This window comes from Lissotriton vulgaris, chromosome 8 (genome assembly GCF_964263255.1).
Source record: "Lissotriton vulgaris chromosome 8, aLisVul1.2, whole genome shotgun sequence".
In the NCBI taxonomy this organism is placed as follows: domain Eukaryota; kingdom Metazoa; phylum Chordata; class Amphibia; order Caudata; family Salamandridae; genus Lissotriton; species Lissotriton vulgaris.
Genome location: NC_141696.1, coordinates 712,970,112 through 713,042,200, shown reverse-complemented (window position 1 = coordinate 713,042,200; position 72,089 = coordinate 712,970,112). Strand labels below are relative to the sequence as shown.

The following is a 72,089-nucleotide window of genomic DNA, read 5'->3' as shown; positions in this document are numbered from 1 at the left end:
ATGGGACGGAAAGATGAGGGTAATAGCGGGGGTTTGCCTTTTTTAAGAAACACAGTAATTATAGAATCATGCCATGATTGGGGGGCGCTGCCCTGTTGAGTTCTCAGACATAAATCCACTAGTTCTATTTTTAAGGCACTCCTAAACTGTTTAAAAAACTCTAAAGGAATAGCGTCAGGGCCCGCTGCTTTTCCTGAGGCTAGAGACATTAGAGAGAGTTCAATTTCCTCCCAAGTAAATGGTAAATCTAATTTCTCCTTCTCTTCGCTAGATAAAGTGATATTCAAAGCTGATTCAACAAACTGAGTAATCTGATCTTAACAATCTAACCTAGCATCCTCAGTATAAAATTTAGAGTAGAAGTCACTAAATACTTTAAGAATGTCTTCTATTTTGTTGACAGTCATCCCTGTCAGGTTATTTATTTTATCAATACTAGCAAATGTCGCTTTCTGTCTAGCCCTCTTAGCCAAATGTTTACCTGAGTTTTCTCCAACTTCATAAACCTCTGTCCTAAAGGCGGAAACTTGTTGAGCAAACTTTGTAGCAAATCCCTGATGAATCTTGACTTTAAGGGTCATTAGTTCCTTTGTAATGCTTTCAGTAGCTGATCCTTTATTACATGCCTGCATAAGCTGAATTTCTAGCGATCTTAGGTTTTTCATTTATAATTCTTCTCCCATTCTAGCCTCCTTTTGTTTTCTTATTGAGTAGCTCAGTGTTTCTCCCCGGACCCCACATTTAAAAGCATCCCAGACTATTTCTGCAGATGCAGTACCTCTGTTGTTAGAAAAAAATTCCGGAATCCAAATACTCATATGATCAACATAGGATGAGTCATACAATAATTTGCGGTCAAATGACCATGATCGGGGGGTGGAAGGAGTGATTAATTCAAACTAAAAGTTATGGGATTGGGGGGCGTGGCCAAGATGGCGACGGAGTAAGACGTGCCTGCGTGCTCCTCCGGCGCCACAAGCCTTTCATCGCCTTGTATAGCTGTCCTGGGGCAATCTTTGCTCCAGAATCGACTTTATTGGGGTTGCTGAGGTGCCCTGCTTGCTTTTGAGCCATTCCCCGTCGAGCTACGACCAAGAACAGTGGACTTAGCCGAGGTGATGAGGCGGCGACGCACGAGATTGGTGCGGCCTACACTGCATCGCCCGGTGATCTTCGGCTGCTATTACCCGGGGGATCCTGGGCCACCGCGACCTGCGGAGAAGAACACTCACAGTACAGGACACCCTGACTGGGTCCGTCCCGAGCCTAACCTACTCCCCGGTGGATCATTTCGGCCAACGTCGTCTGGACGAGGTGGCGGGGAGGCGCCGACCTGTCTGGCGGTTGCTGGACAGCGCAGAGGGACGTGAGGGGAAGCGGTGCTGATCCGACCCTACCCCATACAGCCCGGGGGGCGATCCAACGAACATTGAACGTGCACGGCGATCGCTGTCCCCTGATAGCTTCGGCCTCCTGGTGTCGGCAGAGCGTGGCCTGATATCCCGGGTCGCTCCTGGCAAGCGCGGAGCGCGCGGGGGCTCGCCGCGGCTCCCCATCATGTCAACGAGGAACCGCATGAATAAACCGGGGAAGGACGGTCCTGGGAAGGGTCCGTCTGCATCGCCCCCTGGTTCCTGCAAGTCACCCCCGAAGGACTACGGGGACGGCCCTGTCACGAAGGCCTTCTTGATCGAACTTTTTGCATCCATCAAGGACGACATCACGGAGCTAAAGTCACAGCTGGCCTCCGATCTGCGCGAGGTCCGCCGAGATGTGGATGGCATTGGATAGCGGGTGGCGACCCTGGAGAACCATGATCTAGGCCTAGCGGGTGACGTCCACCACTTACAGCAGGACATGCTCAGACTGCGGGAGCAAAATTTGGACCTTCAGGCCCACTGCGAGGATTTGGAAAATCAATCCCGCCGTAATAACATTCGAATCCGAGCGGTACCCTGGGAAGGAGAAGGTGGAAACTTGCGGGAATACGTGGAGGCCCTTTTTCTGCAGATTCTAGCAGAGGCAGATCTTTCGGAGATCCGCATGGACAGAGTTCATCGAGTTGGGTTGCCACGTGGCGCGCGTGCACCGCCACTGGACATTTTAGTTTGTGTCCACGACTTTCAATTGAAAGAGAGGATCCTACCGAAGGCCAGGGATATCAACGACCTACAATTTCGGGGACACAGCCCCCAGCTTTTTCAGGACTTGGCGGCCTCCACGCTACAGAAGCGGCGGGATTTCCGCCCGGTCACGGTTTTCCTGCGGGAGCACGGGGTGTCCTACTCCTGGGGCCACCCCTTTCGACTCATCTTTCGATGGCAGAACAGACTGGTGCAAATACGATCCCTGGCAGCTGCCAGGGAACTTCTGGGCATGGAGGAGGAGGCCGCGCCCGCTGGCGCCAGCGCTTCCCCAAGACAACAACGCCGCTCCTCGGCATGGCAGAGAGTGGGCCGCACTGGAATGGCGGATGGCCCGAATCCATCGGTGAGCCAAAGTGAGAGGGGAGAGGCCCTTGCCTCGGTGGCTTTGGTGACTGACTCGAGCCGGATAGACAGCTCTTCGGCAGCTTAGGCTTCACAAACATTGGCCTGTGGGGCCGGAGGGGCTCTACCACCTCAGGTACACTGAGGGACCTTGCTCCACTGGAGGGTTACCCCGACCCTGAACTCGAGGGGGGCATTACCTGGGTCTTCTACCCCCGACCCTTATGGTCATGTCCAGCTGCATCTTCTTTTGGTCTATTTTCTCTCTATAAGGTTCTGGGGTTGTTCTCTTTGTATAAATTCTTGTGGTTCCTTTGGAATGGGGGGGGTGTTGATTTGGAATGGGCTCAGTGGTGGTAGCAATGGATCTGGTATGACTGTGGGTGTGTTCGGGCTGTTTATGGCACTACAAGGGCCACTATATGGAGCGGGGTGGGGGTGGGGAATGTTTAAATGATGCCAGTCACGATAGGTTCATGGAATGTTAAGGGCCTTAATTCCCCCCAAAAGCGTCAGAGGTGTGGAAGTACATTATAGATCATCATCTGGATGTGGTAGGACTGCAAGAGACTCATTTGGCTCGTAGAGACAAAACTAGGCTTAAGAATCGGCAATACCCACTGATTTACAGGTCTTCGGCCGCCACTAAGCACCGGGGGGTGGCACTCTTGTTCCGCTCTACACTACAATTCCAGCCTACGGGGGTGCGCAGCGACAAGGCGGGTAGATGGCTGATGGTGAAGGGGGTGCTCCTTGGCAAACTCTGCACGTGGGTGGTTCTCTATGCGCCGAACACGATCCAAAATGGGTTCCTTGAAGCTTTCTTGCGGGAGGTGGGGGACTTTGGGGAGGGTGCTTTGGTGGTAATGGGGGATTTCAATCTGGTTTGGGACAAAGACCTTGATTGCTCGCACCAGCAGCGGACGGAGGCAGGCCTCTTTTCCTCCGAGTCACGCGATGCTATGGCAAGCTTGGGTCTCATTGATAGCTGGCGCGCCCTTAACCCCCACACTAGAGATTACACATTCTTCTCCCATGTTCACCACACGTATTCGCGTCTTGATCACGTCTTTCTGCACCAGTCGTTACAAGGGGACCTGAGGGACAGTAGGATCTTCCCGCTCTCTGTATCGGATCATAGCGTCCTAGCAGTGTGCCTGACTTGGGCCCCGGGGACGTCCCCCCACCGCAAATGGTACTTCCCTGTCTCTCTTATGCGAGATCAGGAGTCATGTACAAAACTCAGGGTGGCCATTGCTGAATTCTTTGAGTTTAATAAGGAAGAGGACACTTCGGTTTTCACCCAATGGGACGCCTTTAAGGCGAAGACACGGGGCACGTGCATTGCCTTAAACTTCGCCTTGAACAAACTTAGGCGTGAGGAAAGGGAGGCGCTGGAGGCGGAGCTGATGACACTTGAAACTGCGCACAAACAGAATCCTTCTCGAAGGACGCTCCGTCCGCTTACGGCAGTGCGGGGTAAACTCAGGGCCCACTATAATAACCGGGCAGAGTATACCCTCCTGCGCTTACGGCATCTCTCTTACGCACAAGGCAATAAAGTGGGGAGACACCTGGCACGACAGCTTCGCGACAAGCGTGAGCGAGAATACATAGGGGGCATCCAGGTGCCCTCGGGAGCCTTGGAGCATCAAGACGCGGCCAAGGCGGAGCTCTTCGGCAAATTTTATGCCGCCCTGTACTCGGCGGATAGCCTGGTGCCGGAGGATCAGGAGGAGTACCTGAGGGCTCATCCGCTTCCGCCGGTTTCCAAGGAGTGGAATGATCTTTTGGAGGCCCCCTTTACTAGGGAGGAGGTGTTGGCCGCGATCAAGTCCCTTAAGCCACTTAAGGCACCTGGCCCGGATGGCTTCACGGCACCCTTCTATCAGACCTTTGCCTCTGAGTTGGGCGACTTTTTGGTGACACTCTTTAATGGCATGAGGGAGGCGGGTCAGACTACGGGCTCTATGGCGGAGGCGATGATTTCGATTATCCCCAAAGCCGGGAAAGACCCCTCAAAGTGCGAGTCCTACCAGCCCATAGCTCTACTGAATGTGGATGCTAAATGATATTCCTCCATCTTGGCTGCACGACTCCAGGACCTTATGCCTGCCCTCATACATCCCGATCAGTCGGGATTCATAAAGGGTCGTCAAACCCACGACAACACAAGAAGGCTGATTCACCTAATCGAGAAGGCCAATCGCTTCAAGATCCCTGCGGTCTTGGTGGGCCTTGACGCTGAAAAAGCATTCGACCGGGTAGACTGGAACTTTCTCTTTAGAACGCTGGCGGCCTAAGGTTTCTCCCCCAGATTTATAGCTATGCTGCAGGCCAACTACCATGGTCCTCGGTCGAGGGTCATGGTCAATGGCCATGTTTCCTCTTTCTTCGCGCACTCCCGGGGTACACGGCAGGGCTGTCCCTTGTCTCCCCTTCTCCTTGCGCTCAGCATTGAACCCCTAGCTCTTAGGATACGGGAAGACCCGGGCATCAGTGGACTCCCCTTTTCAGGAGAACAGCATAAAATTTCCCTCTTTGCTGATGATGTTCTGCTGTCACTGGCAGACCCGGGAAGCTCCCTGCCACGGGTACAGGAGGTGCTTTCTCAGTTTGAGGCAGTGGCGGGTTTTAAGGTCAATCCTAGCAAATCCTATATCCTTAACCTCACGTTATCATCTGCTGAGGTGGACCGCATCCGGCCACTCACGCCCTTGTCGTGGGCCAGCTCCTCTATACAGTATCTAGGTGTCCGGCTGACCTCGTCCGTCGCCACTCTGTATGCGGCCAACTTCCCGCCTCTGTTGACCCAGATACAGCTCGAGCTTAATCGGTGGAAGCCCATGTTCATTTCTTGGCTGGGCCGAATCCATGCTATTAAAATGACGATGCTCCCCAAGCTCCTATATCTGTTTCAAGCGCTCCCTATTACATTGGATTGGGCCTTTTTTAGGCGTATTAAGACCATGTTCCTACATTACGTTTGGCAGGGGCGTCGCGCTAGACTTTCCTTCCTTACGCTGCAACGGCCTTTGAGGAAGGGTGGGGTCGGCCTCCCGGATATGCACCTCTATTACAAGGCTGCGCAACTTCGAGTGCTGGTGGAGTGGACCCAGATGGATTCGGAGAAGCACTGGTTGCATATGGATAGAAGTGTGGCGGGGAGGTCGATATGGGACCTGGTCTGGAAGGCGAAGGGGGATCGCCCTCGGAATGCCTATATTAGCACTCCTACGAGCACTACCATGAAGGTATGGGACTCGGTCTCCAGCGATGAGAGGTGGACTTCCTTCCCGTCCCCCTTTCCGCCGGCGCTTGTTGAGGGTCCCTTTGATGTGTGGAGGGCGGGAGGGTGTCACGCGCTTATGCACCTGTTTCACGGGTATGAGCCACTCACCTTCCATAATGGCATGCGTGACTATGCGGTGTCACCGTCCGAGCGTTACCGACATGCCCAAATGCTACACTGGGCGTTGTCACCAGAGGTGCGGGACGCAGCGACCAGGCCTCCTACAGATTTTGAATTCTTTATCACCCGCACCGCATCCATGAGGGGGGTGATTTCATTCCTGTATGGCCTTCTGCTTGCTACAGCTATCTCGCCTCGCCCTCGATATATGGGTTTGTGGGAAGAGCACCTGGGTCGAGATATCTCCGACGAGGAGTGGACTCACCTCTGGCGTGACTTGCACAGATTTAATCATTCCATGGATCTTAGGGGGGCCCACATGAAAACGATGTTGGACTGGTATCTGTACCCAGCCCGGTTGAAAAGGATTTTTACCTCCACATCGGATAGGTGTTGGCGAGGATGTGGCCTCTTGGGGGATTTTCGCCATATTTGGTGGGACTGCCCAGTCATTCGCCCCTACTGGGAGGAGATACTGTCACAAATTAAAGATGTGCTGGGTTACCCGGTACCTGACTCGATAGGTTTTGTTCTATTGGGTCTCCGTGATCCACTCCTGGAGCATCAGACCAGGGCGGATAAACAAATCCTTTGGCTTTGCATTGGTGCTGCCAAGCTGACCTTGGCGGCGGCCTGGAAAAAGAAAGAGGCCCCAGCACTTTCCCTCTGGCATGCGAGGTTGTGGAAACTGTTGAGTATGGAGCGTATGGCGGTTGTTTTCAGAGGAGATTTCAAAAACTTCGTTTTTCGATGGGGCCCCCTGGTCCGTTTCCTCTCTCAAGGTCTGCCAACGGCGGTTTGCCCGTCGACTTTGTGTGCACTTCACTTGTTCCAGGTGTGAGAGGATGTTTTGATGTGTGCCTGTTACTTAGCTGCCACCACTGGGGGGAGGGGGGGTGGAGGGTTGAAGGAGTTTAGGGGGAGGGTGTTCTGTTCCTTCTGTCTCTATGGGGGGTGGGTTTTTGTGCTTCACCTCGCTGCATTGTTTTTCGTTAGCGGAGGGACGAGGAGGCGCGAATTAGACTGATTGACTGAGCCCCCGACTTGGGTGGTTTATGCCTGGCGCCACTGTGAGCCCTTATATGGACTCCCCCTTGGGGCGAACATTATTCGCTGGCGAACTTTGGGATCCATCCTGGCTCGTGCGGCCGCATTGACGAATCTTCTGCAATGTTCAGTCTCCTCTGCCATGTAATGTGAGCTCCTGCGAGGGCTTTTTTCGTACTTACTGTGTTTCTATCTTTCTCTTCCTTTCTTCTTTTTCCTTCTCGTACTTTCAATAAAAATATCTTTAACAAAAAAAGTTATGGGATTATGATCTGAAATAATTTTTGGTAGCACCCCATATTCCACTTGAGTAAGCTCATTATATAAGCACTAAGATACGAAGAAGTAGTCCAATCTAAAAAGTCTTTGATGTGGGGCAGAAAAAAAGTATATCCACACAATCCTCCCCTTTTCTCATACCCTACATCTAACATTCTGTATTCTTGAATTATCCCTTTAAGTGCCCCAAACACCTTCTTCTTCCTGCCTTTATATGGGATACTGCCATAGATATTAAATGTTTCATCCAAATGTACATTAAAATCTCCACATAATATGATATTAGATGACCATTGAGCTAACTCCACACTTAGATGATTAAGGGCAGTGGGGTCGTCAATTATAGATGCATATAATGAGCATATAGTAATAATCAATCCTCCAACTTTAGGTTCAGCAATAACCCATCATCCTAATGAATCTTCTTTAACTTTTTTAGTTTCACCCAATCCAAATCTCTTTAAAATTGCAACCCCTCTTATTGTAGAGCTCTGACGAGAGCACCCTACGACTTCCAATCCAAGATCTCTTAGCCACCCTCTATTAGACCAAGCGATATGAGTCTCCTGTACACAGACTACATCCAGCCGCATAGTTTTTACCATCTGAGCCATTATACCCCTTTTTCTTTTATCATTTAAACCACAAACATTGATAGAGCATATCGTCAATTTAGCCATTATATTCTTTTAGTAACTTAGCACAGTTAAACATATAATAACAAACAATTCCAAAATTCGACACCTGCCATAAATGGATCATGAACTTAGAATGAGAACATCTTTCAGCTGTATGTCCTTGCACCACAAAAAAAAAATTGTTTTCCACCCATAACCCCCCCAACTCATCCCCCCCAACCCACCCTTTCCCCAACACCCCCCCCCCCCCCACCGGAAGCGTAAGGGCTAATGCCCTCATTGATGGTAAGTGAGTATGGGCTGTTAGTTCTGCCCGGGCCAACCCGACCTGAAAAATAATATACCTCTGGTACAAAGAAAAAAAAAAGACATAGAGGTAAAGCACAACTAGAAGAGCCGCCCACTCAATCTAAATATAGTTATTATCCTTAGCCTTTATCCTATGAATCATTATTACATGGTTTCTAGAAATTGTTGTACTTTGATCTCTGATACAAAGTAGATAGTTCTCCCCTTATGCACAACCTTAAGCTTAGCTGGATTTAAAAGAAAGGCTTGTCCCCCCTTAGATTGTATTGGTGCCATTAACTGTTTAAGTCTCCAACGTTGTTGCACTGTTGCAGAACAAAAATCTGGTCGAACAAAAAATTCGTGCCCCAGACCCTTTCTAGTTTTAGATGGCCTTGCCAAGTCATATAGAATCTCACGAAGTAGATACTTCTGCAAACTTATAAGAATAGCTCTTGGATTTTTATTACCTCCCTCCTGATCATGTTTTTGGTTGAAAGGAAAGCGATAAGCTCTTATGACTTCTTTATCCCAGTCCCATCCTTTGAGATCCTGAAAGGCATCTGAGAACATCTCTACAACAAACCGTCGAACATCCTTTCCTTCTTATTTTTCTGCCACTCCCAGTATACGTAGGTTGTTACGCCGTGCGCAATTTTCCAGGTCGGTTAATTTCCAATCGACATCTTGTCTAGTACTATTGAGATCTTTGATTGAGGTTTTTTGTAAAGTTAATTCATCCTCTACCGCAGATATGCGGGTTTCAGTCTCCTGTACTCTCAGATTAGTGTCCGTACTTGACTTAGCCAACCGGCGAACAACATTCTGGAGCTTGCGCACAGCTCCTTGAGTGCGAAGCCCCTCCGCTTTAGTTTCCTCTCTGTGAGTCATGATCATTCTGTACATTGACGTCTCTAATTTGTATATTGACTTCAGTGTAACCTCTTCATCTCCCTCCAATAACTCTGGAGATTCAGGATCAGTTTCTACATTCGTACCAACCCCTTCCCATTGCGGTTGACTTATAGACCCTATATTTTCACCTGTTTTGGCCTCTATGACCCTACGGACAGTGTTAGGGGCTCCTTCATTCAATAAAAAGTCAGATCCAAGCAGATCTTCTTCTGAAACTTGATTACAATCGTCGGCCCAGTCTTTTACAAGCGGATGACCCTCACTAAGTAACTCATCTTCAAGATCCCCTTCGGATGTTATCGACACATCAGACATAGAGAAAAATTGGCCCCCTGATTCAATGGAGTCTGCATCATGCTGTTCATTCGTCCTAGGCGAAACTCTGACTTCCTCTACAGCATGACAAAGTTTGGATAGTGCATCGTCACTCACTCCCGCTCTTGCTCCAGCTCCTTCCTCAGCTGTTGTCATTGCTAAGTTTACAGGAGATTTAGCTAAATGAATAGCGTCAAGATTTTTAGGAATAGCGCCAGGTAAAGCCTTGGAAGAGGTCTGCTCATTAATGCTGTTTTTAGAGGGATTAGTTTTTTTTTTTTCCTAAATAGTTCAGGTATTATAGGTTCTTTAGTAGTCCCATTTGCTTGAGAGTTCCGATTTTCTGGCTCTGTTACTGTTACTGTCATCGGTGCTGTTCTCATTTTTTCTGTAGCTCCTGGCGTGGTATTTACAGGGTTGACTAAATTATTAGCATTTTTTTTTGTTTCTCTGCCTTTGGGGGCCATAACTGAACCTTCAATTGTTATGTTAGCAGGATACAAACCTTTATGCAGCCCTTATGTAGCTAATTAGAGAAAACTCTGTAGCAATTTAAAGTGGTTTATCAGTCTCAGTAAGCCTCCAAAACAAAAACTTATGGTTTCATTTATTGCATTAGATCAAGCACAGAGTCTTCAATCTCCTTTCACTTTGTCTCCTTTTTTTTTTATCTGCTCTCCACACGCCTTTAACAAATGTTGCAGCTCTCACCTGCAACTTGGTAAATATGAACGCCACAATCTTTTCAAACTCAGCACTAATTGAAACAGCTCACCGCTTGATTTGAAGCGATCCCAGACGTGGTACTCGGCAGTTTCAGCAATCCCTTAAGCTGCTGCTACAATGTTGCGACGATAGATACAGAGAGCTCTCAGCTCAGCTCCCCGGTCCATGCCGGTGCCCCCGCCTCTCCCGCAGAAACGCCGTGAATCGCGTCTCCGCCCGCAACAAGTAGGCTCCAGCCACCGCACCACACTGACCTCAGCAGCAGCAACAATCCGCAAATGAAGCATCACGGATCCCGTCTTCACCCACAGTAACTAGCAGCGCCCGACCGCCGCACCAGCCAAGTGGCAGCCACGCGGCAGCAGCGTGGAGGCACCAAACACGCCGGTCTCACTCTCCAATAACGCCAAAGTTCGAAAACTAGTTCAGCGGCCAGATAGACCCACGTAACCCTCGCAGCTTATCCCGAATACTTGGATAAGGTTTTTAGCTTGCAGCAGAAATGAAACAAACGCCGGTTAAATCCAGGTCGAGTCGGACATCAGGCAGAGAACAGCACAGCTCCTCACACGGCTGCAGTAGCGGCCGCCATCTTGCTTCCGATTTGCTCTCAGTCCGGCTCTAAAGCCCTTAGCATTTTTAACATTTGTCTGAGCATTTCTAGGTTTGTACAAAAGGTCCTACGATTAAAAGTCTTATACAAAAAAAGGTTCTGTACAGTCGGTCTTAAAATTATTGTATGTTCTTTAGAGGTAACCCGCAGTGGCTTTAGCATCATAGCACATCGGCCAGAACCCAGATCTTAATAATAGTTTAATTTGAAATGCGTTTACATACAGCATACATGGTCCCAGTGCGATTAGAGATGAATCCGAGAGGATGGTCTTTTTTGGGGCATATTCCCAGAGATAGGTAGAATGAGAAGGCTAAGCCTTGTTTGTCTTACGTGATCTTAAGCAGTTTTTGTTCGGCTATCATTAGAAATTTTGCTAGACGACAATTTAGCTGTATATTTTCTGGATTTAGACAGGCTAACACAGCTTGCCTCCTGGTGCGAATGCCTTTTTGATTGAATATTTTTTTTAGGAAATTGCACAGTGCTTGAAGCATTCCTTTGCATAGGCAGATTAAGTGTAGTATGTCGCCTGATTTAGCATTGCACAGACTGCAGGTGTTTTGTGATGCTTGCCTTTGCCATAGTGGAAGGTGCTGAGCACAAGGCAGAATTCCCAGTCTGTGCCTCATAAATCTAATTTTTATTGCCTAGGGGTACCCCTGATTGAAGTATGTTTGAGGACTGAATGCTTTATATGTGTTGAGAGTCATCCATGCATGAGCTCTGTTTGAAAAGGTTGCCTTATCTTCCACCAATGAGATTGGTTTGATGGTCTTCCAGACCAATTTTTTGAAGTTATGATAGCCAATTTGGGCATCCCAAAGCCCCGTGAGTTCGGTACATTCCAGGGCTATATGGAGATAATCTCTGGCTTGGGAAATCTCCCTGTGCTGTACATCATGCCACAGCAGATGGTTAAGCAAGTGAGTGGGGGCGCTTTTGATCTCTAACCAGCATATGATATATACCCCATACCTTGCAAGATCTTGTCGTAGAAGCCCAAACTCTAGCCTTATTTGGGCTAGGAAGGTGTAATTCGGAAGGCAGAGCATTTGTCTGTAGGCTTTAACCTGTGTGTTGTCCAATTCCTTTGCATCTCTGCCCCGCATGGCTTCGCTACCATATGCAATTGAAGGCAGTAGTTTGGCGTGGACTACCTTTAGTAGAGGAGTCAGAGTCGGCCCAGTTAGTTTGTTGGCAAGATTTTTGATTGTTAGAGCCATTAACAGACCCTTTCTTCTTGTTTCCTCCATCTGGGATTTGAACGTCCCCCCCGAATGTGACTCCTAGGTACTTGTATTCCTCAGCTGACTCGATTTTTGTGTCACCAAGGAACCAGTTTCTCTGAGATTTCTTTTTGTTGTTGTATATTGACATCGTGCGTGTCTTTTGTAGATTTATTTTTAAATTGTTTTCTGTGGCGTAATTCTGCATTGCCGTCAGTAGATGCTGTAGGCCGATGTAAGTATGACTTAGCAGAACTACGTCGTCTGCGTACATAAGATTAGTCAGTGTTTTACCACCTATCCTTGGTGAGTGTGAGTTGCAGGCATCTAGTACCTTTGGGAGGTCGGCCATGTACAGATTAAACAGGGTTGGTGCTAGCACACAACCCTGTTTTAGGCCTTTTGTTGTGGGTATTTTCGTGGACACGTGGGTACCTCCTCCTAGTTTCACCTGAACCCAGGTGTTTGTGTGTAGTAGCTTCAGCAAGTTTAGGATGGGTTGTGGTATTCCCCATTCTGCCAGTTTCCCCCACAGTCTGCTTCTATCCACATTATCGAAAGCAGCACTAAAGTCAATGTAGCATAGGTGTATAGGTAGTTTTGAGACTTTGGCTGCATCGATTATTAAGGACATTGTGAGAATGTTAGTGGTTGTACTAGTTGATTTGCGAAAACCGGTCTGATTCCATGGTATAGTAGAACTTGCCTCAGCCCAGGTTGTAAGTTCTTCAAGTATGGTGCCTGCGAAGTATTTAGCCTCATTGTCTATCAGTGCTGTTAGGTGGTAGTTGTTGGGATCTGCCTTGTCCCCTTTTTTATGGATTGGGGCTATTATCGAACCCTTCCAGGAATCAGGTATTATGTTCAGCCGCCTGACATCCAGGAATAGGGAGTGCAAAATTTCCGCCCAATCTTCACTCATTGCCTTAAATAGTGCAGGAGGGATGCCGTTTGGACCCGCGGCCCCTTCGTTCCTCCCTTTTGCGATCTGTTTTTTGGTTGTTGAAAGTGAAGTGTAACTGGCGTCGCCCAATGATCTGTTTTTATTGGATGAAAATCCCTCATCGCTCTTCTTAGTTGGGCTTTGTCTTTCATGTGCTAGCGGTTTTTGCGTGCTGGCCTGTTGTTGTCCGTGGCTTTCGGTGCAATAGTTGAAATGAGTTAAGAGGTATTTCGCCCAGGTTGATTCAGGAATGTGTGACCCAATTCCCGTGTGATGTGGGCGAATTATTCCGTTGACTGTATTCCAAAAGCGACCACTGTTATTGCTATTTATGTCACTTAGCAATTTTGCCCAGTGATCATTCTCCCATTCTCTGGTGATGTGCCATTTCAACTTTTTTAGTTTCGCCCTTTGTTCTTTCAAGGTCGCTCGCTCAATGACGTTCCCGGGGAATCTCCTTAGGTTTGCGGAGAGCTAGGTTTATTCTTTTTTTGATTGTCTTTATCTGTGCTCGGTGATCTTTCGTGATTTTGGTACACTGGGCCTACCTTATGGGTGACTTACATGTAAGACAAGGGAAGGTGAGGGCCTGACAAGTGGGTGCATTTGCCAGGTTGCCATGACAGTTGTTTACTGTGCACACAGACACTGTAGTGGTAGGTCTGAGACACATTTGAAAGTCTACTGGTGTGGGTGGCACACTCAGTGCTGCAGACCCACTAGTAACATTTGATTTACAGGCCCTGTGCACACATAGTGCACTCTACTAGGGACTTACCAGTAAATCAAATATGACTAACTTGGATAAGCAATCCTAATTACAATTTACATGGGGAGCACTTGCACTTTGGCACTGATCAGCAGTGGCAAAGTGCCCAGAGTACCTAAACCAGCAAAAGCTACAACCAACACATAATCCTAAATACAGGAGGGAGAGGCAAAAAAGACTGGGGAAACCATGCTAAAAGCTTATTGAAAGGGTAGATATGTATGGAAGAGCAGTAGAAAAAACTAGCAAATTCAACTAATGTGCTTACTAGAAGAACTGTAAATTTACAGACTAAAATAGCACATTGTAGTCAGAATGTTGGTAAATATTTCACAAAATTCACTAGGGGCCATATGTATCATACTTCCGTTTTGCGAATTTTAAATAGCGAATCTTAAGGAATTGCTATTTAGAATTCACAAAACGGTATGTATGTAGGTAATCTAGGAATTTTAGCGATTCCTTACTATTTTTTATTTGCGAATTCGCAAATTGCGAATTCGCAAATAAGGAATACTTCGCATTCATTTCTATGGGCCAGGTGTCCCATAGAAATGAAGGGGAAATTTGCTAATCGCAATTTGCTAATCGCAAATTGTGCGAATTTTCAAGGGTGCAGGGGGTGTCTCAAGAACACCCTGCTGCATCCCTGAAAATGACATGTGTGCGCATATGGCGCACATACAAGCCCTAAGGGCATGCATGTGCGTCACATGCCACAATGAAAAATGCCAATTTGTGCTTATTGAAAAGGAATCACAATTTACCACCAACTTTCAGTTGGTGGTAAATTACGATTCCTTAAACCAAATTCGCAAGAGAAAAAAGCTTCTTACATAGCAATTAAGGAATCGCAAAATTGTGATTCCTTAAATGCTATGGCAAAATAAGGAATCGCAAAATTTTGCAATTCCTTATTTTGCTACTTTTTCATACATTGCAAATGTGCAAAAATGGCCGTTTCCGGTTCGCAAAGGCCGAAATTCAGCGAATTTCGGCCTTTGCGAATCGAAAATAGCTTCAAACATATGGCCCTAGATCCCTAGATGTCTTGCAAACTTTACAAGCAGGTACAACTGAACAAATGCACATGTCATATCGAAGCGAGGACGCTTCAGGTTTAAGTAGTGTTTGGGGTCTCATAAACAACCATTGCGCTTCAAAAGAGCAAGGAGTGGAGAGATAAAAACTAATGGTATAGGATCATCCTCTAACAAACACACTGTTACCAGAGGGAATAAAAATAGTAAACAAGTTATCATTTACTACTCTTTTTCATTTATGTTTGGATGTCAAAAAAGAGGATTGAATATGTACATGAGAAAAGCTAAAGAATACGTTTCATAAGTTTTATGTTACCTGTGAATAAACAGAAAAATAAATTCGGTTGAAACCATTAAACACTTGTTTTGTATCTTTAAACAAATATATATATATATATCCATCAACTTAGCTTAATAATAATTGCTGGTTATGATTGTGATGCATGGCGTTCCTTTGGATACCCTTTTTCATTCTGCCAAGGTGGATAGTGATGATCTTCCTCATCATCAGACTATTTTTCTTCAGGATCAATATAGTCCTTTTCGGGTAGCTACATTATACACAAATAGGAATTATTTTAATGTTTCACTACTGACTAGTGTAAAGCTCCATCGCTTTTATGAATGTGCTTGAATCTTCTTTTTAACAATCCAAAAGTCCTTTCTGCTACAGCCCTTGTAAATCTATGTGCTCGTGTATATTGGCATTCAACTAAGGCGCAATTAGACATGGATGACTTGAACATGCACTGCCAACTACAAATGCAAGAAACATTTCTAACTGTATTTTTCAAATATATAACATATGTACCACATTAAGAGATGTTGCTTCCCCTAAATAAGGCAATCTCCAAATGCACCCTTAGTCAAATGATTATAGAATCCACAATTTTGAAACATATAGGAATCACGAGTACTCCCAAAAACAAACATCTATATAAATAAAAATGTAAATGTTCGTTTGTTCAAAATCGCAAATCTCCGAAAGTTCTTCACCGATTGGTTTGAAAATTTGACACAACGTTGGATTTTAATACGCGCATGTTTTTATATACACAACATTGGATTCCAATACGCGTGTGTCGAATACGCGCATGTTTTTAATCGAAAGCCCGAGCAGACACATAAAAATGTCAATGTTCGTTATTTCAAAATCTTAAATCTCCGAAAGATCTTCACCGATTGCTTTTACATTTTTACACAACGTTGGATTCGATTAAGCGCGTGTTTTTATATACACAACATTAGATTACAGTACGCGAGTGTCGAATACGCGCGTGTTTTTAATCGAAAGCCCGGACAGACACATAAAAATGTCAATGTTCGTATGTTCAAAATCTTAAATCTCCGAAAGATCTTCACCGATTGCTTTTAAATTTTTACACAACGTTGGATTCGATTAAGCGCGTGTTTATATATACACAACGTTGGATTCGAATACGTGCATGTCCAATACGCCCGTGTTTTTAATCGAAAGGCCGAACAGACCCTAACGATTTGGTTGCTGCGCAACAACTACAAGGGACGCATAGAGACAATAGTCTACATATATTAGGATGGACAGTTGGTGTCAGGATGGCAGACCGGGAAGTGGGCGGAGGGATGGGGGAGGAGTTGGTTCACTTTGCAACATTAGCGCGTGTTTATATATACACAACGTTGGATTCGAATACGCGTGTGTCCAATACGCGCGTGTTTTTAATCGAAAGGGCAAACAGAGCCTATCGATTTGGTTGCTGCGCAACAACTACAAGGGACGGACGCATAGAGACAATAGTCTACATATATTAGGATGGACAGTTGGTGTCAGGATGGCAGACCGGGAAGTTGTTGGAGGAAGGGGGGAGGAGTTGGTTCACTTTGCAACATTAAGAAAGGACGCTTAGAGACAATAGTCTACATATATTAGGATGGACAGTTGGTGTCAGGATGGCAGACCGGGAAGTGGGTGGAGGGAGAGGGGAGGAGTTGGTTCACTTTGCAACATTAGCGCGTGTTTATATATACATAACGTTGGATTTGAATACGTGTGTGTACAATACACACGTGTTTTTAATCAAAAGGCCGAACAGACCCTATCGATTTGCTTGCTGCGCAACAACTACAAGGGACGCATAGAGACAATAGTCACAAAAACATATTGTGTACCCACAAGCATTGCGAAATTAAACATATTAGAAACGTGCGCTTACTCTTTTCTTTCTTTTCTATTTAACCAGACTGAGCCACAGCAACTCGTGGCCGGGTACAGCTAGTTATATAATATAATTATACAATATATAATACAGTCTGCCTTCCTTACAATCTAAATATTTGGAGAACTCTGATTTGTAGGTCTTCCTACAGACAGCTTTAGGCAGACATATTGTTACCACTACACACTACACCATATACCCCACACTACACTAACAGACATGCAGACTGAATATCTAATATTTTATAAAAAATAATCATAAAAGCACAATTATACAGCAATTATCCAGTAAGACATATAACATAAAAGGTGCTTCATCACTGATCGAGATTTAGTTAAAAAAAAAAACACTTCTAATTTATACACCTACAATATCCTGAAGCTTTCCGAAAATACAGAACTCATAAATGAGTTTTTTTTTAATCGTTATACAGATATCAAACGTGACTGCAAAAAAGTTAAAAGAATGGACAAAAAAAAGTAAGATTCACAAATGTTAGGCAGAAAGAGTCATCCCAGGACACACAGCCTTTGCACAGCCTCAGCAGAATAGACGGAGCCTTACCAGCCTTGCCAGAGCGTCCCTGTGTGGGGAGAGAGCGCGGAGAGCCACGCAACGCGGACAGCAGACCCAGAGCCCCGCCACCAGTCGCGCCACCGCCTTGGGACTACGTTTCCCATCAGGCTCAGCGGCGGCGCGTTCCCCGACGCAGCTGAAGCGCCGGGAGGGGCAGTACAAGTGTGAGAGCCCTCGGTGGAGCGGGTGGGACACACAGCCTTTGCACAGCCTCAGCAGAATAGACGGAGCCTTACCAGCCTTGCCAGAGCGTCCCTGTGTGGGGAGAGAGCGCGGAGAGCCACGCAACGCGGACAGCAGACCCAGAGCCCCGCCACCAGTCGCGCCGCCGCCTTGGGACTACGTTTCCCATCAGGCTCAGCGGCGGCGCGTTCCCCGACGCAGCTGAAGCGCCGGGAGGGGCAGTACAAGTGTGAGAGCCCTCGGTGGAGCGGGTGGGACACACAGCCTTTGCACAGCCTCAGCAGAATAGACGGAGCCTTACCAGCCTTGCCAGAGCGTCCCTGTGTGGGGAGAGAGCGCGGAGAGCCACGCAACGCGGACAGCAGACCCAGAGCCCCGCCACCAGTCGCGCCGCCGCCTTGGGACTACGTTTCCCATCAGGCTCAGCGGCGGCGCGTTCCCCGACGCAGCTGAAGCGCCGGGAGGGGCAGTACAAGTGTGAGAGCCCTCAGCGTCGCGGGACGCGAGCGGGACGCCCGGGGCTAAGCCCGGGCAAAGGGCGGGCCCTCTGTGGCCCTCAGGGGCCTGAGGCGGCCGGGACGGGCTACCACTCCAAGTCTTTTCCAAACCAGTATCTTTGAAAGGCAAAGGGGCTGAAACCACTGTTCGATGATGTCTAAAATAACTAAAACACCGATGGCGACAAGATCTACCAGCAGATTAAAAACAGTGAGTACACCATTGCCCACTATAACCGCCATAGATAAAATGCTCCAAAAAACCATCAATGTCGTGGCGGATGCTATTCAGGACACTGAGAGGAGACTCTCCTTGACACCTAACCTATGCTTTCCTGACCTGTCCTCTCATATTACCTATGACGATCAAAATATGGATGACACTATCTCATCCCAGGAATCTCTACTCACACAATCCTTTTCGGAGTTACCTGGATCACATATTAAAGAAAAACCCTCTAACTCTTTTTCCTTGGAGTTACTAGCTAACAATCAGGATAACAGTATAATGGTCATATCAAACAGCGCAAAAAATGACCTGCAGTCAACCGATATCCCTTTGTTATCGGATGCTGGGACCGAGGAAAATGCCCTACCGGTCATTGTCTTAACAGAACCACAACCACCAACACTACATAAATCGCCAAAGATTAAACGGAAAAAGCCTAGAACCAAACTCCCTACGAGGAAAACCCACCTACCCTCTAGCAAACCCAAACGATCACTTAAAGATATGTGGCAGAAGAAAGGCATAGTGGAACCCTCTGGACCAAAACACGGGGAAACCCTCCCAACCTCCCCAGATCTATACGTCTCAGACGGAAAAGCTAAGTCCAATTTGGGAAATCCTGTAGTTAATGAGGAAACAGGACATATTGATAAGAAGAGTACCTTGAGTTTCCCCTTTATGAGAGAAATTGAAACTCTAATTAAAACTCTTCTTCAACCTATTAGTCATCAAATAGATATCATAGAAAAGGCTTTGAGTAAATTTGAGAGGACCCAAAATGATATATCTTCCAGTATCCTTAGATTACTCAACTCAACTAACACGCCCTCTCTCTTTGTCCCTTCATCAACTACACTTAATGTAAAAAATTCCAAAAAAAATGGCAACGCAGTAAAGAACATAGAAAAACAACATAAACCACAACCAAAGTGCCTACCCACAACAGACCATACAATAAAGTCTCAAACAGTCCCTAAACCCACTGTGAACATAACGACTCCTACAACCAATAAATCAAATAATCAAATAGATGAGGATGACGAGGCCAGTGAGTGGGCTACAGAAGGTCATTCACCTAACACAAACATAGGTGCATTGAAGAACAAGAATTGCACGGCGCCTCCTAAAATTAATACTCAAGAAATAGAAGCTCATCCTACCAAACCTACTACCACAAGTTCACTATTACATATCAACCTTCCTCCACAGGCCAACCCCTACACGATAGTCATGATTGGGGTGCCCAAAGTCGGTGATAACAGGGAGGAAACGCGGGAGGAACTGAGGAATAAAGTCATGCAATGGCTTTCCATACATAGGCCCCTCCCTCAAAATATAATAGGAACTATACACCAAGTCAAAAGGGTAGAGTGGGTGGGCACTCGTTTCAAATCCACAGATGGCGACTGCATCGTGGTCACCTTTAAACATCTAGGACCGGCAAAATTCATCGCAGATTGGAGGAGTCTGGGGACAAGTAGCCTGATTAGGACCATGGGATTGAGCTATTTCTATCCAGCCCGCTCAGACTCACGTAGGAACAAAGCCAAATATAACTATACTCAAGAAGGTTGGCACAAAACACAGCCTAATCTCCAACCTTGGCTGGCCCCTGCTCTACCCAGACCTGATAGCCCAATGGGTTTAGATCTCCATCCATACACTCAACCACGGGGATTCAAAGTATACAACCAGCAACCATTTGAGACAGCTGTACGACAAAGGCACGGTCTTTACCGCGCCTATAACCCTGTTACTGTTCAATTCGAGGAATACGGGTTTCCTACTGCTAATAGATATGATGCTCTTTACAACTACGACCATTTGGACGAGGTTGACTGACTGTCATCTGATCCCTTTCCTGAAACTATTTCTGTTAAAGCAAGGAATCCCTCAGAAAATGATATTACTGCAGTGACAACAGCCACCTCCCATCTAGCCTGCCTAGTAACTTCCACCTCCACAACGAAATCGTGCTACACAGTCAGTCCTCGAGCACACCAAGCTCATGCTCTGTCAGTGACCGAAGTAGGTAGTCCACCTAAGACCATAGCTTTACAATCTAACTCATTACCTGAGAATCCAAGGTCTAAGTTGATGACAGGGACCACCTCAGAACCGCACTCCCTCTCCAACACAAATTCTGATCTCAAATCAGAGCAGATTATTTCAAACCCCATCAAAATTTTGTCTTGGAACATTGCTGGACTGGCCTCTAAAATCGATGATCCATCATGGGTGGCCTTTGTCAGGAAGTACACTATCTTGTGTTTCCAAGAAACCTGGTTGATAAATGGCAACACTTTCATTGAGGGATTCCAAAGTTTCTTTGTTCACGCATCCCCCTCACCTAGCGGCAGGGCAAAGGGGGGCCTGGCAATATTTATCAGTCTGTCCCTTAAAATGCTGATCAATCATGTGCAGTTGGATAGCAGGAGTATCCAGATCGTTACACTCAAAAGGGGGAAAAAAGTTATAACGCTGATTAACTTCTATAACTCTGTTGCAAACCCAAGTGTTTGTAATATCGACAACCTTACAAACTGTCTAGCCGAAAATTGGACTAAATTATCACAGGACAAAATACTCCTTGGCGATTTCAATACGCACATTTGCGGTAACCCTCTTCTGACAACCTTGGGATCGTTGGGCTGTGATCTCAAAACAGGTCTTCATTTCACACACTGCCACCGTGGATCAAAATTAAACACCTTAATGGATTCCACGAATATGACTTTGGCACTATCTCTGAAAGAGGACTCTTTCATCTATGAAAATCCATCCTATAAAGGATCTGAGTCAGGGTCCATCATAGACCATATCCTTCTTTCTGCAGAAGTGGCCCAACTGGTTCTTAAGTTTGATATCCTTATGAGCACTCATAGTGATCATAACCCCTTACATCTTGAGCTACAATGTGATTCTTCCATACTCCGAAATAATATCAAGGATCCTGGGATACTTAAGCCAGTAAACAACAACCGTCGCTTGAAGTGGAACTTGGTAAATAGTGACAAGCTGTATGAGATAGTCACTAAAGACTGTGAACCTGAACTCAAGCTCTGTGCCACAGACTCTGCCTCACCCGAATGCGTTCTATCTGCCTTTGCAGTGGTGACCAGAAGGATAGAAAAATTTCTGACTGTAACTGCCAAGGGATCAACTGTTCACAACCCACGATGGTTTGATCATGCCTGTTCTTCTGCCAACCGCAAATTAAAGGCTGCTCTCAAAAGTAAACCAAGAAATCTAGCATTGGTGAAGGCCCTCCGAGCAGACTACAAAAATGCAATTGCCTCATGCAAAAAATCCATAAAAATTAAAACATGGGAATCTTTGCTCGACCCCTCTATTTTGGGCAATAGCTCAAAGTTCTGGAAAATAATTAATAAACCTCTTTTTGACGACCCGACCGCTGAGAGTCTCGGCACAGTCATACCAGAGAATGACTGGATCACCCATTTCGGATCTATCTTTAAGAGTGAAGCTCCACAGTCAAAAAAATTACCTCATCTCCCCGAAAGCAGCCCTCTACATTTCTCTATTAAAGAAACTGAATTAGGGATTCTTGGTCTTTCTAGCAACAAAGCACCGGGCCCTGACGGTCTTCCACCAGACCTATTCAAATCTAACATCGCCTTATGGGCTCCAATTCTTACATCTGTCATTAACGCCGGGGTTGAAGTGGGAGCCCCTAAATCCGGGGGAGCATCCACTATCGTCCCGGTTTACAAAAAGGGCGACAGAACAAAAGCCGTCTGCTACAGACCAATCTCCCTGATTAACTCAGTAGCGAAGGTAGTGGGAGGGGTTCTTTTAAATCGGCTGAATGCTTGGGCCAAACAAAATAATATAATGACCCCAGCGCAGTATGGATTCAGACCAGGACATGCAACAACTACACAATGTCTGAATCTATACCTGATAAGTGGTAAATACACCCAAGCCAGAGAGGGAACGTTGTATATGGCCTTTATGGACCTCTCCTCGGCCTTCGACTGCGTCGAGAGGAGCAAACTATGGGAAATCCTGCAAAACATGGGTGTGGAAAATAACCTAATCAATTTCTTGGCCGACCTACATAATGACACACGTGCCAATGTACGGTACACAAAAGACCTGAAAGTTACGAGAGAGTTTAATATTAACCGGGGCGTCAGACAGGGCTGTATTCTAGCACCTTTTCTTTTTAACTTGTACATCAATGGACTTGAGGATCATTTGGTAAAAACTAACACAGATTACCCTCGTATTGGGAAAACAGGGGTGCCGGTCCTACTATATGCGGACGACGCTGTCTTGATATCCAGAACCGCATTAGGTCTTCAAAAGTTGTTGAGTTCTTTCTTCCAATTCATGACCTCACGCGATCTGAATATTAATAACTCCAAATCTTTTATTATGACGGTCGGAAAAGCCCCCAAAAAACGATATCCCTTTTCAGTCAACGGAGAAAGCATACCGTTAACAAAAACATTTTCATATCTGGGAGTACTATTCGATCACAAACTTTCTTGGGGCCCTGCTATAAATAAAAAGAAAGGTGAGTTATTAAGAACTAACTTCGGGATTTTAGACTTTGCACGCAAAATAGGTAACACCCCAGTGTCCGCTATAATGAAATTATATCAGGCTAAAAGTGTAGCGGTGGCATGTTACGGGAGTGAGCTGTGGGGTTTCGCATCAGTAGAAGCTCTGGTAACACTAGAAAATAACTTTTTAAAACAGGTTCTGAGTTTGCCCAAAAGCACCGCAAATTTCTCTGTACACGAGGAACTGGGCACTCCGTACCTAGGAGACAGAATTGCTGCAAACCCATTACTCTGTTGGCTAAACTGTTGGCGCAATGCACTTATACCCTTGACGCACAGCATCCTCGCTGAAGCCCTCACCTGGGAAGGACATCTTAAAATACCCTGGATGAACTATATTAAAAAATGTTGCAAAGATCTGGGTAGATTGGACTTATACTTAACACCACAGCATGCTACAAAGAATGATGTTGATTTTGTAAAAAACACTTTCATGTTAAAGCGACAACTTGCCAGGGAAGACACCGAGATGAAGAAGTCCAGTGTTAGGAATCATATACTAACAAAGACATGTGTGTTCTGTGAACCATACTTAACATGGAACATTACCAGATACGACCGCTTTCTGTTGAGCAGATTTCGATTTGGTCTCTACCACTTGATTTTAGCTGTGCCGAGTGGAGCACATAGAGGTCAAGTGTTGCCAGCTTGCGGCTGCGACAACATGTCTCCGCAAGATCTGGCTCACTTTTTATTTCTATGTCCTTATTATTCAAGTCCAAGACAAATGTTTTTAAAACCCTTGCTTAAAAAGCTGAATTTTGTACAGATTAAGCCTGCACTTTTATATCTTCAGATGCTGCCTGATGACAGTACCTTTTTTATCTGTAAGTTTTTAAAAACAGCCCGGAAGTTCAGATTAAACATGGAAGGTTGATCCCTAGATGTCTTGCACTAAACTTGAAATTATGTCTTAAACAGGCATTTTTCATTTTTATTTCATTTTATATTGGCCTATTGCATTTTTAACTTACCGCATTTTAACTCTCTCGTGAACTGCCAACCCATATAAAATTGTGTGTTTTTATAAATCTTGCATGAATTGTATAATAATGTATTCTTGTGCTTTTATGACTGCTTCTCTGACAGTCGAATAAAGGATTTTGACTTGACTTGAGTCATCCCAGGCACATGTTAAAGTAGCATGGATTTACAATAACAATGCAGACTTTAGAAACCTCCAAGCAGCTTTACAGCTAATGTGTTTTTTTTTTTAAAGCAGTAACTTACATTTTGAAAATCCATCGTTTTTGAGTACGGGTAAAACAACTGTCTAAAAAGATGATTAATAAATCTGCAAAAAATACAAAGTGTAAGAGCGTTTGAGGGGATGATTCATCACATGGACATAGTACAATTGCTGCTTGGTCATACTGACCGAAGGGAAAACAAAAAAAACTTCTAATGGAACCTAAACGGAATCTTGTTAGTAGGGTTCTCTTCCACGGTTTTCTAACAAGATTCCAGCATCATTTTAGGCCCTGTGTAGTTCGGATTAGGACGTATTTTCACATTCACGGTTTCTCCAGCTCCTCCAACTCTCTGGATAAGGTAGAACAGGCACCAAACTTCTTCCTGGCCGAAGACATTTCCTCTCACTACACACATATATAAACATGTATATACAGAAAGCAGCATTTATTGGCCAATTCTTATCAGCCATTTGCAGGTTTAGGTGAACTATTCATTGCCAAACAAATCAGCCCACCGAATTCCGTGGATGTTTGAAGGGAACAAAATAGTTCCCTCTTTCGCTTTGCTGATGGTTGCTCATTTAAAAAATCAGAGAAACCTAGCAGCTCTGTTTTACTAATGTTTGTTTCTTAATGCATCACCATTTGTAAGCCAATATGTGCAAAAGCTAAGCAGCAGTGTTTGTTGTACTTAGTTGTTCATCACTAGGCCGTATTGACCTCATAGTTTGCTGAGCTGCTTCCAGTGAAATGATATGAGTGTGATGAAAACAAGTGACTGCAGTGAAGGAAAACATGGATACGAAGGAAGGAGCAGAAGTTTCTGGGATACTGAACACTTAATGAGAGGGAGTCCAGAGCAGCCGATTTAGTATTCAATATCCCTACAGTTTCAGTCGACAGAGACTGGGGAGTATTACATAGGGTGGCATCTGTCCAGACCTCACCTGATTCAACCTACCTCATGAGCTGTACAACATCTCCTGCTTCACCACAGCGTAGAAAGAGTAAATGAAGCATGGTAGGGACTTGTATTATGTTTCTGAGGTGCCTCTCACCTGAATACTGAATACTAGAGTAGCTGGAAGCCCCATTCATTGGTGTTCAATATCCCATCAGCTTCTACTCTTTTTTACTGAGTATTATCAGTAAGCTGGCAAATAAGTGTTGGTGCCCAAGCTCACCTGCTGCGTAAGGTTTGACGTTGGCTTAGATCCACAAAGGGTGCCTTCCAAACCATGGGTGAACTTGGTTCAATGCACCAATGATGAATGTGAAAGACAAGTTATTTTAGCCCTTCAAAACGCTACTCAAGGTGTAATTGACATAGAAGTATTTATTGCTTTTGGGTTACTGACAATCTCATAATGGGATCAGTGGCATTGTGGAAACAGCAACACCCTTATTTCGTTATTCACAGTATCACGTAACTGTGGTAAGAAGAATGAACACTTTTACATTGAAAATATTTATTACTACAGGGACAATCTGTTTCTCAGTTCATCTAAAACAACTACACAGAATAATATTAAAACAAGACACGTTATAAATAACGAGAATTAAATGAACATTTACAGCATTATTAAAATAAATGCCACTTAAATTATTATCTAGAACCTTATACACCAATGCCTACTTTTATCTGCAATACTATGATAGCATGAAAGGCAGAGCAACTTACAATCTAGAGTTTCTTAGGGAGAAGAAATGCACTATGTTAGAAAGGGTGTTCCTGGTTGACTGAGGTATGAACCCAGGCCAGGTAGGTACCATCACTCTTTACAGGGTAAGCTAAATACAAACTAACAGATAACCTGTGCTCACTCTCTGGTAGCTTAGCATAGATCATTCAAGCTTATCTAAAGAGGCAATGTGTAAAGAATTTGTGCAAAACACACACAAAGACACGCACACACACACAGTAACACCATGGATACACCACAGAAAGACTCCACTCAGGTTTAGAAAAATAGATTATATTCTGAATCAAACAAAACCAAAACGTCAAAAATTCAATGTACAGGAGTTGAGATATTGAATTGTAATGGAATAAATGCAGTAAATTGCTTAGAAGCAAGTAGAGCTAAAAAGGTAACTTTAGATTGTTCTGGAGCAGAGCAAAGTCAAAGTTTGGACCTACCGCAATAGAGCGCTTGCTGGCATCAGGACCCACACAGGCTCCAGTGAACAAAGTACCTTCCCTGGTCGCAAACAACAAAATGCATTGATCTTCTCCACACAGGGAAGGTGATGCTTCAGTTTTTAAGACGGGTGCCAGAGTCGAGAGGCATTGAGTGATGCGCTGGATTCTTCCACACAGCCGAAGGGATGCTTCAATCTCATCTCAGCAATATACTGTCCAATGTGTCGATCTCTGGAGGTAAATCGCTGGTTCAAATGGGATGTGCTGATTTTATTCCCCCAAACGGGTAGATGCACCACTTCTGTTACACACACACAGGAGATGCGTCTAAATCCATGTTGCAAGTTTCTGTGTCTCTTCCAGTGAGCCAGGCACAGGAGCAGGGGTAAAGACTTTGATATCCCTGAGTCTCAAGCAACAGGAGGCAAGCCAAAAAGCCCTTGGATATCACTTGGAGTGAAGGCAGAGTCCAAGTCTCCTTCAGCTGAGTCAGAGAGCATCAGACAGCAGGGTAACAAACAGAAAAACAGGCCTTCCCGATCAGCAGTCCAGTTGAGTCCTTTAAGCAGCACAGAAGTGTTCTGGAAGAGCTTCAATTACAAGTACAGTAGTGTCTGATTTTAGAGGGTTAGAGACTCCGTACTGATACAAAAAAGTGCCTTTCATGTGGGGGGGGGGGTGACTTCAAAGCGGCCCTCTGAAAAGCACAAGGATCCCTTTCAACCCAGTTGTGTCTGCCAGGCTACCAGTGAGGGGTAAATCAGCCCTTTGCCAGTCTACTTTTCGCCCTATCTCTCATAACTGCCTTCAATGCCTCCCAAAATATCACTTTCGAGGCAACCGAGTCCTCGTTTTCGGCAATATAGACTTTTACATCCGCTCTCAGGCCCCGCAGGACGTTTGGGTTCTGCAGGTCCCAAGCCGTCAGTAGCAACAGTCGTGTTTCACCTGGGCGTTTCACACCCAGTCTGATCAGCAATGGTGAGTGGTCCGATACGCCTCTTGCTTTATATTCTGCTACGTCCTGTACTGTCAGGTATTTTCTAGACATAAAAATATAATCCAGTCTTGAGAAGACCTTATGGGCGCCAGAGAAGTACGAAAAAACCCGCGTTTCTGGATGTAGCCACCTCCAGACGTCAGTAAGACCTAGGTTACCCGACCACTGGGACAAGGGGGTCCGGGCCCCTTCTCTTTGTGGCGTGCCTGTTCTGTCTTGTGTGACATTCAGAACGTCATTAAAGTCTCCCCCGACAATCTGTATAGTGTCAGCTGTTTCTAGCAGTATATCCGCTACCTTTTTTAATGTGGGTGCTTGGAGTTTCGGGGGAGCATAGACCGAAATTATGGTGTAGGCATGCCTGTTCCACATCCCCTTGATACCCACGTATGTTCCCTGGGGGTCCGTCCACGTCTGGGTTATAGTAAATGGAGTGGTCTTTTTTAGAATGATGGCCACCCCTCTAGAGTCTGTTGTGTATCCCGCATGCGCTAGGAGCTTAAAGAGGCCTCTGGCTAGGAAGGCGCAATTAGTACCTTTGAGATGAGTTTCTTGTAACAATGTGATGTCCGGGCCTACGTGTTTCAGGTATGAGTTGACCAGCCCTCTCTTGATCCTGCTACCCAGGCCATTGACATTCCAGGACAGGACCCTGAGCCCTCTTCTGCCTTCCCCATGTGTCTCGAGGTCACCTAAGATGGTTTGGGCCTTGTGTAGTCAGGTAGGCAGTCACCAGGTAGGAGGCAGCCTGTGGAGTCTTATAGTGTGTACTGCTGCATTCTTGGGTATAACTAGAGTTGTGAAGATGGATTCCAGTGCGAAGGTGTGGCATGGAGCACCGAGATACATGACTGCATTCAACCAACTTTTCCCCCCTGCCCCCAACCAAAGTCCCCGCAACAAAACTGTTTCAACATTCCCCTCTCCTCCCTCCCCCTCCCCACCTTCCCCCCGTCCATCCTATCTGTGCAACCATTGACCAATAGGACTTTCAAGGTCTGTCGCCCACCCACTGAATTCCCCAATTAAACTACCTCCAGGGTTCGAACGTGAGCCCCTGTAGGGTTGATCCTTTGGTGAGTGCCCTGTATACTGTGGCCCGGCGTGCCGGTGCCGTGCAGAGCGGTAGGATCACCAACAAAACCCCACTAACAGTGATATGAGTCAATACAAAAAGAAAAGTGTTTGTAACTTGCGCGTCTCCAGCAGCGGTGTGCTGCTGTCACGGATGTCAGTTCCAATCTTCCTCAGGAGTGAGAGTCTTGTGTTTCGATATCATGTTCGTCTGTTCCGCCAGTTGCCCCCTGTTCCATCTCTCGGATTGCCTCAACCAAGGGGTGTGGCGAGTGATCTGTAGAGTCTTCCACATCCGACATATGTTCACTTTCCAAGTTTTCCGCCGCGGCACCATTAAGGTGGGCCAGACAGCCAAATCTGGACCCCTGGTCCGACAGTTCATTTGTAGGCGCATCCCGGCCTCCTCCCCCCCGGCCCGCTGCATGATGATCCGGATAGGGTGATGGGTGTGAGCCTCGTCTCATTCTCGGGATTTGGGACCTTTGTGTCTTAGGCGAATTCCTACGGAAGTTGGCCGCCGCCATTCCTCCTCGGCCTCTCGGAGAAGGAGGCGCTCCTCTAGCCACTGCCAGGCCTCCTCTGGTCGGTTAAAGAAGTGGGACTTGCCTTTGAACATTACTTTCAGTTTCGCTGGGAAGAGCAACATGTACGATATATGTAGGTCTGGAAGTTTCGCTTTGACCGAGTCGTAGGATCGCCTCTGCTTCTGGACATCCTGGCTGTAGTCTGGAAAAATCATGATGGTTGTGTTCTCCATTCTAAGTTCTCCTTTTCTTCTGGCTTCCCAGAGAATAAGGTCCCTGTCAGCATAGTTAAGGAAGCGCGCAATTATCGGCCGTGGTCGTGCTCCTTCCGGCGGTTTCATCAGCATGGCCCTATGCGCTCTTTCAATAACGAAACAATTCGAAAACTGGGCCTGCGGGAACGTCGATCTTAGCCAGTTCTGCAGGAAGGCCGCTACATCAGTCTTTTCAATGCCCTCCCTAAAGCCTACGAAGCGGAGGTTGTTGCGCCTCGCCCTGTTTTCGGCATCGTCCACCCTCCACAACAGTTGTCTGTGGGATGCCTGTAACTCCGCCATATCCTTACGGAGGGTGGTAATAGAGTCCTCTGCTTCACCAATTCTGGTCTCCGCCCTCGTCACCCTCTCAGTTAGATTCCGGAAGTCTTGGCGCAATAAAAGGACTTCAGAGCCCACCTCACCTATTTTAGTCTCTAGCGCCGCTCTAGAGTCTTGTATATCTGTCCTGGAGGCCTGGATTGCCTCCGGAAGCATGGCCGTGTCCGTGCGTGTTCCCGGCAGTCCCTGGGTCGTCTCCTTGTGTGCCCGCGTCGTGGTATAGCTCTCAATGGTTTTCTTGTCTAGCCAGCCTCGCAGACGGGTCCCTCTTCCCCATTTTGTTTCTTGGTCTTGGCCAAAGTCTCTTGGGGTTGCCAGACACGCCGGGGGGAGGGTGGGGGATCGCCTCGTTCACCCCTATCCCAGTAACCCTGTGGGCGAAATGCAGGCCAAGCGGCGGGGACAGGCGCGGTCCTTGCTGTCAGCCACTGTACTCCGTCGCACTTATATTACGTCTGCCCCACCAGTCTGTGACTTCCGTGGGCAATGGGCCCCCTCTTCTTTGGTTAATGGTGGCGGGTGGCCCCCAGAAGGATCAGTGGAGTAAGTTCGGGGAGCGTGATCCCCATGCAATATAGGTGGGTCTCCAAGAGGACTAGGAGGGGCACTTCACGTACAGTCATGTATTTCCCGCCGCTCGGGCCCCCTTAGCAATGGCGCAGTATGAACTCACCCGGGATCCCCGCACGGCGGGCAGCGCCGCAGGCCAGATCCCTCAGGGGCGACCGTCTGGAGCACCTCGAGTGACGGGGGCCTTCCCCTCCGCAGCACGGCCCCCCAATCACTCGTATATGGCCAGCGGGTCTTCTCCGGCGGGGCTCCCAGCCAATTCTGCACTTGGGGGGGGGGGGGTGAGGGAAGGGCAGGCGCTCACTCACCGGCTGCCGTTTTTCAGCCGGGTCCCCCGTTTCAGCCGATCTCTGTCCCAGGCATCAGCGTGCCTCTCCGGGGCAGGGTGCAGCAGCGCGGGTAGGCCAGGCACTTGACTCGGGGGGGGGATCCTCCTCAGGATCTCCCGGGCAACACCGCCTCTTGTCTCCCCTGGGGTCGGAGGATTCCGAGCCCCGCTCCGCCGCGGCGCCCCCTGCAGTCCACACGTTGCCGCCGTAGGCCCCTCACCCGGCATCAGGCCTGCCGGACATCTCCCCCGGCCGCCGCAATCACCGGCCTCCGCCGCCCCTCAGACAGGTGCTCACCGGGGACAGGGGTGGGGTGCAGGGCGTCTGATCCCTCCTCAGCCGGCTGGACCTTCGCTCCGGTCCCGATGTCGAAGGAGCACCGCAGGCAACAGGCCTCGAGGCCGGGGTGGAGTCAGACTCGGGCCGATGGAGTTTGCCCGGTCGCCATCTTGGGGAAGCGATCTCGCTCCGGCGTTCTTCCCTCCTCAGCCGATTACCGCCTGTAATCGCTCAAAAATGTTCAGAATGTCGGCAGAAGAAGTGTCGGAGCTAGCCCAGACTTCAGTTTTGGGTTAGTTTGGAAGATTTGGCAGGATTAGATCGTCGGATTCATACAGCACACCGGGAGCCGAGCCGATGCACGTCCTACTCCTCCATGCTGTTGGCCATGCCCCTCTATCTGAATTATTTTTGGACTTTACACATCCTTTATCCAAACCAAGTTCAATTGCATTAATTCATCCAAACGCTTCTAAGTTGTAACTAAAGACCAATTTTTTTATTCATTTTTTTAAATCAAATGTATTTATTATTTTAAAAGCACAAATACAAAACACACTGTCCTCAAATACATAAGCTTATAATACATAGGCTGCCCAAAATATCATTCTATGTTGGGTCCGTCTTGAGTGTTCCTTGAACCAATTGCCTAATGTTCGTACATTGCACATGTAATGCGATTACACTGGTAATCCTCTTATCAGCCTTATTTTTCTGTTTTGGTATAGACTCCTCTTTTCAGAAATAGTCGAGGGGTTTCAGTCAGTCAAATTCTGGCCTCATCGGGACTATATAAGGAGTCTGAATCCCCTAACTTAGAAATCCTTCCAAACTGCTCAAGAACAGCCTCAACACGCCACCCTTTGAATGAATCGCAAAACACCCCTCGGGGGGTACACATGGCTGGTTAGTATTCAGTACTCGGTACTTGCTGAAAACATGCCATCTCTCCGGGGCTTACAGCGTCTCGTCTAAGCATGGGCGAATTTTGCGAATCTCGCGTTCGCGAATTTTGCGGATTTGCGAACTCGCAATCCGCAAAATCCGCGAATTCCCGCGAATTTGCGGATTTTTTTTTTTGTGTGTTCGCGCGTGTTTCTGCCAGTTCGCGAGGGTTTTTACAATTTCGCAATTTGCGAACTTACCTGTCGGGTCGCAAGTTTTGGTTGTCCAGTGTACATTATTTTCGGCAAAGCAAAGCACACCTTCCCTGCCTCAAGTGACCTGAATTAATTTGGGGCTGATTAATGTGTCACAGAATATTTTTTTAGCTGGCACCTGCTTCCTTAGTGCTTCCTGATTAGTGATCTTTTGCACTTGCTAAGTGCTTTCATTGTTGCAAAATTAGTTACAACACCTGCCCTGCCCCAACTGACAATAATGAATTAGGGGCTGATTAATGGATTTTAACTTCCAGCCTGGCTCCTGCTTGTCTCCCTTAGCTGTAATTCAGGACCTTTGTGGCATATGTGTAACTATTCTGAGGTTCAGAGCAGGGTCACATAATAGTTGCAACTGGCAACTGAACTCTGGAGGGGCCCCTCAGGAAGCACTACAGGAAATGGCTACTAATGATGAGCCTGAACTTTTGAACCTGGTAAGTAGTTTCAGTTTTGCTAAGATCGTATTTCTGCAATTTAGCACTTACTCGCGGGGTGCGAAGTTGTACTGGCAAGCCGCGAACTCACGCGAACAGTGCGAGCAAGCCATAAAATCCGCTGCTCGCGGATTTGCGGATTTTGCGGGAGATTCGCGGATCTCGCAGATTGCGAATTTACCGAAAATCCGCAAAATCCGCGAGCGAAACGGATTTTCCGCCCATGCTTAGTCTTGTCACACAATGAACATGTCTCGAGACTGCATGCGGCCAGAAGGTTTTGGACTTCTTTTACCCAGTGTTCGTCTCCTGTCTCATATAGGTTAAATTTTAAAGGTGAGCAAAGATGTCCGTTTGCAGCCAATGTCATCATCAGCAGTGGTCCATCCTTAAGGGTGGAGGGGCCATGCCCCACACCTTTTGGACATAAAGTGTCCATCTGTCAGGCCGAGAATAGTTCAGCCTGACCGACACTCTTTATTTTCAGGTCAAGCAGTCAGGTGCTAGACGTGTGCTGAATGTGCAGGTTCCTGACTGCCTGGGCTGAAATTTCTGGGCAAGGATGTCACAGCTCCTGTGGGCGTGACCTCCTAAGCTCAGCAGAGGTCCTTGAGGCCCTCCCCCTCCTGATGAGGGGGAGAGTCAGTAATAGCTTCATTGCTGGTCGCTTCTATTTTAAGCCCTGAAGTGCCCAGGGCCAAGTGTCTATCACTGACACCTTGTCACAGAATGGGGTTAGGTCAGCCAATGAGGGGAGGCAGCAGTCCCAACCCTCCAGGTACCTCTGAGGCTTCCCTCTGAGAGCTGCAGCAGGCAAGTGTTCTGTTTTAATTGGCTGTTTGGTGCAAGCATGTATTTATGAATGTATGTGTAAGCCTGAGTGAATGTTGTGAATGGGTGTGTGTGCGCGTGTCTGCATGTGAATGTATGGGTGTGAGTATGCGTGTGTGCGCATGGGCCTCCGGCCCCTCTAAGCTGTACTTACCGCCACCACCGGTAATCATTTCATACAGCCCACCGATTTCTGCTGATTGACTCTAGAGACCTAAAGACTCAGTGGGGTCTAGTGTGTTTTGTTTTGTTTCCACAGTTTGGAATCCTTGCTCTTTTGTTTTGGGAAAAAATGTAGTGTCCTGCTGGACACATAATAATGCAGCCCCTCCCTAGGGGCAGTGCTAACACCCACACACATCCCACACAGGTCTCGCCAGTCAGGTGACCTTGCTAATGAAAATTCAATTTACAGACTATGCTAGAATTGTACCTGCTGCAGAAATATATTCACATAGAAAGTAACACATAGGAAACATGTACCTGTTGTAGAACGTGAAAAAATCAGATCAATTGTATTATTAATATTGCAAATAAGTCATAAATTAATCCTGTTTAGAAAAAATGTGTAGTACAGAAATGTATGTGAAATAATATAAAAGCATTTTTGTAACAGGCTATCATTCTTGAATGTGCCTCTTTTGTTAGGCATAAAAGTATTTTCTTTCGACTCTTGCTCATACCATAATAGAATAATAGATGTGCATTTAATTTTAGAGCATTTTGCCTAGCACCAGCAACTTACTTGAGAATGTGCTGACTTCAAATCTATGTTTCTTTAGCTTCATTGCACCATGTTAGGTCATTGATCTTAATCCAATGAGCTTCTATGACTACTTGAATAATAATTTAGATATAGTTTATGAATGCTTCTCAGAATATTATTGAGAATTTTTCCCATCATATCTGACTTTCTTTGTATTTACAATGGACATAGAGCGCATGTTTTAGCTTAGGTAAGAAGGTTCTCGTGAGAACTTTCCTCCATGTAACTAAGTCTTTTACTCTATATTGGCATGAATGTTTACCATGGGTATCTCGCTTGATTTATGCTGTCACTAATCAACCTTTTTATTGATATTTCTGTTAAACGACTAGCCTGAATAAAGATGCAAAAACAATGCTAACCCTTTAAGATGAAGGTGTTGAAAACGTCATCAATCTCTCATCATTGACTGAACATTAATCTGACAGTTGCTAATGTATGCAAAGTTTATGTTTTCATTCTAGCTCCATTCTTACATGGTGGCAAAGGTCCATTGACCTTTTCAAGACCCATCAGGATTTCCCAAAGGACAAAATCTGTAAATTGGGTGTTTAGTTTGGCTAATCTTCAGGTTCCCTCACTAATAAAAAGAACCCGGGTGCTCAGGCTAGAGGCCAGTTAAGCACCAACTACACTAGTATCCGTATGGTTATTTTACATAGTATGGGAGCCAGGAGCGCAAGGCCCATTGGGCTGAAAGGGCTTTAGCCCCCCCCCCACCCCGTTGTGTGTGGCAGCCCAGGCTGAGACAGCTTCCTGGGCACACACACAGCCGCACCTTAGTACTTCACAGGTCTTTAAACGACCAATTACTTGCAAACGAGGCTTTGTTGTTTTTTCACCCCTTCTTAGAGCCCCTGCATCTCCACTCTGACTATCGCTGGAAGAATTAGCCCCCACAAAATTTTGAGTAGCCCCCCCCTGAAATGTGGCTCTAATTGCACCTCTGATGGGGGCCTACCGAAATTTGTAGTCCCCCCCCCCCAAGAAATGTGGCTCTAGTTGTCTGATGGAGGCCTATGGCCCACTACTCTACATGCACCATAATCTCTATTCTGATTGAGGGCTTTAATTTAAAGCATAAGCGTGTGGAGGAGGGCTTGATGTGACCTGGGGAGCTTTTGATATTGCATTGTCTTTGGAGTGCTGGAGGATGCACCTATCCTTGCAGCAGCAATGCTGTAGCACAAAGTTATTCAAGTGACCTTGCCTCATGTAACGTAACATTTGATCTTGTGTTTTGAGTATCTGCCATTTAGTGCAGTATTATACCTCTATTTGTACTTTGTACACTTTTGTAACCTACACACGTGTCACTTTTTAGGTCTCGCCTAGCTATCGCGTAAGCGATCGCTATGCGAGAGATTTAGTAAGGGGCGCCAGAAAATGCTCCCAAAGACCTTTGGAATGCGGTTTATGGCCAGTGCATGTCAGGCATTCAAGAGCGAAGCTTGCATCTGGCATCGGATTTGAAAGCAGCAGACTGCTTTCGCGAGCGCGCGCTTGGCCTCACTTCCTGCTCACCCTCTTACAACAATTAACTTTCGTTTTCGATCACACCCCATATGCTCGTTCCCTTCCACCCTTCCTTTGAAGTCCGCTTTTCTTGTTGTTTACAAACCATTGCGTTGGTTGACTCGCTCACAATTTCTGATTAGAAAACAGGCACGCCCCGCATGACTGTCCTTCTTCCTGTTTTCATCATTCATTCATACTGTTTGTGACTAAGAACCCGAAACGCACTCACCTTGAGAATGGAACGCGCACACTGTCGCAGCAGAGCGTGCACGCACTGATACGAGAGCATGCATACTCTAGTATCAAAGCACTTACACTGCTGCACGTCTCACACTGCTGCCGTCTCACACTGCTGAACGCCTCACACTGCTGCACCCCACACTGCTGCACGCCTCACACTGCTGTACCCCTCACACTACTGCATGCCTCACACTGCTGCACACTGCTGCATTACTCACACTGCTGCATGCTGCACACTGCTGCACGCCACACACTGCTGCCCGCCACACACTGCTGCACGCCTCACACTGCTGCACGCCTCACACTGCTGCATGCCTCACACTGCTGCACGCCTCACACTGCTGCACGCCTCACACTGCGGCACGCCACACACTGCTGCATGCCACATACTGCTGCATGCCACACACTGCTGCACGCCACACACTGCTGCATTACTCACACTGCTGCATGCTGCATACTGCTGCACGACACAATGCTGCACGCCTCACACTGCTGCACGCCTCACACTGATGCACGCCTCACACTGCTGCACACTGCCGCATTACTCACACTGCTGCATGCCACACACTGCTGCACGCCACACACTGCTGCACGCCTCACACTGCTGCACACCTCACACTGCTGCATGCCTCAGACTGCTGCACACTGCTGCATTACTCACACTGCTGCATGCTGCACACTGCTGCACGCCACACACTGCTGCACGCCACACACTGCTGCACGCCTCACACTGCTGCACGCCTCACACTGCTGCATGCCTCACACTGCTGCACGCCTCACACTGCTGCACGCCTCACACTGCGGCACGCCACACACTGCTGCACGCCACATACTGCTGCAGGCCACACACTGCTGCACGCCACACACTGCTGCATTACTCACACTGCTGCATGCTGCATACTGCTGCACGACACAATGCTGCACGCCTCACAATGCTGCACGCCACACACTGCTGCATGCCACACACTGCTGCACACCACACTGCTGCACGCCACACACTGCTGCACGCCTCACACTGCTGCACACCGCACACTGCTGCATTACTCATACTGCTGCATGCTGCACACTGCTGCATTACTCACACTGCTGCATGCCACACACTGCTGCACGCCTCACACTGCTGCTCGCCTCACACTGCTGAATGCCACACAACACCACCATATCACTCAGGGGCACCACCATATCACTCTAGGACACCACATCACTCTAGGACACCACCACATAACTCTAGGACACCACCACGTCACTCAGGGGCACCACTCAGGGACACCACCACATCACTCAGGGGCACCACCACATCACTCAGGGACACCACCACATCACTCTGGGACACCACCACATCACTCAGACCAACCACATCATCACTCAGCACCACAACAGCATCACTCAGCACCACAACAGCACTGTCCTTGCTTGCTACCAACAAGCATTGCCATAGCCAATAGTACTCGCATTAGGAAAGTGTAAGCTATTGGCTTTGTGAATAACAATGCTGTTAATTTATATATTTTCAAGGCCAACACATATTTAAAAAAATTGTCATTTACAATACCAATTGCTCACACTTTCCTAATGCGAGACCTATTGCATTGCAAATGCTTGTTTCCCCTTGTAATGTATCGTTTGCTACCTCTTGCATTTTGTTTGCTCTTGATACATGCACAATTGTCACTATTGTTTTATGTAACGTAACGTTTGCTCTTGTAACATGCTGACTTGTAATTTTTTTCTCATGTTTCACTACTGTTCCTATTGTGAAGCGCTTTGACACCTTCGGGTTAAGTCCTCGCTATAAAAAAACGCATAAAATAAAATAAAATAAAACTAACACAGAAGTTGGATTCTGCCCTCACTTCTGTGATGCAATTCGCAGCCGAGAGCCATCCGGCCAGTAGCTACGTCATCAACTGTGCGTCCACCTTCTGGTCCCGGGCATAGGCTCCACCCAGTGGCGCTGAAGCCGTGGACCCCTTTGTAGTTGATGGCTATAGGATGACTCCGTAGGCTTGTGCGCGAGTGGTTTAGGATGTTCCACGCAGCTCTTTACTATTGTGTTGCACGAGCAGTAGGAATGAGGTTAGTTGGACTTGTGTGTCTTATGTACCAGAATGGATCCGCTTACCGCTCTGCGGCACAATGCACGGGGCTGCTCATTTTCCCTCTGGGTGGTTTGTTGTTGTTGTTTTTTCAGTGCTTTACTTTTCTGTAGCCCAGCGGCGATAACGTACCATACCTGCAATGTAAACGTCTGCGTGGTATCTGGTGGTTCTGGCTGCCTTATTACTAGCCCTGGGTCTCACCACGCCCACGTCGGGAGTGGTGAGACTTATCAGGCACTTTAGCATAGGGACGTTGTAACGATCTCAAAGGAAGTTCCTTTGTTGGGCAGGTTTTATTGCTGTGGAGAGTTGTGCGGGCATGACCGGGTTGTTCTGAAGTCTAGCTGCCTAGGCCTTTATCTAAACTCCTCGTTGTCTTCCTTTTGTAATCAATATAAAGTTGAAAAGTAAGACCTTCTGTAGTGAACGTGGGCAGGGTCTGCACATAACGACACCTCAAACTATCGCTCCTTAGTCTTGCTTCATAAAAAAGCATCAGAACTATGTTGCAGAGTCACACTTTGTTTTTAGTTGGGGGCGAAACGCACGGAATGCGCCTGCAGAGGAAGTTTTAACTAGCGCGAATCGACTAGTGTTTGGCAAACATTTTTTTTCCCTGTGTGGGATTCCGCTGTGTTTGCGACATTCGAAGACCGTTCGCAAATAAGGCAATCGGCAAACAAAATATCCTGTTTATTTACACTTGTATGCAGGATGTCGAGCAGCTGAGACATGACCGTGCACTCCGTTAAAGGCAGCTTTGCTCGTTTAATCAGGGTACAATCCCAAGACCTCCAACAGATGAAGTGAGTTGACCCACTCGAGCTTGATGTATGTTGTTTGGGCGAATGCAAGACCAAAAGGGTGACCGGAACCCAATGTACGGAAGATTATATTATGAATTTTTAATATGAATGTTTCGGAAAACATGAACCTGTCTAGAGTTAAAGCTGCCTCTTGGCCAGACCTAAAAATAAGTTCCATGTATGAATTTGTGGGGAAGAATGGGTGTAAAACTTCTTGTTCAAGATAGGTCAGGTTTGCCCAGGTATTGTATTGTGCTTGAAAAACAATTAAATATAAACTTGAGGTTTACGTAGCAGTAGAGTAATAGGCGACCACTACATGGAAGTTGTGGTCTATATGTTGTGTGTGGATAACTTGACTAAGTGCACTTGTCTTTAACAGTCCAGGTGGTTTAGGATATCTGGATTCTTGAAATTGTCACATGGACTGGTGTGATAGTGTGGTAAGCGATGTGGTTCGTGCATATGAATCTGTTTGCCAGAGACAGCAAAGCCTGTCACTTAAGGAGGACACTCTGAAATTGTTTGGATTGTGTGATATGGTTTTCTGATGCTCTTGATAACCATGTTTACAGTGGGTCACGTGAAATATCGAACGAGTTCTGTAAATGGTGTGTTAACATATTACCGTGTTTAGTGTGTGCTGCTTTGATAACTAAAAATGTGTTTTTATATTTGTTATAGAGCTTCAGTACTAATTTAGCATTGGGATGCTTTACTAAGAAATCTTGATGTCTGGGTGCATCATGGACTGGACATCCCTGAGACTCTTATCATGCCTTTTGCAACTCCATTTCATTGATCATCTGTTGTGGCTTAATTACATTTTCACAGCTCTTGCCCATCACTCATGTAACTTAGTTCTTCAGGTTTAAACAATTCTCCCAGGTTAGCTTAATTTTACTAGCTTATAGCATATGAATTTGTTTATCAGCAGAAATAAGCCCCAATGGGTGAATGTGCACTTTTACTGATAATTATTGTTACACAGATGGTACTGATCTTATTGACCTTGAAAGGCTGAGTGGTCTATCCAGGATATGGCCTGTGGCCATGAGGTAAAACTGCGATTCCTGACTCAGTGGGATGGATTATTGTACTCAACTAGACCTAATTATGATTGTCTCCAGGAAATACACACCAGAGCTAATAGGCACATATTTGCCGCTAAAGTTTGGAGAAGGGTAACCGTTTTCTGCCTTTTTATTTAATTGGAGAGCCTCCTGTCTTTTGTTTCCCACCTAGCCATGTCTTGGATCTAAGCACTATCTCTCTATATTGGCAATGTCTATCTTCAGGACTTTTGGAGTCTGAATATTTCTCATTAAAGTAGGCTATTAGAAAGCATCTTTGGGTCTGGTTTGACAGCACAGCTGTGTGCAGTACCTATTATTACCAATGTTGGTGGGCTTTGGCACTTCTTAATGGGGGTATTTCTCTCTCAGCTTATGGTATTAGGCATTGAAATATAATATATTCTTTTGCTTTCCTTTGCAATGCATAAGGGACATGTTAGAATTGGGGGTCTCTGGTTGGCACAGGTAGGTACTTGTGACAAGCAGGGACCCTCTCATCTAGTCAGGGCAAGGGAATTACTCTCTTAAAATAACTCCTGCTCACCCTCTAGGTGGCGTGGCGCGAGCAGTCCAGGCTTATTTCTGGAGCGATGTAAGTTAAGCATGTGTGACCACATACAGTAACCCAGTGACAACACTACAAATGGACACCACACAGGTTTTATATAAAAAAATAAGTATACTTTATAGAGAGTTATCACAAGACCAATAAACGACAAAGAATCCACAGTACTATTAAATTTCAAGAGTTCAGGTTAAAAAGGCTTAATTCAAGGTTCTGTGCGAGTCGGTAGCCCTGTCTGGCTACAGCGTTGTTGAAATTACACAGAGCCTAGCAAATCCAGCGGACAGGGCTGGTATGGGCCTACTCACATGTCGACATACTCAGTCACAGTACCTTTTACTTGAGGCGGCTGGCACGGATGTGCGAGCCGGTTCCGGTGTTCGCCGCGGTGCAAAAAGGAAGCGTTACAGGACGCGGTGTCCCTCGATGTGGTGCAGGCAGTGACCCGTTGACAGTCTGTGGATCCAAGGCTTGCGTTGCAGGGCGAGGCAGTGCTTTGATGCAGTGCTTGCGGTGTGGTGACAGAACTGGAGTTCGGGAGCTGGAGTCGAACAGTCCGGACAGCGGTGCGAGTCGGGCGGTGCGTCATGAAGCGTGTGAGGTGGTGCCCAACTCCGGTGTGGTCACAGAACTCTGAGTCAGCAGCAGGGACCTCTTCGGTCAGACCAGTACGAATCTGTGTAGCGAGGCGTTGCACGTCGCGGTGTCCACCCGTCGCGTCCAGGCTATGGCTCGGTGACGGCGTCAGGACGGAGTCGGTGAGCGCAAAGCTTGCGTTGTTCGAGGTGGACGTTGCTTGATGCAGTGCCTACAGGACACTGGGCCGGTCGTGAGAGTCGGTGGTCACAGCTCCATGCCTCTGTAGCCACTGAAACAGCATTTCCAGCAGCAATTCACAAAGGCTGGCGAAGTCCACTGGTCCTGGGACTTTGGTCAGGGGGCAAACTCTCTTCCAATCCCTTGGAGATCTTTTGCACAAGTTGAAAGAAAAGTCCACAAAGTTCTTTCTCCTCTCTTTGGCAGTCAGGCAACCACTGCAGGCCAATCCCCCAAGCAGCACTTCAGCTTGGGAATAGTCTGTCCTCAGTTTCTTCAGGTTACTCTCCTCAGCAGAGGTTTCGTCTTGTAAGTCCAGAAGCGATCTAATTTCATGGGATCAGGGTCCCAATATTTATACCCCAACATTCTTTGTTCTCTGAGGAGAGAAGGGCCTGTGCCCAGTCCAAACCAGTTCTGAAGCACTCTGTTTACCAGACTTCTCCTTTCCTTTCCCAGTGCAGGGCAGAGACATCAGACACACCACAGGGGGTGGCACCAGCACTGTGGGGGGTGGGCACAGTCCTATTCAGGTCCCAGGTGTATCTACTCCCTCCCATCTAGATGCAGATCTCTCTATACACCACTGTGCTGACTCATTCTGTCTCCTGGAATCTCCCAGCCCTGTCACTCAAACTCCAAACAAGGAATACACAACCTAGCAGAGGCAGGCTTAAATTTTTAGGCAAGCAAATACCTAATTTCTAAAAGTGCTATTTGCAAACACAGAAAATTAAAATAAACTTCACTAAAAGATGTAATTTATTATTCTGAGTCCATGTATACTAAACTCAAATTTCTACCATGTTCTCTGAGTCTGTTAGGATTATAAACTGTAATAATTCTAACAGCCCATTCTGGCCTATGGAGAACAGGTAGCCTTGCAATAGTGAAAAACGAAAATGGCTTTAATTCACTATTAGGACATGCCACACACATCAGGGCTTGTCCTACCTTATACTTACAATGCACCCTGCCCTTGGGCCTACCATAGGGGTGACTAATATGAAAAAAAGGGAAGGTTTAGGGACTGGCAAGTGGGTGCAGTTGCCCAGTCAGCATGACAGTACCAGACTGCACGCAGGCTCTGCAATGGCAGACCGTAGACAGATTTTACAAGGCCGCTTCTGTGGGTGGCACAGCCAGTGCTGCGAGCCCACTAGCAGCATTTGGATTTACACGCCCTGGGCACACTAAGTGCACTGTACTAGGGTCTGACAAGTAAACCAAATAGTCAATCATGGAACCACTAATTAATACATCAATTTACAAGTGAAGTGCAGTGAAGAATGCGTCCTAGACATCTGTCTAACACTCCATCAGTCATGCCTACCGATGTCGATACTCTGCTGGACCCTGTAACGGCCTATGCTATGTGTTGTCCCCAGCAGCTACCAATCCCGATGACTGCATTCATTGAGATCTCGGACGCAAATTGCAACTGCTGAGGTACGAGAGTAAGCAACAGGCGCGCAGTTATCATCCGGTACGAACATTGCTGATGCGGCCAATGCGGAAGGCCATAGTTCACATCTATGTGCGGTTAATCTTCTAAACTAGGTATTCCAACTTTCACCTACAACGGTAGATGACTTTTTGTCTACAGAAATAGAAGATTTCATGTTTTCTCCAAGCCCAAACACTGACTTATGATTTTGGCACACAGTGTACTGAGACTCTGAATTTGACCTTCATTATTTCAAAACAAGGAACTAACTTTGGAACTTTTTCCTATGATTAATTTTTTTTCTCCAAATTTTTCTTTTTCTTTTTTGGCACAAGTAATCTGCTTATAGTAGAATTCTTTTGATTACTTCCAGAGACAATATGTGACTTTGTCCACACCAGTTGATGTATGTAATCTGACATGAAATGGTTTCGGCCCCTTTTTCTTCTGTATTTACGGGCCATTTCATAAATGTACATTTTCATGGTTCATTCATTTAGCATTCAAATGTCAACATATGCTTAAAATGAAACATTGCTTTACTATGTACAGCACTATTGCATTTTTATGCATAGCAACACTTTTAGATGCATTTTTTAGGAATATGTTTTTTAAACCTATTTTAGCAAATCACGCAATACTCTATTTTAGATATGTTTAACATGTTTAGGATTTAGTAATGTCGTTCATACAAAAGTGGAGTGGGTGTTGTGTGTCGATTTAGATACCGTATATAGATTTCCCAAATCATGCCCTTATATAGGTACAATTCACTTTGCCCTTATTTAGGCATAGAAATCCAGCCCTTATTTAGGCATTGCTCATGCTAACCAAATACAGGCATGGTCAACAACATCCGTTCATCTTCGTCACGAGTTCTTGGAAAACCAGAATCTTAAGCCTTTGGGACTTCCCCTTTCCTGGATATTGATTTCTCCAAGAACTCATTTATTATGCATGAACATCTATTCCTTAGGGGTTCATTCATGACGTTCTTATGCCCGGCTCGTACGTCAATACCGGCATTCCTAAACACCTTCAAGGTATAAATATACCTTCACTTGCAATGGCAAATCACGGTGCACAGTGCAATACGGCTACCTACTTGCATGACGCGTCTCGCCACGGCAAGTTCGGAAGGAAGTCAAACCCCCAGCTGACACACTGACCAAACGCTGTCATCCTCCTCGCTGAGAATCCAGCTCCTTTGTTTCTGACTCCCCTTGCGGGGTGTTAGAAATGGAGTCCTGGGAAGAGATACCAACCTCTCTCATTCTAAGGTATGGAGCAGACTAGGACAAAGAAACTTTTGGCAACTCTTGGCACAACTAAACTAAACTATAGCTAAACCGCACCTACTTCTTCCCTCATACTTTACTTAGTTTAGGTTCACTGAGGTAGGATTGTTTTAGAAGCACCATTTGAGTATTTTAGGCTGTGTTATTTATGTATGTATTTTTATATATGTCATAGCTACAGACCATGCTATTGCAGTATTATTTTATCTTCCTGCTAACGCTGTACTTATTATACTTCTCATTATGTCTTACGATTGTAGCAGTTAATATCTCTTGCTTGAGAAATAAGACTGTTCAATAAACCCTTTTATTGAAACTCCTGTCTCTATTTCTGTGCAACTCTGTAGAAATGAAGCATGCACGATTGACTGAGTGAAACTGCTATCTAATATTTCCACGATTCTGAGATTGTTCGACTCTAAGGGAAACTAAGTTGACGTGTTTATGCGGTTGACAGAAACTAATCCCTTCTTGTTCATTTGAGAACTTTCTAGTGACCTCTGAGTTAGCTGGCTCACACAAGTAATTAAGTATTCAATAGAGACATTCTGACCTCAGCCCTATGTCAAAACTATAGAGTATATTTTTCCAATGCGCAGAGCCTATCAGGGATATAGGAATTACACTACACTATAGAAATGCATTAACACTAATGCCTACAGTTCATGCACAATATTTGGGTTGCATGGATTCCCACACAGTTCAACTCAATAAATTGAGACTTGTACATGTTACCAAAGTCACTTTAACAACATCCTTTAAGTGAGAGTGTATAAATCACTGTTATACATGCGTACAAGTATGTGTTTTATATACTCCCTCAGCCCTGAAGAAGTCGTGGGGTAATCCTCTGTAACAGCGACGAAACACGTGTTGGCTAAGAAGGCGTAAGACTTGAAATTAAAGACTACGGAAAATACAAAGACAAGCATCATTGTGATTAATAACGCAACTCATGTGTTTTAAAAGCTGAAACAAGTGCAAAGGATCTTGTATATGCATTTATTTACTTGTTAGCTGTTTTATGGGTATGTACGGGCATTGTTGTGCTTTGCGATTTGAAGTCGGTATAATAACGCACTTCTCAAGGGAGTTTTTCCTCCTTATGTGGACCTAGTAAGGTCAAGATTGGTAACGACCGACTAGCGTGGCAGAGGCACAAGTGGAGCACGGAGGCCGAACCTTTTTTAGCAGATGGTTAATTGAAAAACCACAAAAGGAGGACATCCCCTGAGAAGTTGGTTATTATACCGACTTCTAATCGCAAAGCACAACAATGGCCTTGTAAATCCAATACTAGTATCCTCTGAAAAAGAAAAAATCAGACCTCGGTGGCTCCCTTGTGCATATATATATATATCAAGTAAACGAGGAGACCTTAAGGATTTTTTTGAAAAACAAGAGGATATTGATTCCATTAAACTGATGAAATTAAGTGAACGGAACCAGAAAAGAAAACTCCATACTATGGTGGAGTTTGGAATAAGGAATAATCAATTAATGTGAGAGAACTGTCCTGATAAAGGTGTAAAATCATATACCGAAACGCTGCGTCGACAACTTCTGTTTTTTAAATGTTTATGTGAATTGACATGTTTTCAACTTTGTTTTATGCTACTTTTGTACAGAACAATTGTATTGTTTTTAATAAATTTTGTATTTCTAAAGATTTTTTTTTTTCATTGATCAATATATTATTGTAATTTTATGTGTGGCACTTAAGGCTTTTTTTGTGAGGTCAGTGGATGCAAGAAATTTGCTCTTGTGTTTGAAACCATAATCAGTTGGTTAAACTGTAGGGACCCCTCTGTTTCACAATATTTCTCTCCTTGTCTCTTATCGGATTTCTGAGGAGACCTCCCTTTTTTTTCTTTTCTTTCATCTAGATATTGACACTTTCTTTAGAAGTTAACCCTTTCATACCAACCGCCGTTACCTCAAATTGGTGTGGAATGAATACTACTTTAATCATGGACAAGTCATCTACTAACAACAGTATTTCTTCCAATGTTGTGTTAATAATTCTGTGCACAAATTGATCCCGAAATATTTGATCCTGAAATACCAGTTAGTCATATTTAGCTGTCAGTTCGTTAATATACGCATTCACTGACTCATTGCGTAATTAACTCTGTTCCAAAACATATGCCTGGCAGCTATTCCATTTATTTTCTTTCCAAATTTAGTTCTAGTTGGTTTACTTTCGTCTCCCATGAATCCAATTTATCATCTTCGTAATTAATTTTAAAGGAGGTAAATGCTTTGAAATCCTACAGCATTCCGTACCAAATTTTTAAGCATTGCCAACTTTTGTTTGCCAGTTTAAGATTCTCCTCCTACATTTTCAACTTCAGCTTCAAATTGAAATTGGTGAGCACATCACACCAGTTATGCTCTCAAGCATCAATTTCCCTATACAGTCACTGAATCACTGGTTTTTGAATACTTCAAAATACTTCAAAGAGCGCAGTGTGCATGTAGCTAGCGCACGGAGCGTGGTGAAAGCTCATCACTGTACTATAGAAGTGTGATGCCAAAGTTAGTTTTGGTGGCGTTCGTGTGTGTATTCGCACAAGTGATTTATTCTACAGTACATTTTACCCCCTCAACCCACTGTTCAGCATATTAACATACCACCTTGCAGGTCTATTGATGTGGACTTTGCTTTCGAGATCAACAGAACTTCCCTGGGTTAATATCTGTAAATGCCTTTCTTCTGGTCTTATCTTCAAAACTGGCCTGCACTTCAAACTCTGTCAGCGTCACACTTTGCCATCTCATAGCCAGTATTTTCAAAATGCTTTTCGGACAAAAGGTGGGTATAATGTAATAACTTATTGAGCTGATACAGTTGACCTCTATCGATAGGAGAGATCCTCATAGACTGGAATTTTTGAGTGAAGAGAACCTCAGCTTAGAAGAGAATCCGGCATTCGAAGATTGCACTAAGATGCAGTAGATGTTTTTTCTCTGTGGTTTATTTTGTATTCTAATGATAAACTACAAATGCCAGAACGGAAATGGCAGATTTCAGTGGGAAGAATTATGACCCGCACTTAAGCCAATGGATTGCGCTTTAGTATCAAGTATCCATAAGCCATTACAGTACCTCTCCTCCAGGGCTACCCTATAAACTATCATTCTAAAAGTTCCAGCTACCTCGACCATCATTGTTTTTCTCAGCTGCCCCCCACCCCGTCGTCTAGCATAGTACTAAATTGCAACAAATAAAACCTCACATCACTCCCCAATTGATTTTACAGTTCTCATTAGTTTCCTTGGTCCTTATCCTCCTCTGTATTAAACACTCCAGTAGCCATCCCAGTTTCCATTGCTTGGACCATTGCACATCACATACCCCACAGTATGCCAGTGAATAAATGTGGGTGGTGGAGTGGAACGCAATGAGAAGATGTCACAGATGTTGGTGTCTTAAAATCAGGAAGTATGTGTCTCTAAAGAATGCACTGTGTGCTTGTTTTATGACACATTGCTGATGGATTTGTTCCAGTTGCTATGAGTCAAGCATGTTCTGCTGCTGCATGTTGTGTATTATCTTTGTCTAAAGGAGGTTCTACTGTTGATGCTCATGCTATACATGCTATTTTGAGTAAGCAAAGCTTGCTGTCTGCTCAGGTCTGTGTGGGTGATGAGCCTATTGGCTACTGCTCATAGAGTGACTGTTTTAAAGGTCTGGAGTTTTCCAAGGAATAACATACAAATTAAGTGCTAGCCTGTTGGATATCATAAGTTCTTCAACTGTGAAATATCTATTCGGGGCATACCAAGAACTTAGTGGGCTTACAGCCTACCTGTTTCTTACCACTAGTTGACTTTGTCATTAATTTGCTTGCTTCTTATTCAGTGGTTACCTTGCCTATCTTGTGTTTATGCCTCCCCTGGAGGATAGCCTCTTTACCATCCTTTTGATTTGGTGACTTGTATTCTTACACTGCTCACTTGCAGGGAACTACTTTTTCTTTTTGGTTAAGCACTCAATGAGTGCATGCACTTTTCTGTGCTTTCCCTCGTGTTTCTTTTGTTAACAACTCCCTTCCAGTGTATGAGTGTTTTAGTTTTTCTCTCTCGTGTTTCTCCCCTGTGTGCTGCACTTTCTGCTGTGCTTTTTGCCTCCATGCCCTATGTTGCCTCTCTCCTTTGTATGACTTTCTTCCTCTCTCCCCCCACCCCCACCCCCCCTTCTTCCATCCGGCTTAATTTTTGTAATTTTTCAGTACCGTACCCTCCTTACTCGCTCCACCAAACCATGCGTGTATTTGCATTTTTTTGTAATTACTCTTTTTTTATTATTTTTTTTATTTTTAGGACAAGGCAGCTGCTACTTGCTACTACGCTGCTCTGCATATATTAAACATTCCAAGTAGCAACTGGCATCTTGGATAGGGGAATAAAAAAAATTGGAGGCAGCATTATTCTGCAGGCACATGCATTTCTGCTAATGTAAATGCTGTTACGCATATACATGTCACCAACATGACACAGCCACCAGGAGCAGCATGTCATTGCACCTCTATTACACGCCCCCCCCAACATACTGTGCAGCATCGACAAATGTTACACATGCTGTACAACATTGAAATTGGTAAAAAGCATTGCCGAAGCAAATAGGTTAGCACAGCGAGACCTATTGGTGGTGATTTTTAGCTTTTTTTTTGTTAGTACTTGAGGTCCGGCATTCAAATTCAGAAAACAAAACTATAAGTACCTGAATCCAAGTACTCCAGGATTGGAATATCTAATCATGCCTTACAAAAGAAGCCTTCTGTGTGCTATGGGGTCCGTGCAGTACTTATTGTATTATATGAAAACATTTTACTATTTTGCTCCCTTGATGTACCTGTTCTGTGTCTTTGGGAAATGTTATTTCTGCTTTCTCACTGCCTTTCTGTGTAAAAGGAAGCATCAATTTCTGCTGCGATCTTGTTCATGCGCTGTAAAGGTACTTGCTTTAAAAATGCCATTATTGCTGATTTGTATTTTCTTCCTTGAATCTGTGGTGCTCTGATGCTTCCTATGCAGTAGTTGATCTGTTTTTGAAAGAATCATGCTTTGCTGCCGGCTGTGCATTTACTGCAGTGTGCCTCAGGAATAGACATGCCTTGCATGCACTGTTTCTGTTGCAAGTTTAGAAGGTTGTTCGTGTGCTGTACCTGTTCGGTATGTAAGGAGTCACTTGAATTACATCTCCTGTACGTGCTCCATGATTGGGGAAGCTGGCGAATCCAGTTTTTTAATCAAATTATTTCCGAAGGCAGAGGCATATTTTGCTTGAACATGCACAATGTCCCAATAAGCCCCCTTCTAAGATATGTTGGGTGAGAGTCTATGAAGGGGGACAGTTTTCAATTTTTCACCAGGGTACATAGACGCTTCTGACATGCCTGAATCCTAGATTCTCTCAACTGTGTCCACCCTGTCGAAAATTCATGTCTGCAAGTTCAGAATTGCATTTAAAACCATGCCACATCACATAGGTCTAAAACTGTTGACCTCCACCTTTTTATATTTATTGACCTTTCTAAAATAAAAGTACATTATTCTTTAACCTCTTTTGTTACACTTCCTTGCATGTTTGTCTGACTCTCTCGCCCTGAATGGACTGTTAATTCAAGTGCTCCGAATGCTTCCCTCTTTCCAGCTGTTTATACCACAAAGGATTTAATTGGTTTTAAATCAGAAATTGAATGTAAATATTAATTGGAACAAAATTATATAGTCCAAGCTTTTTTTTATAACAGATTAATTATGGTGACTACGCTTTTGTTTTAATTGACATGTTTGTGTTTTTGTTTTCTAGGTTATCGGACTCCTAATACTGGAAAGAAGCCTGAGCGTTGGTGCATAAGTTGTGACTAACCACTACAAAATCATGGAAGCAATAACTAAGATGAATGATGTACGCCATTTGGAGTGTTCTCGCTGTAATTTTAGGGGCAGCGATGATGAAAATTTACAAATACATATGGGGACCATCCATCCTGAATGTTGCGATGAGATGGATACAGCTGGTTTGGGAAAACTCGTATTTTATCAAAAAAGTGCAAAGCTCTTTCATTGTTTCAAATGTTTTTTCACCAGCAAGATGTTTTGCAATGTCTACTATCATATTACTGCCAGCCATTCATTACTAGACAAACAGGCTAATGAGCTAAATAATGTTTTCTCTGCAAAGATGGAAGAAAATGGAAATACAACACTTGAAGACAAGCCACTTATAGAATCAAGTGAAGATGAAAAATCGATGGATGATTCCAGTGAACAAGATGAGAAAGAGCAAATAGCGTTGCCTATGAAGCCCGAAGAAAGTGTGTCAGCTCTTCTACAAGAACAAATAAAGTCAAAGGAAGAAGAGAGTTCTGATGCAGACTCAAATAGCTGCACATTAAGAAAGCAAAATATGAATTTGCTTGACAAAAAGGGCAAGTTGTGCAACAGTGATGAAGAATTTGAATCCAGTGATAATAGTAGTACATACCCTGTGGCGAGCAAACCTGCAGCTAGTGCTTCGCAAATGATGCACATACCAGAATTTTCAGACGACGAGGATACTCCTGGCCTTCCAAACAATATCATGGAATTTTCAGACAATGAAGAGACAGTTCCTCTTCCAAGTGAGTTAATGGATTTCTCAGACAACGAAGAAACACCTGCAGTTACTAAGAACGTGATAGACTTCTCAGAGAGTCTAAAGGTCCCTTCTGTGACAAAGCAAATGATGGAGTTTTCAGATGACGAAGAAACCCCGGCTCTTCCAGAGGATTTGATGGATTTTTCAGACAATGAAGACAACCCTCCTGAGTCAAAATGCCTCAAATTTCCAGCAAATGAAGAAAGTACAACGTTCTCAAAAGAAAAAGAGTTTTCAGGAGATGAAGATTCCCGCTCACAGTCTAAAGATGAACCTGAATGTTCAGATGATGACGAGAATACTGTACTCCCTAAAGATGTACCAGATTTTTCAGATTCAGAGGAGGCTTCTACTATGTTGAAAAATATACCAGAGTTTTCGGATGATGATGATGATGATACACCTGCTCTGCCCAAAGGCATACCAGAGTTTTCAGATGATGATGAGTCACCTTTACCAAAAGGCATTCCAAAGTTCTCTGGTGATGAAGATAATACAGCCCAGTCAAAAGAAATGCATGTTTTTTCAGATGACTATTATAATACTGGTCTTTCAAAAGGAGTGTCTGGCTTTTCTGATAATGAAGATATTTCAGCTCGTTCTAAAGACATCCCTGAGTTTTCGGGCAATGAAGATACTTCCACAAGGTTAAAAGACTTAATGGACTTTTCAGACACTGAGGAGATACCCACTTTGTCAAAAGACATGGAGTTTTCAGATAATGAAGAAAATTCTCGACCTAAAGACTCAATGATGTTTGCAGGTCTCAGAGAAGCTCCTGGCCAACCAAAGGGCATAATATCATATTCAGATAATGAAGATGCTTCGGCTCGACCAAAAGGCATAATGGAATTTTCAGATGATGAGGAAATAAGTACTTTTTCAAAAGACATACCCAAGTTTTCAGAAGATAGCATTAGTCCTACAACTCCTACACGGCCGGATGATGTGTTAGAATTGACAGATAACCTTATAAATTCTGAGCCTGTTAAAGACATGCAAGCACATTCACCAAAGTCTGCAACTTCAATGCAAGCAGAGAAAACATATTTTGCAGATAAAATGTCCTCACATCCCACTGTTCCTGTAGAAATACACACACCTTCTCAATCAAAGGATTTACGGGAGTTTTCAGAAGATACCCCTGCACAGTTGAATGACTCGCTGGCATCTCTGGGAGATGAGACTCCTGTTGATTCAAAGGATGCATCCGAGTCATCAGAAGAAAAAGAGACTCTAAATCAAGAAGAAACAATGTTAAAGTATACCCGACGCGCTAAAGGAAAGTATTACTGTTTAATGTGCGAGTGCCGTCCCATGAGGAAGGGTGCCGTTTTGCATCACTTGGTTGCAAAGCACAATATTCCAAGTCCATATCACTGTAAAGATTGTGGAAAGAACTTTGTTTTAGAAAACATTTATAAAAATCACTGTATGTCCCACACTGAAGGTCAGTATAAGTGTACTCGTTGTAGTTTTGAAACAAATCACCCCAGGGGTTTCAAGAAACACCAGACCCATTGCCAAAGCAGACATAGTGAAGGAGCAAATAAAAAGCTTTTTGAATTTGGGGAAACTCCTGAAGAAAGCATTAAAGATGACAATGATGAGGATGGCGAAGAGAAGCATTCAAACACAGAATCATAAAACAAGCATCACAATCTTTCCATGTAAAGAAATGGTTGCCAAAATATTCGGTGACAATTGAATGTTAGCATTTTAAAATGACAGCTGAGCAAAACGTATCCGTTAGCTGCTTCCTAGATCAATTGAAGTGCGCCACAAACTTCATACAGTATTTTGTCGCGGACAGTGTTTCCTTCAACTGCCAAATGTTTTTTTTTCTTTATAATGAAACATTGTAACAAACTTATTAAAAGCCAAGAATGGCTCATGCTTTATTCAAATATACTAGTACTTCTAAGGAGGACAATATAAAGGCCTTTAGCAGTGCCATTTGGGAGCATACTAGTAACGCTATAAAAAACACCTCACTCATAATTTACTGCTGTTAGGCCAGCACACATCGTGAAATGCTCTTGGGAAAAGAAACGTGTTCTGGAACTTACTCCAGATCATTTTAGCATATTTATTTTTTGCTTTTTTCTTAATGACATAAACTTTATCATGCAAAGAAGATTATAATATGTTGATAGTATTCATTGGAAGAACGCTGAAATAATTTTGGTCTGTACTCCTTCTACAGTGTGACATGTGCATTGTCTCTTGACTGTCGAACTGTTCAAATTGGTATATTCACAAACCTTTTTTAAACTGTTTTTATCATCGATATTGTATACATAATGGTTCTTATAACTGAACTGCAGGATATCATTTCTTTTATGTGATAGGTATGGCAATTATTTTTAACTTTGCATTTCGTAACTTCAACTAACAAAAAGGTATTAATTTGATTGTGATGAAACTATTTGACATCTATGACTTTTTAACCACTGTTAAACCACTTTTACGTATAATGTGTTGATGTAGTCTACGTTTTACTGGAAAAAAAATTGAGGGTTTAATTTCCTTTCGGAATTTTTGTTAATTTTGATATACAAGCAAAATCATTTTATGATGTTTTAATGTCTCAAAGAGACAAAGCTAATAACGATTTAGTAGAAGCCAATGCATATTGGACACCAACGAATGATTCACTTTGTTCTGTTTAAATATAGAGCTCCTACAATACTGCTTCAGACAGTATGCTCCACTTTGAGCTTTTCTGCAACCCAGATAAGTCCTGCATATTGGAAACTGATTATTCCAAATTGGTTTCTTGTAAAAGTAGTTTGCACTATTACATTTTTGGTACATCTTAGTGCAAGGATAGAACAGTTACAAATAATTTTCATTGAAAACTATTTGTTTTGATTTCACCACACAACTCCCCATCAATGCAAAAAACTTCACTTCAGTTATTTAAGTTTTGACTATTGACATGATTTGTTCTCACCCTTGATTCTCCTATAGACAAACTGTGTCATTTCATAACACAAAAGACTGTCGTTTCACCTTTTGGCTCCAGGTATGTTAAGAAAATGTCTATTTTCAATTACTTGAATGAAAGTAAAATTTTTATAAGATCATAAACCAAGTTGTAGCGCGTTTCATTCCCACTGTAAATTTTGGTAAGATTTTGATGCTACTCTAACTTGTTCTTTTTCAAGTATTATCTACATTCAGTTCATAACATGATCAAGGTAATTTGGTAGTACATTTCTATCTTTAATACATGATATTTAGGATTTGTGTAGAAGAGGTTTTGTATTAATTTCTCTTTCTAGCTTTTCAGCTATTTCAGGTTGTTGATCTGCTTACTGGTGTATTTTCTTTGCCAGCGTCATTCAGAAAAAATACGATGTTAATGCAACCAATGACATGGTGTTTTTCTCACTGTTTATTTTGATTTCAGTTTTTTTTGGCAAAAGTTGAGGATGACCAGTTTTCCATGCAAAATCTTTGTGTTATGTGTTGCAGGTTTCTAATTTTCTTGATTGCTTTAATTTTTATTTCGCTTTACATGTGTGTTCTTTGAGCTCACACATGTCAAATCAAAAGATTAGTTAAAGTAGAAACCAAATGCTTGCTGGTTCTTCAAACTAACACAACAGAGCAAAAACTAGAGGGGAATGAATTTATCCACAGCATTTATCCATAAGGGATATACTCCTGATTGTATCCCATCATGAACCTGTGGGTATCTGCCATCTAGTGGAAGGACCAGAAACTGCTTCTGTAGGTGTTGTCATACAGTTCTTTGTATGCTGTGACTATGCAAGTTATGCTTGGCACATCTTCAAATCTGCATGTATGTGTACCCTCTTCTTTTTTTTTTTTTTTTTTTTCTTTCTTTTTTTCCTTTCTCTTTTTAGGTCTCGCCTATTACACCCCGAAGGAATGATAGGCGAAATTTATAGTAAGCAGACCTAAAAAGTCTACCCACTGCGGATCGCATACAGTTCATGTGAGCCAGGCGCGTGCACATCATCGCCAGCCACATCACACACCACCATTTGTCTGTGCCTCAGCATCAGACTTCAAAGGCTGCCGCTCCCCCGCCCCCGCATCAGACTTGAAAGTAATGCACTCCCCCACCACAGCAATGCAGAGAGCTTGTTTGAAGTGCCTGCTCCTTGCACCATACACAGCCCATCCCTCTTTATATGCCACCCACCTCACTCTGCCTTTTCCCTCATCAGCTGCTTGCAGCTCCACACTCTCTAGACGCTGAAGTACAAAGCTTATTCCATACGTCGATAGATGTCTCCTAGATATTCTGGAGTGCAACATCTTGACTCCCAACGTGTGCGGCTCTGCTTCATTCCAGCCACTGCCCGGTCACGTTTAACTTCTTGCGATATGTCTCTCCGGCTTACTGCTTCTCTACTCTCCAAATGCGCAGCTCTGTAATGCCGCAAAACATGCAGGGTCTGCAAATTTGTTGTCTTAAAACGTGTACGACTTGCAGATTCAGAGTGGTGGCTGCTTCTCGTTGTCACGCAGTTCAGTGTCACCCTGTTTCTCTGACTTTACCAGTCTCTCTGTATTAGCTGCACTCTACCCCTTGATTTTATTCGGTCTTTCTGTGTAGTTATCACTGTTGCCCTAAGGCCTTCTCTGCCCAGGGCCTAAGTACATTTCACTCATAGCGCCTGCGCTCTGCATTGTGTCACTCGACTCTTTTCTCGCATCGACAGTTGCTGTGTCAGTCCGTCTATCCGTGCAACTCTGCCCTTCCCTCTGTGTCACCCTGTTGCTCTGTATTTTCACAACCTCTCTGTGTCAGGGTGTCTTCAACCAGTCCCTTCCCCATTTTCCCCTTCCATGTACCCATCTGTCTCTTCCACCCATGTACATGTTTTTCCTTCAGTTGTGACTGTACCTTCTCTCCAGTGACGCCCTATTCCAGTAGACCTCCTCTCTCTTGCACCCAGTGTCTCTGCTTATCATTCTCTCCACAACTTTCTATATTCTCCCAGCGCCCCTCTGCCCTCGAGGGGATGTCTGTTTGTCTCTTTCTCTGTGTCACTCTTTGACTCTTTCGGTGTCTCTTTCTGTCTCTCAGTCTCTGCTTCTCTTTTTGCCAGATTCCCTTTCTATCACCTTACTTCAGCCTCCCCCGAGTAACTTTACCTCACAGAGTACATTTTTCCCCCTGTCGTCTATTTTTCTCTGTGTCATTTTGTCCTGTTCTCCGAGTGTCACTCTCTATCTTTCTTCCATTGCCACTCTGACCCGTCTCTCTAGGTCGCACTCTGCCTCTTTCTTGACTTTGTGTCCTTAGTGTGATCCAGTCACACCAAGTCTGCCTGCTTTCTTCTTTCTCTCAGCCAGTGTGACTCGCTTGTGTCTCTGTCACCGTGGCCCGCTCCTCTGTTTTGTTGAACTACTTTCTCTCTATCTTTCACTGTCTCTGTGTCAATCTCGGACTCTTTCCTGTCATGCCTCTTAGTCTCATGCAGTCCTCCCCGCCTCATATCCCCTGCCTTACTCCCTCTCGCAAAAACGCACGCGAGCACGCTTCCGTGAGCAGACACAGCCTCGCGTGCATTGTCACCGTCTCCGAGGCCTCCCAGATACGCACAAGCTGCGAGGGCTATTTCAAGCTCCACCTCGGACTACATAGAAAGCGTTGTGTGCACAATACACTGCTGTGACGGCTGCTTGTGCACCAAGAGCTCCTTCCGGAAAGGGCCTTTCGTGAACAGACACCGACTGCATGGGCCGCTTGTGAACTGAAGCACAGCAGGAGATAAATCACCAAATACAGGTTAGCTTTTTTACTGAATTATTTATTCTTAATAAAATGGGTCCTCTTTTCCCAGATCCTCGCTCCTTCCCGCTCCTTATGTTTCCCATCCCTCACTTCTTTGCTTTCTCCAAATACCATGACGTTCCTCAGATTCGAGTCTGCCCATCATTTTTATCCATGTTCTGTTCCCTTCTCTTCTTTTTTCACAATTCCTAATCTTTCATGCCCTCCCTCTCTCACTAACTCCTCTGGTCCTAGGATTTTCCTCTCCCATCCCCAATTAGTGCACCCCCTCTCGTTTACCCTCTTTCTACATCTCTATGCACCTCACCTACAAAACCAGCCCTGCTTTAACATACCTCTGTCTACCTCACCACTCTCAATACACTTATCAGTGCCACCTCTGTCTACTTGCCTTTTGAATCTTTATCAGTCTTCCACCTGTCTCTTTACCACTTTATAGGCTTCTCTCTACCCCTGTAACAGTTCTATTATTCAACATCTGCAGTTTCCATCACAGCTCGCCGTGTCTCGCTCCATCTGCCTCACCTCACTCTCAAACTCATCTCTTTGGCCCACCTCTCTGTTTGTATCTCTTTCCACTTCACTCTGCCTCTGTCTCAACCTTATCTTTTCAGCCACACGTTCTGTGGCGATTGAGCACTTTTTGGATACTGGGGCCTGGTGGTGTTCGTTCTTTTTTTATTTATTAAACTCTTCTCATTAAAGTTTTTAAAATGTTGCACAACCTATTAGAAAGACAGTGTCATTCGAGTGACAACTATTACAATATGGCACAGTAAAAATCTGTAGGTTCCAGCCCACTGTAGTGTGTGTTGGTAGTAGTGCGCTTTGATGGAACAGCATTGAGGTATACTCGCGCCAGGATCAGAGGGTGGGTCTGGTGATCATGGGGCGAACGCCTGGAAAGGCCCCTTTACAATATAGGACTTTGTGCGAGATACCAGTAGCAGCTGCCGCCTAAAGTCAGTGTCTGTGATCTTTTGTAAACTTCCTGCAAGTAGCTAGAAACCGACCTCTGTAAAACACTCTATACCTGCAGATTTCAAAGTGCTATATAAAAGTGCAAAACAATAAATAAAGCCCTTCATAAAACTGCTAAGCAATAAATAAAATAGATGTTTGTTAACAGCAGGAATTGGTTGACTGATCCCTTCACACACACACAACCCCACACACACACACAACCCCACACACGCCCACAACCCCACACACGCCCACACCCCCACACACCCCCACACACCCACACCCACACACACAACCCCACACACACACAACCCCACACACACCCCCACAACCCCCCCCCACACACACCCCCACGCACACACCCCCCCACGCACACAACCTCCCACGCACACAACCCACCCCACGGAGAGGTGGAACATAGCATAGAGCTCTGTGAGGCTACGGCAGTGCAGCCCCCTGTAGCAGGCCCTGTGGCAGTCCCTGTTTTCCAGCGCCTGGGCTCTACGGTGAGGCAGGGCTCAGCATTAGCTAGCCGCCGGATCAGTTAATGGCGCTCCAGCGTGGTGCGGGTGTTGGCACAGTGCCAAGCAATTATTCCCACTTTCTTGCGGCCCCAGGAGAGCAGAGTGTGGCATCACACTCCAGCAGCGGTGTAAGCAGCAAGGTGAGATCATGCCGCAAGACGGTGAGTAGCCACAACCCCGCTATGGCCTCGGCCAAGCTCCAGCTGAGTTGTCTGCCGAGGCGAGTGAGGCATGGTGAGTGCTGGGTAAGTGGTGGTTCCGGCCTCCGTTTGGTTCCACCATTCCTCGTGTGTTCTATGACCTCAGTTGCCATGTAGCCTGGCAGTCTGGTTAGCTGATGACAGCTTGGATAGCTCAGCGAAGCAAAGGGGTACGGACGGAGTAGAGCTGGTGTCTGAGTCCTCCCCCTTTGGTATGCCGTAATTCCTGGTAATAAAAGAGAACGGGATGGGTGGGGGTCTCTCACCGGTTTTTCCTTTCATCGTATTTTCTCCTGTTTTTTAACTAAGTTTTTGGTGTCTTCTGCGCACACATCCTAGCCTGCCTACTCCCACCACCACTGTCTTGTCTTCAGGAGAAAATATTTTAGCTAACAGTGCAATATACCACTTATTTCCTTTTTGGAGGCTCCTAAAGGTAGTGTGCAGAGGAGGCCTAGGCTACAGGCCCCCCACTCCCTCTGAGGGTGTGGTGGAAGCTGGCATTTGTTCCCTGCACACATTATCCGTTTCCTGCATATCTGATCTTTGCCCACGAGAATTGCCCTCTGTGTGACTGGCGTTCAGCGCAAGATAAATCCCCAGGAAACCTTTTAATAACTAGATAAACGAGAAGGAGTTCTTTCGGAGTTGTAGAGTTGCAGGAGGAAGGGTTAGAAAAGTCTGTCTCTGGGGCATTTGTGTTTCAGCATCCTTGCAAACTGCCATTAAGGTGTCTACTCTCAGGCAGCACAATTTCCACTTCTGGACTGTCTGCCACTAGTTCTTCTATACCTTTAAATCCCCCCCCCCCAACAATCAGGCAAAAGGAGAGACTGTCCCACCTGTCACTCCTGAAGTCTCATCACTCCGTGCTGTCCCTACTCTCAAAGGTGGGACACAGGAGGTGACGGAGAGGGGGCTAGCAGAGTAGGAAAAAAGGGTCTGAAGATGCCCGGTGTAAATAATGAAGGCAACTTCAAATTAGTTACGGTGTTGCCCCAGGATACTGCTTTGCATCAGATTAGGCGATTTGCTAACAGTCCAGGTCCGGCTGACCTCTTAAATCTGTTCAACAAATCAAGTAATCTGTTGGAAGTAATGAAAGAAATGAGACACTGAGGTTGCTTCCAAGATGGATACGGACGGAACTGTTGATAATACATTGGATTTTGAGTCTAGTTCCAAAACCATTGTGGCCCTGTGGTGTCTTATCCAGTGGTCAAGATGTGGCCCCTGGGTCGGAAATGTCTGCTGTAAGGCCCTTAGAGTAGCTCATGTGGTGCTTGGTGAAGAGTTATGTGATGACCTTAGCGCAATGGAGGACTATTCTATCCTGGACATCGCTGCCCTCTGAGAAGAATCTGATTAGGGAGGTGAAGTTAAAATCATCTAATGCCTCAGACTTTGTCTTGCCTTCACATCTGGATTGATTGCTAAGTCGTCCATCATTACATGCCTTGTATAGTAGTATGCCGCTTTGCATGCCTCTTTAATGGGTTCAATGAATTCCTCTTTGAATTGTGACATATCTCGGACCACAGGGCACCAGGTATGAGTGCAGTCATTTAATTTGGAAGGGCCCACTATGACACTTTATTATATATGAGGAGGGTCTTATCAATTATGGCTCTGCAGGATAGATCAATTGCTAATTCTGATCATAAGTTGGATATCTTGTCCCCAATTTTAATGGGAGTGCATCACTTAACTTTGCTTGGCTTATGTCCATGAAAGGGAGAATGAAGCATTGAAATTAAATCTCAGGCATCCCAGACTAGCGTAGTGGTAAATAAATGGGGTGGCAAAAATTGGAATTCAGGCGAGTGATTATGGTGGACTTGGGGTCACTCCTTGTGCGAAATTCAATTGTAATTCAGAGGCCACAAAGGAGATTGATAACTTGCCCAGTTCTTCCTTTCTAAATAATTCTCCTCAGGTAAGGTGTAATGTAGCCCAAAGTGCAAATGTATCTGAAATTGAGAATCCTATTCCAGTTTTTCCGATATTTAGAAAAGGGGCTCACATTACCTCAGGGGTTGCAGTTTTACAAGATGGATGATCTTCTAGTGTTCATTTATTAAGGATCCACCATGATTGTGATTGTCCTGTGAAGGGGTACCCCCAGGGTTGCAATACGGCAAAACGGGGGAAGGGAAAAAAGAAAAGAGTCTGACATATTATGAAATGTAAGTAAAAAAAAACTCAGGTTCTCTAATGTTTCAGAAGAGTCTGCTTCTATTATCCAGCTTCGAAAAGTAGGATGGCTGTACTAATTGGGGTGTAGTGAATGGATGTATATTGAAGGATGATGCCGGGTATGGGATTGTTGAGGTAGTGAGAACCATTGAAGTCCCCCAAGAGTCTGACCGGGATACTGAAAGACCTCCTCTAACTCCCATTAGTGGAGAACTTTCTTTCTTCGGTTCAGTGTCCAAACTTGTGAGGAATCTTAATGGCAAGGCTCCTCCTTTTATTCCATTAGCACAGCCACTTAAGCAAGGGGCAGGGTCAAGGTATAATAATAATCCTAGTAAAGGAGTTGGTCTTGGCCATCTATCTAGTACACTGAATTTTGTTTCCTTTTTTGATGGTGAACTGGGCCCTCTGAAAAGAAGTTTTATTTTGAAGCTCCTACTTGAGATTAAGACCTAGTGGTCCATTGTATTTGGTTCCCCTTACTCTTCTGAGTTCTAGGTTCACATTTAGTTCTAGGATTGTTGTAATGTTAATCAGTGCTAATGTGGACCACTTTCTGAGAATTTTTTTTGCTGTTTTTCCAGTTGAAGTAACCTCAGAGCCTAAGCGTGATGATCGTAAATGGGGCATCAAGGAGCTCTCCCAAGATTGCTACAAAATTCAAAAGATGCACGGGGGCTTCAGCCCCCCCCCCCCCCCCCCAATGCAGCCCTGGGTACTGCCACTTCCCCGGGGCTTTGTTTAAAATAATGTATGGGTGGCTCCAGCCCCCCCACAAAGCCCCTGGGACCATCAACTCACCGGGTCTAATTTCCAAATGGTAGGGGGGGACGTGCGGCGCCCCTCCTGGAGCCTTAAATGGCCCTGGGGACCGCCACCCCCCAGGGCTGGCTCCAGCAATGTCCTGGGGTACCCACCCCGGGACATTGCAGTTTGCTATGGGACGGCGGAAGCAGAAGCAAACAGTACTCTCTTTGAACAAACAAGAGAAATTTTCTCTCGCTTGTTCATAGCGAGCACACTTTGTTTTCTACCCCAGGCAGCTGCATGTGAGCAGCTCCCTGGTGGTAAAAATCCTTGTTGGCTCCCACAGGAGGTAGGAGTTGGCCAGGACCGCGATCCCCAGCCATCAGCTTACCTACCTTTAAAAAAAAAAGGGGGAATGGTCGGGCCCCCTCCTTTAAAAGAATATAAAAGAAATGGCCCGGGAGGCGGGCCGTGCAGCCCCCCCTTAAAAGATTTTTTTTTTGGGGGGGGGGGGTGTGGCCAAGATGGCGGGCTGAGAGGACGCACTCGCCGAGAGCTCCCGAGCCCCTGGAACCCTGCACCGCTAATATCTGCTGATCCCCCCCCCCCGGATCGAGCGGTAACCACACCTGGTGATCCCCGCGGTGGTGTGGAGCAGTCGGCGAGCCCCAGGTGTCCCGCCGCGGTGGTGATTCCGGACGGATACCGCCTGAAACGGCGCCCGCTGAGCGACTTGTGGGAAGCCCGAGAGCTGCGAGACCTTCAGGCTTGGGGTCCCGGCGGCGTGATCCGGCGACTGCGAGTGGCCTGTCGGAGAACCTGCGCTGCGGCGATCGAGTGGGTGCTGAGGCGGCCTTTGCCGGCCGAGCGGAGAACAGCGACGGAGGCGTAGCTGGCCTACGACTACTACGCAAGACCGGGGCTCGAGAACGCCTGCTCCACGTGGTTGCTCCGGCCCACCCCTGGCAGTGGCGGAGTAGAGTTGCGCCCCCGGAGTACTTGCAAGCCCAGGCGAGCCGGCCCCAGTTGTCACTCGCCCTGCGGGCCTGCCCTTCGACGGTGTGCATTGCATTTGGACCCGTGACGGAGGTAGGCCTCTTTCCCTGGGCGTTGGCCCCATTGACTGTAATGGGCGGCCATTTTGGAGACCTCGGACCGGCCGCCCAGCCTTGATCCGGGCCTCAGCACTGCAGTGCTTCCTGACCGACGACGGAGTGCTCGACCGGCTCAGCGGCCTTGACCTTAGGCGCCTCTTTACCAAGCTGCGGCCATCGGTGACTCCTGCTCGCCAAGATGTCGAATGCCAGGGGTCAGAGGAGGGGCGACCAAACTTTGCCGGACATGTTGGGACGTGGTGCCCTGCGAAGCGGGGGGAGCCAGGCCGCCCCGAGCTCCCCGGCCCATTCCAGAGGCGCTGACGGCGGAGAGCCCCCAGTGACTCGATCGTTCCTGGAATCGCTGTTTAGCTCCTTCAGGGAGGATTTCAGACTTTGAAGCAAGAGGTGGCCGGAGAGGTCCGGGAAGTCCGTAGAGAAGTGGACTCCCTGGGGGAGCGAGTTAATACTGTGGAGGAGGCTGGTCATTCCAGAGATGAAGAGATCACCCACCTGCAGCAGGAGGTTCTGCGGCTGCGGGAGCAACAGATTGAGCTGCAGGCCCACGCCGAAGACCTCAAAAACCGGTCCAGGCGGAACAATATCAGGGTCCGGGGCGTCCCGTCCAACGAGGAGGGTGACGACGTGACCGCCTACCTGGAGGCCCTCTTCCGCGCAATCTTGGGGGAGTCGGAGGACTTTCAAGTCCGTATCGACAGGGCGCACAGGGTGGGCCGCCCTCGCAGAGCCTCGGCGCCCCTACCCCCCCCCCCCCCCCCCCCCCCCCCCCGGACATTTTGGCCTTTCTGCCGCACTTTCCCCTGAAGGAGCCGATTCTCCGCGAGGCGCGGAGGCAGCAGCCTTTCCGCTTCGCTTCAGAGATCACCCGGTGGCCTTCTATCAAGATTTATCCACGGTCACGCTGCAGAAGAGGAAATCTTTCAAAATTGCCACGGACTTCCTTCGGGAGCATGAAACGCAGTATTCTTGGGGGCACCCCTTCCGCTTGATCTTCCGGTGGAACGGGACACTGCACCAGCTCCGGTCCCTCCAGGATGTCTGCGCCGTACTGGGAATCACGGCCTCGGATGCAGACACCCCGGCGCCGTGCCGCAGGCGAAGCACTCGAGATGGTTGGCAGCAGATCGGGGAGAGGCGCTCCCCTCCAACGGAGCGACCTGACTCGCCAACGATTCGGGCGGACATGTCGAGCGCTATCCAGGAGGCCTCCAGAGCAACAGCGAACAGTGATGTGGCCTTGACGGCCTGAACGTACTCCGGGGGGAGTCTATATTAGCTTTTCATCATTGCAGGTGCGAGGGTTCTGGGGGTAGGGGGGGACGGGGGTGCTGGTGGTGGTGGCTGGACGTCCACTTAATGGACTTTCCACGGCCTTGTCCGATAGGGACCGGACTGGGACAATGACTTTTTTGAATGGCTTGAGAAGCGGGGGGTGGGAAGGGGAGTTGCAGGGGAATGCTTCGAGTTGGGGGGTTTGTTGGGGGGATGGGAGTTGGGGGCAGAGTGGAGCTGGGGGTGTGAAGTTTCGGGGGACAGGGGGGATCCACTCAGTTGGGGGGTTTTGGGGTTTGGGGACTGTACTGTGCCGTAGGGATGTTTGCTCTTGCTATGTGCTGAGGTTTCTTGTTGTGGCCTCTGTGTTTCGCCCGCTGGGCCTTGCCCGCCTTCATGTGCGTTTTTGGGGTTCCCCTCCTTGATGGCTCTTAAAGTTGTTACTCTGAATGTGAAGGGGCTGAATAACCCGGTTAAAAGGCGGGCCGTCCTGTCTCTGTTGGAGAACTCTCAGGCCGACATCTGCCTACTGCAGGAGACCCATCTGCTAGCCAAGGTTTGTCCCAGAATGCGCACTCCCAAGTTTCCCACGCAGCTCTTTTCCTCCAGTGCTTCTAAAACGGCAGGTGTAGCGCTCTTGTTCTCTAGGGGGTTCAGGGGGGAGGTTTTGCAGAAGGTAGCGGAACAGAAAGGGAGACTTTTGGCATATAGGATCATGGTGGGGGGCTTGGTGATAACTGTAGGCTCTATATACGGCCCCAATGACCATCAAGACCAATTTTTGCTTAGGGCATTGGAAGACGTGGCGTACACCTCTGATAGGCACATTGTGCTAGGGGGGGATTTGAATTTGGTCTTTGATGCGACTCTGGACAGGTCAGTGCAACGGCGCCACCAGTTGGGAGAGCTTTCGGGCTCGGTTCGTACCCGGCTGGAGGAGCTCGATATGCACGACATGTGGCGCCGCCTCCACCCCGCGACCCGCGCGTATTCCTATTTCTCTCATGCACACAAGTCCTACGCGAGACTGGATCATCTTCTAGTGACGGGCCCGATGTTCGCACTAGCCTCGAATGCCGACATAGGGGTCCTCTCTCTTTCCGACCATGCGCCGGTGGAGGGCACCTTCAGTCTACCCCCGGTGGCTCGTCCGAGAGGGGTCTGGCGTCTCCGGGACACGCTGCTGCACAGGCGCTCGACGGTGCAACAGATTCGCGCGGCCATAACGGACTTCCAGCGGGTGAACGACAACACCTCCCGCGCAACGCAATGGGCTGCCCTGAAGGCTGTGCTCCGGGGCAAATTTATCGCTATCTCCTCGGCGGAGAACAAGGATCGCCAGCTCAAGAGGGACGAGCTTACTCAGCGGGTGCGGGAGCTGGAACAGGTACATCATAGAACTGGCGCCCCCAGAGTCTGGAGGCAACTGAAGGCCGCCAGGAAACTCTTGTCTGCTCTTGACACTGACCGGGCGGAGTACGCGATGCTTCGCCTGAAGCGCAAGTATTACACCGGTGGAGACAGGTGCGGCCGGCTCTTGGCGCACAAGCTTAGGGTTCAACATCAGCAGCACCGAGTGAAAGAGCTGGTTACTCCTGCCGGGGGGTCAGTCACGGAGGACGAGCGAATTGCGGACGTTTTCCGTAACTTCTACGCTGACCTCTACACTGGCGAGTCCCCCTCCGCCCGGGCGGAGGCGGACTATCTGGAATCGGTGTCGCTCCCATCGTTAACACCGGAACAGGCCCAGTATCTGGAATGGGAGATTCGGATCGAGGAGGTGGTTACGGCGATCTCCCGGCTTAAGACGGGTAAGGCCCCGGGACCGGATGGCTTTATCCCTCTTTTCTATAAGACCTTCTGTCAGGAACTTGCGCCTCTGCTGACGCGCCTTTTCAATACATTTTCGGAGCCGGGTGCCATCCCCCCTGAATTTCTCCAGGCCACGGTCTCCGTGATCCCGAAACCGGGCAAGGACCGGACTGCTTGCGGGTCATACCGCCCTATTTCGCTACTGAACACGGACCTGAAGGTTTTCACTAGCATACTGGCAGCACGTCTGGCACTCCATCTCCCGGGCATGGTCGACTCAGATCAGGCTGGCTTCGTGCCAGGCAGGCAGACAGCAGACAACACGAAGAGGGTGACTCATATTCTTGAGAAGGCCTCCAGGATTCCCGGGGAACGCATGCTCCTCTCCATAGACCCTGAAAAGGCGTTCGACAGGGTGCACTGGCCCTATCTAGAGAAGGTCCTGGGCAAGTTTGGGGTCGGCGAGAAGTTCCAGCACCTGATTTTCAACTGCTACCGGTTTCCGTCCGCGGTGTGAAGGACTGGGTTCTTTAAGACCCAGCGGTGCCAGGGCACAACACCTGAAACCTTCGTGGGTAACCTGCTCCGGCGTACGAATGACAGAGACACGGGACACTTCCTTCGGCGTCAAAGATTCAAGGTTTATTTGCTGCAGGGAACACAGATATCACGACAAGTACAACTCGTGCAACTTGGGGAGACTGCTTCAAATTGGTTCTGTGGATCGCTCCTTTTATACAGTTTTTACCCATAGGACAACATGGTACACAAAGGTTTACAACCCGGTTCCCACCATTATCCCCCAGAGGGGTCGCTTTGGTCACTTTGATACACATAAGGTCCGGAACATAAGTGCGGAAACATTTGGCGGTTCCCAACTGTAAAAACCCATCTTCCCAACATTAGTGCATTCCAATCGGCAGTAAAACAGATTGAAATAGGAACAAAGACAGGTGCAGAGGAAGACGGAGACAGTGGGGAGATCGGAAAGGGTGTAAAAGGGGAGGTATCGGGAAACACGAGATACAGGCATCAAAGGGACGTGCCTAATGAGATGCACGGCTGAGACAATAAACCGGCACGGCGAGATGAGCCTCGAGCGGGGCCATCTGCCTTACAGTATCATCCCCCTCGTCATAAAGACACTTACAAAGGACATGTGTCTTCCACAAATATCTTGGGAGTCCCAGGGTCGCGAAGCGGACAGCGTCCGTTCGCTGGCTACTTGAGGGCAAGAGACAAAATGGATGCCGTATCTAAGATGGAACCCGTGGGTACAGATGAAAAACCCACATAACAAACGAACGGTTTGAGTTAGCACGGCGAAACTGCGCACACTTACTAAACTCGTCATTTGCGGTTCATAGATACCAGACTCGACCATATTCGTGCGAGTCGAAAACACCACTTACAATTGTCACGAAACCTCAGACGCTCCTTTTGCCCTCATGTAGGCAAGCACTAGTCGGAATCATATTCGATATTCATCAGACCATCGAGATGTTGTTGTAGCATAGCTCTGTCCAACCGAGTCCCCTTGGTAACAGGTGGCTGTCTCATACACGTTGTAGCACAGAGGCCACATAAGGCAGGACCGCACTGCACACAAAGGCAACACGTGAACAGGAACACCACAACGACTCCGATGATCATCAGAATCTTCCAACCCCAAGTCGACATCAGGCCCCAAAACCATCCAAGTAGCGTCCAATCCCCTACATCCACGTGTATGGATTCGGAGATCTTATGCAACTTCGAGATGGCTTGATAGACAGTCGGAGCGTTATCAGGAATGAAAATGCAGCAGCTCGAATGGATCACCTTACATACCCCACCTCGATCTGCTAAGATGACATCTAAAACCATACGGTTTTGTAACGTCATAAGTCTATCCGCCTGAAGTTCAGTGGTGATATTACCAAGGGCACTGGCAGTAATATTAGCAGTCGATTCTACCACTCGAGTCAACTGTCTCAGGTTCCTACTATTAACTATAGGTCCCCAAAACGGGAGGAAACCCTTGAAAAAGTCTCCTGCCTCTTGACCGGCAGTATCCTCTTCGCTAATTACGCCTCGCACAACTCTAGTCTTATGATAATCGGCATCTACAGTGAACGTCGGAGGCAACAGATTTGCAATGAAGCATGAGCCCATGAAGTCAGCGGGCAACCATGCGTATGCACGATCATGACAGATAAAGTATGTACCCTTGGCAGCCAGAAACACAGGGGACGAGAACATCGGCAGAATGTAATTTTCAGTGCAAGCACTCGCTCCAAGTCGGGCTTGCGATCTTCGGCCACGACCCATGAGACAAAAATTACCAATGTGGGGTACGACCCATATCGGAGGCGAGCTTTTAAGCTGCTTTTCACTGGTGAACACACTATATTCGCCTCTACTTAGGACCCTATAGGCTTGTATCTCTTCTTCGGGAATAAGCGAGGGATCATAGATATCGCTATCTAGGTCCTCTATTGCTATCGACAAAGGTTTTTGATACGAGGTAGGACCAGAGTAGGGGGAACGTGGTTCTCGAATGGGGTGGAAACCCAGTGCGCTTCGAAACATTGTCTGAAATGCTCGAGCAGACCCTTGGGAACTATACGGTAACACCAGATATGGAATTCCCTTATCCGTAGTATGTGGCATCAACCCACACACCCAACAATTAGTAGTGTTAACCACTAACTGATGTTGATGAAGGAGCTGAATAAAGGAATTGTTGCGGAACTCTGCACGTCTAGCCTGTTCGTGTTCGGGTAAGATATGAAAGGAATGAGGAGAAGCAGTGGAGGTAGGTTTAGGGTCAGGAGTAGGAGTAGGTGTAGCAGAAGGTAAGAAGTAAGACATCGTGTAATACACCCCGCCCGCCAATAATGCAGAAGCAGTCAAAAACAATACAAATATTTGGAATATAAAACATTTGGTACTACTGAGTTGCTGCAGCTTGAATCTATGAGCCTGAGCTCCTTCCAAATCCTTCAACTTCGAGAATGCCATTCCCTACGACCGTCCGCAACGTTTCTTGACGCACTTCGTTCTGTGTAGCAATAGTCAATCCCTAGGAGTTCCCAGGAACCGACGGCCTTTAACCTAGCATCAAGACCTACTATCCAGAAGGAAGTACGCGCGCGGCCCTACGGCCTTTAATGCACAATATATATGTATGCAAAAACAATGTCTCTCAGCTGTGGAAGCAAAAAGTGTAAGGAACGAAGCTCAATGAATATGTACAAAATAATTACAATGGTACGAATGTTCAAAACTGATCACGGAAAACGGGATAATGCAGTTGTCAATACAGCAAAGCAGGATCTTTTATTAGTCTTTAGTGCTAGATCGCAAAAAGTATTGAGCTTTCCCAGGACGTGTCTGTTCGTCAAACAAAGGATCCGTTGAAGGGACAGCGTCCTGTTGATCAGCTGAATGTTTTGGTCTTGAGTCTTTTGCTGACAATTGTTCAACAGTGTCTCTCTGCTGCACTGAGGATTCTCCGACAGGTTGTGCGTCGCTAAAAGGTACAAACGCCGGCAATCCTTCGGTTTCAGTTGATGCAATGCCTTTCCTCACCCACGAGTCTGCTGGCAACGGGATGGGGACTTTCTTTGTGTGGGTGGCGTGCACCCAATTCTTCCGCCCCTCAAGACGAACTGCAGTTCTCGTGGCAAGGAGGACCTGGTAGGGTCCGGTGAACCTCGGGTCCAAGTTGTTCTTGCGCGAAAAGTTCCGCGTCACCACCCAATCTCCGGGCTGGAGCTGGTGGCCTGGACCCTCCGTCTGCGTCGGCAATGCTTCGTGAACCTGTTGGTGAATTAACCTCAGTTTAGCAGTCAAGTCATGAAGATAATCGATCAACATTGGGTACTCAAGATCACAGAAAATACCTGGCCTAGGAACCCCCCACACATTCGCAGGACGACCGAACACTATTTCATAGGGACTAAGCCCTACTCGGGAGTGTACAGTCGCCCTAGTTGACAGTAATGCTAAAGGTAAAGCGTCAGGCCACGAAAGACCAGTCGTAGCCTGAATCTTCGCTAGCTTTAGTTTAAGGGTGCCGTTATACCCTTCAACCAAACCAGCTGACTGGGGATGATTGGCGCTGTGGAATTTCTGATTAATTCCAAGGCCCTTACACACACTCTTCATCACACTACCCACAAACTCACTTCCGTTATCTGACCACACGACTCTAGGCATGCCATACCGAGGAAAGTATTCCTTCAGTAGGATTTTCGCAGTAGACAAAGCAGTATTGTCTTTGAGAGGATAAGCCTCGATCCATCGGGAGAATGCGCAAACCACAACTAAAACGTATTTCAGGTTATTGCATCGCTCCATATGGATGAAGTCCAATTGAATCACCTCAAAGGGACATGAAGGGGGAGCAAAACTGCCAGGAGGAGTTGGGGTTCCCTTGCCAGGATTGTACATCATGCACACCATACAATTCTTAACCAAGCGTTCAGCACATTTCGTAATACCATCATTCTTCCACACAGGAGACAGCAATTTGCAAATACCTTTCGCGCTAATATGTGCTAACCCATGCGCCATTGTCACAACGGCCAGCACATACGCATCCGGTAACATCCATCTTTTCTGATCAGACAAATCAATCCAACAACCATTCGCATCCAACTTTCCCGTACTTTCTTTCCACTTCGTCTTTTCAGTGTCGGTGGCCTCATTCTGAATTGCTTTCACACTCTCGATAGTGTCCTCACACATACTCGATTCTGTAGGCCACCTAACCAAACTCGTCACATACATTCGAGTGCTAAGGTTCCGGGCAGTCTCCTTAGCAGTCTCATCCGCAAACGCATTACCTCGACCAACATCATCCGTCACCTTACGATGCGCACTACATTTAACAATCGCTACTTGCTTAGGCAACGTCAGTGCATCCAAAAGATCATTCACAAGCTGGCCATGCTGAATCTTCGTACCATGCGACGTCAAGAAACCTCTCTCTCTCCACAATCGTCCAAAACTATGTGCGACGCCAAATGCATATTGGCTGTCGGTAAACACATTCACACGTTTCCCTTTCGCTAACACACACGCTCTAGTGAGAGCGATCAGCTCTGCAGCTTGGGCAGAATTCTGATTTAATCTTGCAGTCTCAACAACAGTATTCAACGTTACAACAGCATAAGCAATAGTCACATCGCCATTCGGCAACTTAAAACATGACCCATCCACATACAGTGTACCATCCGGATCTTCCAATGGGGTGTTTTTAAGGTCCACTCGACCTTTTGTTTCTTCTTCAGTCCTCAAGTAACAATCATGTTCTGCTACTTCATCTGACTCTGTGCCAATTGGTAACAAAGTTGCCGGGTTCAGAACATTACAACGTTTTATTTGAATGTGGCTTGCCAACAGCGTCAACTCGTACCCAGACAACCTTGCACTCGTCAAGTGCTGAGTTTTCGTCCGATTCAAAAGAGTATCGACTGCATGCGGAACCATCACCGTAAGCATATTATCCATGACCAATCCTGCTGATTGTCGGATGGAGACCGCGGCTGCCGCTGTTGCTCGTAAACAACTCGGCAATGCTCTAGCTACCGGGTCCAAGGTCGAGGAAAAATATGCACATGGACGTTGCTTACCACCAAAAGGTTGCGTTAAGACACTCAAAGCACAACCTTCTCTCTCGTGAACATATAATGTAAACGGCTTGCTGTAGTCGGGAGTACCCAACACAGGAGCCGAACATAATGAATCGCGCAGTTCAGAAAAACTTTTCTGACATTCTTCCGTCCATGGTAAAGGAGTCGAAACATCCTTGCACGTAAGAGCCACTAATGGTTTCGCTAGCAATGAAAAATTTGGAATCCATTGCCTGCAGTACGACGTGATACCTAGAAAGGCACGCTCATCTCTTTGGGTTGTTGGCACAGCCATGCGCGCAATCGCTGCAATTCTCTCTGGGGTCAACCTCCTTCCCTCCTTTGACAATAAGTGACCTAGATAGGTTACTTCTTGACAACAATATTGGAGTTTAGAAGGGGACACCTTATGATTCAACTCACAGAGATGTTGCAGCAACGATACCGTAGCAAGTTTGCAAATGTCCTGAGTATCAGCAGCCACCAATAAGTCGTCGACGTATTGGATTAAGGCCGCACCAGCCGGCAACCTAAACGCATCCAGTTGACCCTTCAAGGCTTGACTGTAAATTGATGGACTTTCACAGTAGCCCTGAGGAGCGCGTTTGAACCGGAAGCTGCGTCCACCGAGAGAGAAACCGAAAAGGTCTCTGCTCTCCTCGGCAATCGGGATGCTGAAAAACGCATTTTTCAAGTCAATCACCGAAAACCACGATGCAGAAGCTGGAATCGGAGTCAGTAGCGCCGTGATGTCAGGCACAACAGGGAATTGAGGAACCACAATTTTATTCACCTCCTGTAAATCGATAACAAAGCAATAAACAGGCGGTTTTGAAGGATCTGTACGTTTAAGAATGGGCAGTACAGGACTGTTGCACACGTTTCCCCGAGTCTCTTCAATGACGTCTTTCTCGATCAGATCATAAATGATCGCTAACAGTGCTCGTTCACCATCAAGGGAAATACGATATTGGGGAATACGTGGCAATCGTATATTAGATTTCAACTGAACAACATAAGGGGAGATGTCAAGCAGGCCCACGTCATTGGGACCTGTTGCCCACAAAGACGCAGGAAGAGAACTCAATTCCGGAGCTTGTCGAGAGACAAGTACATGGGAGAGACAACCCTCTCTCCTAACGTAAGCTTTACACCCGCAGGAGAACAATACAAAGTTGCATACAAACGTTTAAGCAAATCCAGGCCCAAAAGATTTTCACCACAACCTGTGGTTAGAATCAACGGAGCTTCTAGCTCACGTGGCCCAATTTTAAGGGGCAAAGGGCACGAAACTGGATTGCTAACGGGGGCGCCAGAGAATCCAACGGAAACATTTGTTAAGCCAGACAAAGGTGCGCCAGGGAGTTTCGAATGCTTAATGGAACTTTTCGCTGCACCAGTGTCCAACAGAAAAGGCTCAACGACGCCCGATGTAGCAACTGCGACGTAAGGCCCTCTCTGAT

The 72,089-nt window shown here is 46.3% G+C and overlaps 1 protein-coding gene across 1 annotated transcript; it reads left to right on the top strand.

Annotated features, from left to right (window-relative positions):
* Nucleotides 1–37,552: 37,552 nt before the first annotated feature.
* On the top strand, nt 37,553–53,490 carry CHAMP1 (chromosome alignment maintaining phosphoprotein 1). The gene is made up of 2 exons (XM_086934584.1): nt 37,553–37,717; nt 49,567–53,490. The coding sequence occupies exon 2, from the start codon at nt 49,639–49,641 to the stop codon at nt 52,042–52,044; it is 2,406 nt and encodes an 801-aa protein (XP_086790710.1). The 5' UTR covers nt 37,553–37,717; nt 49,567–49,638; the 3' UTR covers nt 52,045–53,490.
* Nucleotides 53,491–72,089: the final 18,599 nt, after the last annotated feature.

Bases quoted from the DNA above. Each gene is read 5' to 3' on its own strand.
- CHAMP1 (XM_086934584.1), top strand. From the start codon at position 49,639: ATGGAAGCAATAACTAAGATGAATGATGTACGCCATTTGGAGTGTTCT.